This window comes from Vipera ursinii (genome assembly GCF_947247035.1).
Source record: "Vipera ursinii genome assembly, chromosome: 1".
NCBI lineage: Eukaryota > Metazoa > Chordata > Lepidosauria > Squamata > Viperidae > Vipera > Vipera ursinii.
Genome location: NC_139512.1, coordinates 132,457,551 through 132,529,639, shown reverse-complemented (window position 1 = coordinate 132,529,639; position 72,089 = coordinate 132,457,551). Strand labels below are relative to the sequence as shown.

Here is a 72,089-nt window from a genome sequence, read left to right as displayed (position 1 = left end):
ACAAGGACAATTAATCTGTTCAGAGTGGGGAAGCCATAACTTAGATTTCATATGTTCTACCAAGTGCAAAAGGCCATCTGGTAATGGGGTGAAGTGAGTTGAATAGGCTAAATATTTTTGGCACATTTTGGGGGAAGAAGAAATTTCAAGGGTGAGAATGAGAACGGGAAGTCTCTGGCAGGTGAACCACTCCCATTCCCACCTCAAAACAACAACAACATCACCTCAAAAGAGCCCAAGATCATGACACAGGAATCTAATCATGTTTTGGAAGCTCCCTGTATACTGCTTGCCCTTCCCCTATTTCACTTTAAAAGCTAAACAGAGAAATAATTCTCTATTTGCTGGATTTGGGTTTTTTTCCTTATATAATATATTCTATATCAGGCTTTAAGTAAGCATATTTCAGGATAATAGATATCACAACTGTGGTGAAATTTCTGATGAAACCTTTTCTGTTCCCTACTACTACTACTAGGCCAATTGAATTTGTGAATCTTCTTGCAACTAAACAGAGGGGAAAGTTAATATTCACCCTTTCTGTGAAATGAAGTAAGCGCTGGCTATATATGTGCCCAGTGCTGATAATGCTGAAATAATTCAATTAGTTTGGAGTGGTGGTGGTTTGAACAGTTTTTGATGGCCTCCAGTAAATGGTACCAGATTACTCAAGAATAGCAAAATCATCAGACACTGATGGTGTTACCTAGTTTGGTAATGAAGCGTCTGCAAGAAAACCACCAAGCTCAGAAAGCACCAAGGACATTATAGCAATCTTCCAACATCTCAGGGGCTGCCACAAAGAAGAGGGAGTCAAACTATTCTCCAAAGCACCTGAAGGCAGGACAAGAAATAATGGATGAAAACTAATCAAGGAGAGACGCAACCTAGAACTAAGGAGAAACTTCCTGACAGAACAATTAACCAGTGGAACTGCTTGCTTTCAGAGGTTTTGAGTGCTTTATTACTGGAGGTTTTTAAGAAGAGATTGGATAGCCATTTGTCTGACATGGTATGGCGTCTCCTGTTTGAGGGTTGCATTAGAAGAACTTCAAGGTCCCTTCCAATTCTGTTATTAATTCTGTATATACAATGAGTACATGTTTATACATAAGGGCAATCATTTTCATAAGAGTAACAATGGTGTTATTTTTCTAATCAGCTGGCAAATAGCAGCATCCATGGAACTAATATCTACCCTATCCAGCCAACTGTAGGATAACAACTTGTTATTGCCAATATCTAATTCTGCTTCATTCTGGGAAAAGGCTGCATGTCATCTTGCATTGTTTGCCAAAATTAAGTAGATATTACAAACAAACAACATTACTTTAGGATGCAAAAAAACCCAGAGATGTTCAAGGCATCTCTGGTATAAACAGGCATTTTTATGCAAACATCTTTAGAAGAGAAAACTTGCTTTGTGCTCTGCTAGATTTTAATGAGGATTTGAAGCCAGGGTCAGAGGTATATTTCTTCCTGTTTCTGTCTCTCCATCCCCACCCCGCCACCCTCACTCCCCTACTAGACTAACGAGAAAAGTGGCAGACACTGAAACACTTCACAGTTGAGTAATTTCCAAGGCATCAAGAACCGCACAATTCATAGATGCACACACTGATGAAACACACACACACAAACATCCTGCTGAAAACTATACAATAAACATAGACTGGGTGTGCTGCCCAGAATAAGTTATCACCACTAGGATAGAGATCTTGGGGTAAACTCCCATAGGAAATTTAAACCAAAAGAGTCAATTTAAGGCATACCTAGCAGTGCATTCAATTAAAATTAAATCTTAAAAAAAGGAGGGGGTGGAAGAGAGAGATCAGCTGCTTCTTCACTACACCAGCAGCCCAAAGGAAAAAGGAAGAACTAAATGGCTATGACCCTGAACCATTGATGTCTGTGAGTGGTTTGCAAATTGCTGAAATGGTACCTACTTTCAGTTACCAAAGAAAGAAAGGAAGGAGTCAATTTCCATTTATTCTACAGGAAGGAAAATTGATTTAATATTTAATCATCTGTAGCCCATTTTTCAGCCTGGTTCGAATATCATGCTAAATGAGAATTTTAGGGGGAGCAGCCTAAATAGATCTGGAGAATGCCAAGTTAAGGGAAGCTGCTTGGTATGATTGACATACAGCTTCTTCCAGATTTTGAAGTTAAAAAAATAATAATTCTAAAGCAATTTATAATTCAACTGTAATCCACTGAAGTCTTAACAAATTAGTTTCTGCATTGCTAAACTTGAGCTCTTCTGTTCGATGTTCCCTTTTCTCATTCTTAAAATACTGGAAATGTTAATAAGCGACGGTGAATCTGGAGAAGAAGGTGATTTATCTTGTGACTGCAGAGAGAAAATGGGAACTATATATCATATGTTAAAAATACTGAAATTCGGAGGAAGAAACAACGCTCATGTAGGATTATAATAATTAAAAACATTAAATTTAGATGATACCCAACTCCCAGCAAAGCTGAAATTCTGGTTTTGCTATGCCATGTTGAGATGCTTTGCTGCACTTATAGCAGTGGTGGTGAACCTTTGGCACGTGGCACTCAGAGCCCTCTTTCTGGGCACGTGCACTTTCACCCCATCCCCACCTCCCCTGGTGTCCCCTCCTTACCAGAAGCCCCCTGGAGGAGAGTTGCCCCTGGGTGTGGCCCGTGCGAAACAGCACAGCCAAGGACATGGCAGCCAGGCAGTGGGAACAAGACTCTGCCTTTGTGCCCTGTTGCACACAGATGATGCTGAGGGGTGCAGGCGGAGGGTATGGCCACCATGGTGCTGCAGGGCCACCTGGCAATCTGCTGTGGTGGGCCATGTAGGCAGTGGGTAGCCCTGCAGGCAAATGGGGGGTGGGTGGAGCAGGGGTGGGTGGGGGCAGAGCGGTTTTTGGGCACTTGGTCTCTAAAAGTTCACCGTCACTGACTTATAGTCTTGTTGCACTGACCACATGTCAATTCCTGTCTTCGTATATCCAACACTTCTTCCATGAGGTTTTTTGAAGCACATTAGTTCACTTGTAGTCTGAAAAGATACCTTCAGTGCAGTGTAATGAAAGACTGAATTCAGAAAGAGTTTCACTGGCCCAGTAAGAGGGAAAAGATTCCAGACTAACAATATAGTAATAGGCCTAATCAAAGGATCAGAGTGGAGCGAAGAAATCTCTACAAAGCAGGTAGCATGTGAGGTTGGTGTCACAAATTGCACATTTCAGATACACGTTGAGACATGACTTTCATTAAGTGTATTTGGACAGCCAACTTTCCTTGGGCGAAATGTACTTCATAGCTTTATTGTAAACATGAAATGGAAAGCCCTTTCATTTTATAATACTATAACCGCCTTAAAGAAATGGTTTGATATAAAAGTAATTAAGAATCACAGACTTGTGGAGTTGGGAGGGACCACTTGAAGTCCAACTTTAGGAAGACTGAAGAAGCTACTTGAGAAGTTGATGCTGATAGCAGGAAGCATTTCAAGAACTCTATTAGTCCCCGGGTCTGTCTTAAAAATTAGCTTACTTATACTCAGTCAAAAACAGATTTATATGAGCTGAAAAGAAACCAGAATATTGTGGTGAGGACAATGTTTCCACGCTCATTTTATGAGAAGTAAATATTGCTATAAATAACTGAATATTCCTGGTCTATTCTTATTGCTACACTATTGTGTGGAATACTTGTTCTTCTGGTTAATAAAAAATCATTGACTTAGTCAAGATAACATTAATACAACAACAGTGACTTTTTAATGGATTTACATAAAATGTTATTGTCCTTTCCAAAGAAATGGTATCTTTATAAGCCTTCTCTCCTTTATTTACATTGCTATTGATTTAATTTGTCTGATGACTATTTCTTAAAATATAACTGACCATTTTACTTTCTTTGACACCTAAATTTACTCAGTGCAGGTTTCCTTAATGTAAGCATTAAAATGTAGTAACCAGTAGACATTGGTATGCAAATTTCAGTACTTATTTTTCCCCCCAGATATTGTTTTGGGAGGAGTTTTGATCTGAAAAAGACAAATGGCCACAGATTTCAATTGATGCTGGTGTCTGTGCCCTTGAAAAGCGCGATGGGAGCAGAATAACCAAATTCATCTCCAACAAACCTCATGGCATTATTTTTAAGTCCTTAAAATGACATAATCTTTGCTTCAGACAGCAAAGTAGTTTGGGTCAGCTCCATGTGTTATTTAGCAAATGCATAGATATGCAGCCAGTACCAGAGTAGAATTATTTAAGCGGAATCTGATAAAATAAGCTCTAAAAATCTCAATATGATTGACCTTGTACTACCCTCATTTCTTCTCCTATTCAATATGGTTGCCCTCCTATTCTCTTCTATTGGTACCCTTATCTTTCTCACATATAGCTTAGACACTGCATAGTTCTTAAACCAGGAAAAAGATATGAAGTTTATTATTCAATGATACTGTATATATGGAGAACATGACATTTTATTCAATGATATAGATATAGACAGAATAATTTCATATTTTTTTAGTAAAGTCTGATAATATTATTCTTGGTGATATGATATTTGAGTGATATGTTTTTCCTGGTGATAATAACAACAACAACAACAACAACAACAACAACAACAACAATAATAATCAGGCCAGGCCGGCTTGTTCGAACAAGTAGGTCTTCAGATCGCGTCGGAAGGAGCGAAGGTCGGGCGCCATCCAGAGCTCGACCGGCAAACGATTCCATAAGTCCGGCGCACCCACAGAGAAGGATCTCCCCCTGGGGGCCACCAGATGACATTCTCTGATCGGTGGCACCCTAAGGAGGCCCTCTCTGTGGGAGCGCACAGGGCGGAGGGAAGTTGATGCCGGCAGCAGGTGATCCCTATAATTTTCCAGGAAAAATTCACCTGTATTGATACAGGACCATACCAATATCAACACTTAACTGTTTAATTACCTAAAAGTTAAAATGTTAACTTTTAATATGGTTAAAAATTAAGTATGTAGTGGCTCAGTGTTGCAGGCTAATTCTGCCGACTGCAAGCAGTTTGATCCTGTCTGGCTGAAGGTTGACTCAGCCCTTCATCCTTCTGAGGTCTGTAAAATGGGGAGCCAGATTGTTGGGGGCAAATATGCTGACTGTGTAAACCGCTTAGAGAAGGCTGTGTAAAGCACTGTGAAGCAGTATACAGGTCTTAGTGCTATTGCTATTAATCAGCTATCATAGCTTAAACTGCTGGGTGGAAGTCAGGAATCAGAAGCCAAACATCACAAACAAGAGTCTCAACTGAGGGTTTTTTTTAAAAAAAAAGTGTTTATTGCCTGAGATCTCAATTTTATTTAATGGACTTCATCTTTTCTGTCTGAGGGAAGCAGTGGTCAGTGAATATTTCATAACATGGGTAATTCCCAGATTAGTAGTTGGTTGGCAATGTTTTATTACTCTGGACAACAGGTTTTAGATTTTTGGATTTCCAATTTGGAGCCCAGCAATCTCTCAAATGATTCAGTCCTAGGTTTTCTGCACATAATGGCTGTGCTGTAGTTTGTTTACAGTGGTAAGGCTTTATGCAAGTCTTACCCTAATTTCAAAGTTCCCTATGGGTAATCAATACTGTTAGATAACTTACCCCATTTGAAATCATCTCCTTCACGAAGGACAGGGAAAAAGAAAGAGGTGGAAGGACCACAAAGATAATAAATGACCTCACATACTTTGAAACTTGGCTCCACCAACTATTTTGCTTACCTCCATAGATTACAGAATACAGTCCTTAATAGAAAAAAAGTTACTTATTTCTGCAGTAAATTAAATCCAAAATGAAATTCAAAGCACTAAACTGTCTAACAAATAGACTGAATATTTGAATGATATTCCTATCTGCCACAAATATTAAAAATGAAATCTATAGGTTGCTATCCTATTGTTCATATGAAACATTACATACACTCCTTTAAACAAGGTAAATCATTTTACATATATTAAAAACTTATTTTATATTTGCATTTAAACACATCTAACAGATCACATAAGGTACACAGAAGGGGAATTCTCTTTTCTGCACTTTCTTTGTATTTACTTTGTGGGATATCACTCCCTCCTTTATTACATCTCTGTAGTGAAATATGACTGGAAGTAATTTAAAAAAATCAGTGTAATAAGGAAAAATGTCTGTGACATTATAGTTTTTTCCCTTTCCCTTTTGCTGTTTTCACACAGAGTGTTCCCACTTGCTAAGTCATGGTTTATCTAATCTTGGCTTGTTATATAAACCAAATTGCTGGATTCAGATATCTCACTTTGTAAAAATTTAAATTATATTGTACTTGATACACTGGCCTTAATTTAACCTGCTTCAGTCTTCCTTAATTCCATGTCCTCCAGATAAAATAGATTACAGCTGCAGGAATTTCTAGTCAGAAGAGCCAATGATCATGATGGTTTGAAATTTTGAGACTTGTAGACCAGTTTAGGTTGGTGTAGGACTGTGATAAAGATTTGATTGGATGTAGTCCAATACCTTTGCAGGAAAAGACATTTCTCCATTTTAACTGTGACTGAATCCAACCCCAAGCATTTTTATTTATTTGCTTTGTTAAACATGAACAGTGTATTTATGTATCTGCCTTGAGCTGGCAAGCTAGAAATCCAATTCTCTAAATATAAATGAAGGAAGTAATATTTCTGTAACACAGAGCATTTGCAGCACTGATGATTCTTAGTAGTAAGTCTAATCCTAGAAAGGTGATAGGTCTTATTCACAAATGACACACCAGCACTTTGATAAATACATAACAACTTGAAAAGGAGTTTCTTGGGACACCATTGTGTTATTTATGCGGTCTTAGGTTTCCATTTTTCCCTAATCCCATGGCTGGTCTTTAAATATTTCATTAGTGTTTATAGGACATTCTAAATTGATCACTGATTTTTCCTTTTCTCTAACATCCCAAAGGATAAACAAAGCCCACATATTACCGAGCAATAAAAAATAAGTTTATATATTTTAACTATATTATCTCAGTACCACTATCTGACAAATGAGGGTAAGGGAATACGGTAAAGTCATATTCTATGGCAGGCACAATGCTTATCAGTTTATTTTTCTTTGACCTTTTTCTATAGAAAATTAATTCACTCAAGCTCTCTTCGCACTTCGAACATTAGGAATAGGGGAAAAAATAATGCTAGTGTTAGTGAATATAATCTCTGCAGGAAAGCTGTGCAATTATTCAGAGGTCTAATCTTATCTCTTGTTTCCTTTCTTTTTTTATGGCAAGTCTCCATTTCAGCACATTAGACATATTGGGCTATTGCCCTGCATCTTCCAACCACAGTAAATAAATGCAGCTAAGTGCCACAAAGAGTGAAAGAGCTTATAATGGGAAGTGTGAAGAGACACCCATGCCATTCATCATTCTGCTCTGTTCAATATTGGGTCTCTTTTTATCAGTGGTATCCGTAGTCATGTCATCACCTCTGGTATAAATCTTCTGTCACCGGCTGTCGTTTCTATACCCTATTAAACCCATGCTCTCCTATAATCACCAAATGACCTTTGGATGTCTTTCATTAACCCCTGACCTTAACCTTGCCAGTGGCTTGTTGGTGGGTAAATCTATGACATGACATTTGCCTATAACCCTACATTTATCTCCATTTATTAATTTGTGCCTTTTCAGTGATTGCTCCCAAGTTGAAACCTGGTAAGAATTTTAGATAAGAGTGTCTTTAATGTCCTTCAAGGTAATAAGCTTTGGGCATACAATATATGCACTTCATTCTTACAGAATATCCTAGGTGATGCTAGTAATATTTCTTACTAACACACACATATAACCCTGTAGACCCTGGAAGGCTACTTCGTGATGACAAGCGATGTCAATTATTTCTGACCATAAAAGTAGAACTCGGCTTTAGAAAACAAAAAGGCACCATCTATTAGGAAGCTGTGATGCAATGATCACTCAGTGAAAAGGACTTGTGCAAAAAGTTTTCTGTTGTGTTTCATTTTAGCTACTTCTCTTTTCCGTGGTTCAATTAATTGATGCTTTTGGCGTAAAATTTTAATTTCATGCCTCTGACACATTTAAATTTTGGAAGTGGAAATCTGATGGACATTTTTAAATCATTATTTGTAGAAGGAATGCTACTTCATCCCTAAAGGAGATAATTAGATAGGAGTCTCAGAGTCCAGCTCAGCTCCTGGTGACTGCATAAAGAAATGTCCACCATCACCATCTTTCTTTATTAAAAAGCTGTACTTACTTCAAGGACATTCCTGTAATCATCTTGATCTATGTGGTCTTCTTCTTTTTTCTCTTCCTCTTCTACTTCTCTTAGTTTCAACGTACATAATAGTTCATTGAAATTTAAGGTACTGGGTAGACAGATAGACAGACAGACAGACAGATAACTTTTATCGTCATTTGGTATACATTGGCACACATTAAAAATGAAATTTAGTTCCTTGCTCTCAAAGTATATACATACATAACACACATTTAAACATACTACACACAACATATATGTAAACCTACCCCATACATATAAATAACATAAATATTAATCACTGCCCATCTTGAATACATAGCAGAAAGAGAAAGCTTTAGAGTTCACAAGGTTAACACTGTATGGAACGAAACTAGGACTGAACCTGGATGTTCTGCTTCGGATACCATGAAGCCTCCTCACAGAAGGTAACAAGGAAAACAGGTTTTGAAGAGATGCGTAGTATCCCAGACAATCTCTCAGACCCTGCTCATGCTTATATGCTATGTCCTGGAAGGAAGGGAGGGAACTGCCAATGAACTTATCTGCCATCCTCACCACTCTCTGCACCGCCTTCCTGCCTGAAGCAGGGATGCTTCCAAAGCAGACTGTGATGCTGTATGACAGGATGCTCTCGATTGTCCCTCTGTAGAAAGTGGTAAGGATGGGGGAAGGAAGATGTGCTTTTCTCATGTGACACAGAAAATGTAGGCGCTGCTGTGCCCACTTCACCAGGGTCTCGCTGTCTAGCGACAATGCCAGCCTACTCATTAACTGCACACACAGGAATTTGATGCTGGTAACCATCTCCACAGTTTTAACAGTTGTAAACTCCTTTATGGAACAGGCCCTGTTTATTTGTGGGGCTGTGTCAATCCAATTGCTTTTGTCTGTCCAGTGAGTGGCTCTACTTTAGTTCCCATAGGATGAAGCAGTGTCATCTTGCGGGACCTAGGAAACATGCCTTCTCTGTGGTACAAGCCCTGTGAAACAATGCCCCTGTGCTGCCACCACGTGGCTGTTTTGGGAAATTATAATATGTTAATTGGGTCTACCAGCTCCTTTCCCTTTTGTGATGTATTTCCTATCCTGCTCATGATGCTGTACTAGGATCCACCCCTTCTGGGTTGGACTTCCCCCTTCTCCTTGTTCCCTTGTGTTCCATCCTCCATTGTAACATCTGAACACAAGCCATGCGGACAGTAATCCTGTTACTGTCTTTTGACCTTAAAGTACCGTCCTGACTTCACCTGACTACACCTTCTCTGCTGTAATCTTCTTCTACATGCAAAATAAAGGTAGTTCAGATGAACCAGGTGCTTTATGAGTTCACTGTCTAGAAAGGGCCGTTAATTGTGACTAAATTCGCTTAAACAGACCAGTGCAAGTGTCTTAACAAGGAATTAAATCACTAGCACAATGAGCTTCATTCCAGAACAGCCCCCTAGAAATCAGGAGAGCTCCCACCTGGATGATATGCAGAAAGATATAAATAGCCAGCTATTTCCCAGGCAGGGCAGGGTGATACATGAACCCCTTTAGTAAGGGCTTTTTGGGTTTAAAACTTTGTTCTTGATTTTTCATGATTTTGTTTACTGCTTTTTATACTTTTCCTACTTTTTTAGCTGTAAACCACCGTCACTGTAAACTATGAATTGGCAGGAGTCAAGAAGGTTCCAAATCTCGCCTCTCCTGTTCAACATCTACATGAAACCGCTGGGTGAGATCATTCGTGGTTTTGGAGTTGGGTATCATCAGTATGCTGATGATACCCAGCTTTTCATTTCGACCCCAAACCACCCCAGTGATGCCCTCGACATGATGTCCCATTGCCTGGAGGCAGTTCGGGTCTGGATGGGGAGGAACAGACTTCAACTCAACCCTGACAAGACTGAGTGGCTGTGCATACCAGCATCCCGGGATATTCAGAATATTCCACTTCTTTCTATGGGGGGTGAGTTTTTACCCCCCGTAGATAGGGCTCGCAACTTGGGAGTCCTCCTAGATTCGTGGCTTACTTTGGAAGATCATATAGTGGCTGTGACTAGGGGGGCTTTCGCCCAGGTTCGCCTGGTGCGCCAGTTGCGGCCCTATCTAGACCGGGATGCCCTGTGTACAGTCACTCATGCGCTCGTGACCTCTCGTCTGGACTACTGCAATGCTCTCTACATGGGGCTTCCCTTGAAGACCACTCGGAGGCTCCAGCTGGTACAGAATGCAGCCGCGAGAGTTGTCTTGGGAGTCTCCCGGTACTCCCATGTTACACCTTTGCTCCGTGAGCTGCATTGGCTGCCAGTTGTCTTCCGGGTGAGGTTCAAGGGTTTGGTAATGGTTTTTAAAGCCCTACATGGCATGGGTCCGGAGTACCTCGGGGACCACCTGCTGCCGGTGTCAACTTCCCTCCGCCCTGTGCGTTCCCACAGAGAGGGCCTCCTCAGGGTGCCACCGGTCAGAGAATGTCGGCTGGTGGCCCCCAGGGGGAGGGCCTTCTCTGTGGGCGCCCCGGCTTTATGGAATCAGCTGCTGGTTGAGCTCCAGATGGCACCGGACCTTCGCTCCTTCCGACGCGACTTGAAGACCTACCTATTTGAACAGGCCGGCCTGGCCTGATGGGGGATGCGTTGGGGTTTTTATTGGGGATTTTTTACATTTTTCTACTGTTTTTAGTTTGGACTCGTGTTTAATTCTTTTTAATTTTTGTAATTTGTATTTTTATATATGCCCTGTTCACCGCCCTGAGTCCTTCGGGAGAAGGGCGGTATACAAATATAATAAACTTAAACTTAAACTTAAATTCCTTGAAATTTATGTAGGTAATGAATAATGAATGAAGATATAACAGGTGTTCACAAAGTGTTTTTTCCCCAAAATATTCCATAGTTGATACAGCAAAATATTTAGTTTTTTTAAAAGTCTACCTATTTGTTATTCTGCCTACTACACTAATAACTACAGTCGGTCTGAGCAATTATGCAATTCATCTTTGTTTTTTCTTTACACAATCTGCACTTACAGTTGTTTCATAACATATTCAATCTTGATTTCATCACATTTGTTTCTAATGCAGAAAATTAATCTTCCCGTTTCCTTCTTGATGGTGCCAGCTGGCAATGATTCCAAATTCCTGGTCTTGCCCACTTTATGTTCAGTTTCTTTTTAAACCATGCAGTGGTTTACTTCTAGTTTAGTTTACATCTAGTTTATTTTCTAGTTTTCCAATAGTTGACTTTTATCATCTTTTAAAATTCTGCTGCTACTTTCAGGAAGGGTGGTTTTTTGTTGTTGTTTTTTTGCAAAATTTGATGAGCATTTTCTCTTCCCTTGCCTTGATGTAATAATTTGATCTGCATTTTTTTTCTTCAACTGTCTACTTTACCTTCAATAAACCAATAAAAAATAAATATATAGTCAATCAATTTCATGGATGCACTGTTATTTGCTTCCAGATCCTCTAATCCAGGGGTGTCAAACTCACAACGTCACGTGACGTGTCGCGATGTATCGTGACTTTTTTTGCCATTCCTGGCAAAGGGGTGGGTGCGGTTTCACCATGAGGCATCCAGCCTGCAGCCCGGCAGTTTGACACCCCTGCTCTAATCTAAATTGTTCACTTTAAGCTATGTCCAGTTTACCATACCAGTGACATGTTGCCTATGTATATAATAATTTATTTTATTTATTTTATTTTATTGCATTTATATACCGCCCTTTCCCTGAGGACTCAGGGCGGTTTACAGGGAGTTAAAAATCAATTCCATACAAAAGTTAAAACCCAGTTTAAAAAATATTAAATCAACCCTGTACTATTAAAAACCCCAATTAAAATGAATGTCTCCTCAGCCTGGGCCCGAGAGCTCAAAGAGCCAGGTCTTCAGGCCCCGGCGGAATGATCGGAGGTCGGGAGCAGTCCTCAGCTCCACCGGCAGCTGGTTCCAGAGGGCAGGCGCCCCCACTGAGAAGGCCCTATCCCTGGGTGTCACCCGCCGGCAATAATAATAATAATAATAATAATAATAATAATAATAATAATAATAATAATAATAATAATAATAATAATTAGTAGTAGTAGTAGTAGTAGTAGTTGGAAGGGACCTTGGAGGTCATCTAGTCCAACCCCCTGCTCAGGCAGGAAACCCTATACCATTTCAGGCAAATGGCTGTCCAGTCTCTTCTTAAAAACCTCCAGTGTTGGAGCATTCACCACCTCTGGAGGCAAGTTGTTCCACTGGTTAATTATTCTAACTGTCAGGAAGTTTCTCCTTAGTTCTAGGTTGCTTCTCTCCTTGACTAGTTTCCATCCATTGCTTCTTGTCCTGCTTTCAGGTGCTTTGGAGAATAGCTTGACTCCTTCTTCTTTGTGGCAGCCCCTAAGATATTAGAACACTGCTATCATGTCACCCCTCACCCTTCTCTTCATTAAACTACACATACCCAATTTCAGCAACCATTCCCGATATGTTTTAGCCTCCAGTCCCCCAATCATCTTTGTTGCTCTTCTCTGTACCCTTTCTAGAGTCTCGACATCTTTTTTACATTGTGGTGACCAAAACTGGATGCAGTATTCCAGGTGTGGCCTTACCAAAGCATTGTAAAGTGGTATTAGTACTTCACTTGATCTTGATTCTATCCCTCTGTTAATGTTTCATTGTATTCTTACCATTTATTTTTGAATTTAGAAGTTTTTGCATTTGTTTGGAATATTCTGAACTTTTCCTAGCTTCTCTAGTATAATTGAACTTACCAGTAAATAAGCTACTTATTTACTGGCAAATAAGTAAATAAGCATAACCCCTAGTATCATAAAAGAAACAAGCTCCCTCACAACAACAAGCTAATGGTACATGAGGAAGGGAACCATTCTGATCATCATAAATACAGCTATTTATGTGTCTTTTCTCCTTGAAATGCAGCATCTTCTACTGTCCTCCAGCTGTGCTGGACTTCCAGAATTTACTGCAAGTGTAAATTCTAGTATTCTTCTGGCCAGACTGGTTAAGATTTCTGGAAGTTGAAACTTAAAAAATTTAGAGGAAACCAAGATGGGTAATATTACTCTAATATTTACTAAATGGAATATTGTGCAATATAATATTTAATCACTCTACTTTTCTTTACTGGTTACTGTGGATACATAAAAAGTATGGTATTTTATAATTTTACTTTCCTAAACCACAGAGGAAAGAATCATTTAAAGATATATTTTTCTTTATCAGATTGGGTTACTGCTGTCATTTGCAAGGATTCTTGGCAGTTAGCCAGGATAACAAGGATACATAATTCAAACATCCACAGTACACAAATTAAAACATCCATGGTATGTAATGATAATTGAAATTAATATTAAAATCAGTTAAATAAAATCAGTTAAATAAACTGTTATCCTTCAAACACCAATCATAAGATAAATAGTGTCAGCTCAACGAACCATCTATAGCAGAGTTCCCCAACCTTTTGGCACTAGGGACCAGTTCTGTGGAGAGAGGTTTTTCCGCGGAGTGGAGGGGGCGTGGTTTTGTGTGCTGCCTGCATATCGCGGATGGGGCTTTGCTTGTTTGTGTGGACTGGTTGCTGGCATGCCGCAGCCTGGTACTGATCCACGGCCTGGGGGTTGGGGACTCCTGATCTATAGTTCTCCAGAACAGCTCCATCATCACCAGCTCCTGGAAAGCAATCAACACTGAGTTAACTTTAGCTTCTCAATAAAGGCTGTTCCATAACTTCAGACTCATTATGGAGAAACAATGCCTCCTGGCCTTAGTCCCCTTCACTTCACAAAAGTGGGGAACCACCAATACTTTTTCTGGATATGAGCATTGACTTTAGACAAGTCTGCTAGAAAAAATCAAACAGGTTTAGGTGTTTATAGATTAAATATGTTCCAGTGTTACAGACTGCCAACTAATAATCAGGTCACTGCATTATACATTAATTACACTTTTCAAGTGGTTCTCAAAGGCAGCCCCTGGTAGAGCACATTACAGTACTCCAAGCAGGGCTTTTTTTGTCATAGAATGCCCAGAACGGAGTTCTGGCACCTTTTTTGGATGGAACCTTGCAGGGTAGGCAAGGCGGGTTGTATGACATGTGTGAGTTCTGGCACCTTTTTCTTTTACAAAAAAAGCACTGACTCCAAGTAAGTAGTGAAAAGCATGCAAGTTACTATTGCAAAGTAATTTAGTCCATTCAAATTGCTGACACTGGCTTTAAATAGTCTAGAATCACATTTGCTTCAAGCAATCTATTAAACCTTTGTGTTATATTATCTCTGTTATCCACATCCAACGAAGTGCAGAAGTTTTGTTCTTCTGTTGGCACCAAAGCAATGAAATGATCAAATGGAATAATTTTATCATTTAAATAATACAGAACTGCTGCTAATTTTCATTTTTGTCTGCATAAAATTTGTTAAACAAGCAGAAAGCTTAATAATCAGGTCACAATGACAACAGACAAGGAGAATCTGAACACATGAGAATTAGTTTAGTGGGCCTTAGGGCATTACAACTGGGTTCACAGTAATCACTGCTGTTTTTTCATAAGCAAAAATTTGTTTTAAATTAATATGTTAATTTCAGAAATTCCAGAAGATACAGGTCTATATCAGGCATGTCAAACTCGCAACATCACATGACGTTGCACGACGTATCAGGACTTTTTCCCCATTACCAGCAATGGGGTGGGCATGGTTTCAGCATGACGCATCTGGCCCATGGGCCAGCAGTTTGACATGCCTGGTCTATATTAACATATTTGTCACTGATCCAAATAAATTCAAAAACCCAGAAAAGTTATTTTAAGATTTGTATATACTTGAATCATGTTCACTAACAAGTTCATTCTGATATCTTCTCTCCTAGTGAGACTGACTTCTTCACTTCTTCACATTCTCCAATTCCAGTTTTGTTATATTTTAATTGTTTCTTGCTTTGTTTAGTTGAGGTCTTTTTTTTGGCTTTAACTGCAAAATGAATATAATTTTGTAAAGTGTTTTGGAGTCTCCTTTTCTGGCTTAAGAGTTTGTACAATTTTGTAGATCTATAACTAAACAAGTAAGACACTGGGCTAATCTCTTCTTGGTTAGAAGTGTTTTTCTGCTTTGCATTTTGCAATCATGAAATAAATTATCCTAATGTTTAGGATAAACATTGAGCAATACTAAAGTTTCAGTATCAGTATCGGCAAATGCACAAAATAAATATCCAAAGTATTTAGATACTAAAAACAATTAATTAGATTAAGCAGTTTGGTTTCTATAGCACTTAAGATCCAAAATATGAAACTGTTTAACGAAAAAAACCCGATATTGCCTTATGCATTTTATTTATCAGCTGTAGCAATTGTAATAGCAATTTTTGTTTTAGTATCTGCAACATGTGGCACACTAGAAAAGCCACTGATAGTGTCAAGCAGATTGATATGAGAAAAGGCATTCTTTTAGTAACTTGATTCCTAGTTTGCTAATACCAAAGCACTAATTTGGCTAAAGAATATCTGTCCGGTATTTCTAAGAAGTTTCTGTCCTATACTTATGCTGGCTTAAATCGTCTGCCTTCTTGGCTGTTATGCATTGACTTTGTTAATTGAATCAAGTGTTTTGGGAAGATCATCCCATTTAGGTACTTCCATAATATTTATATAATCAAAGGCTTTGTTCAGTATTTAAATTTATGTTTATGTTCATACATATATATTTAATTAAACTGAAGCTAAAGCACCAAAATGTGCATAGATATAGGTGCAACAAGCAGCTTTACAATAAAAATGTCTTCCCTGCTGCCCTGTTGGTCTCTAATTTGGGGTACCTTTACCTTTATTGACTGTATTTTTCTGGGTGTTGCCTCACATGTCTGAAATATTTTAACTTTCATTTTTTAATTGTTTCAATAGTTTCCCTTGGCTTTCCCAGGTGGCTTATCACCTCCACTCAACTACAGAGGCAGTCTGTCTTCTGCAAAAGGGCCAATAAACAATTAGGTTCCTCTGTAAAAAAGTAATGTGCATCAGTCGAAACAAATAGCAGTGCTCCAGGTGACTTAAGGAGGCTTTACCCCTTAGGTCTGCAAAATATACCTGATGACAAGGAAGATGATTTTAAAAAATGGAATATAGAGCTGTCAGGGGAAATGTCACAACTTGGGAGACAAAAAATGAAAAGAGAAATTGAGAGAGAAGGAAAGTGGGAGTTGCTTAAGGCAGGGCTTTTCACCCATTGTACCACTTTTAGCATATGGCAGCATCCGAATACCACCAGTCGCCTAGCAAGGTGTCAAAAACTTGATGATCCCCCCAAAAAAGTGATGAAGTACAGGTAGTTCTTCACTTACAACAGTTCATTTAATGACTGTTCAAAGTTACAATGGCACTGAAAAAAGTACCCCCCAAGCCACAGCCAAGCAAGACACCTGCCTGCCCACCTGGTGGCACTCTTCCTTCTGTCAGAGGTTTTCATTGTTGTGAGCATTTCTGTTGAGGACTGGCAGCGGGGATGGGGTGGGGGGGTTGGTTTTTATTTCCACCATCTGCTGGGTAGTTGCAGCAGGTTTTGGTCACTTCACATGACACTGGGACACTGTGACCATCATAAATATGAATCAGTTGCCAACCATCTGAATGTAAATCACAAGACCCTGGAGATGCTGCAACATTCCAGCTGATCGGCACTTCTTCTGGGCTCAGCAGAAGCACCAGGATCAGCGCCGAGCTCCAGCTGGAGCCTGGCGCTGATCCTGGTGCTTCTGCTAAGCCCTGACAGCCCTGCAGCTCCAGCCATCACTCACTCAGGCTTGTGCAGTGCTGCCACCGGTTCAGCTCATTCCCCTCCCCTGCTACCACTTTTCTAGGATGGTTGCATACCACCTGCCAGGTGCTAATGTACCACAGGTGGTACCCGTACCACTGGTTGAAAAGCCCTGGCTTAAGGAATATAAATGGGCAGAATTCACCCCCCGCAAAAAAAATACCCTACCTCAGGGGTGTCAAACTCAATTTCATTGAGGGCCACATCAGCATTGCGGTTGCCCTCAAGGGGCCGGGTGGGTATGGCCAGGGTGGGCATGGCCTACTGGGTGGGCGTGGCTAGAGTGCATATGGCCTACTGGGTGGGCATGGCCAGCTCTACATTGTTTGCATCAAGGGTGCCTATGGGGGCCTGGGCAGGAGTGGGACAGATCTGAGGGTCTCTGGCAGAAGGAGGGTCTCTGGGCCAGGGCCAAGGCAGTGAGGGCTGTTCCCTCACTGTTTCCAGGATGGCTTTGCGGGCCACATGAAACCACTTCGTGGGCCGGATCCAGCCCCCGGGCCTTGTGTTTGACATGTCTGCCCTACCTAAATTGTCTTCCTCATGCCAAGCAACTTTAACAAAAATAGAAAGAAAATTCCTGGGCAACTTAATTGCCCTGGCTTGGAAAGCTATGTGGCAAAGAAAGAAAGAAAGCAAGAGTTAAATTTAAAAAACTGAAGATTTGACTGATTTGACGGGGCATTATATGTTTAAATTTTTGTTTGAATTTAATTAAAAGAATGGATGACCCTTAGATATAATTAGACTTTTATAATGAAAGATATGATTTAGAATTAAAATAGCATTCTTTTTTTAATAAGGGGAATATGAAAATAAGATGGCTGGCATGAATAAAACTGTTAGCTATATAAATGTAATTAATATTGAGAAAATCATAACTGACAAAGATATTTCAAATATTGATGGGAAATCAAACCTTAAAGAGGACGAAAAACATATTGATTTATGAATTGATATTATTTGTATAATATTAGTAAAATATGTTTATATCTAACTTTGCATACATCAATAGTAGCAAAAATTGTAACTGTGTAATGAGAGGAAAATGGAAAAAATATGAGGAAGAAACGAGTATCAGGGAAAAAAATACTGGGTTGTGCAGTACTGAACAGATTTATATTGAAGAAGTTAATATGTGAACCCAGACAACACGTTGTTTACTAGGCACTAAAGATTGTAGTTCTTAAAAATCAATAGAACATTAAACAAAAAAAGAAGATACTGGACTGTGTGGAAATGGATAGACTCACATTGAGAATCAAAGAAAAAGAAGAGACAGAATACTTTCAAACATGGAACTTATTTTATCAATGGCTGGAAAAACGAGATAAAGGGTAAAAACTTAACTTTTATGACTAAGCAAAAATCAACCCATATAACACGTTGTTCATTAAACACTAATGAATTGTAATGATAGAAAATTAATAAAATACTTTAAAAAATAAATAAATAAGACTGGCCTCCACTTTGTGTCTTTCGTTAAGGCCCTGAAGACTTGATTTTGCCAGTGGGCCTGGGAAACCAGAATGGGATGAAGTACATCAAATGGCTTATTTGATTTGTGTGTTGTCATAAGGGGTGGTGTGTGTGTCGCGGGGGGGGGATTATTGTTTTTTATTTTTATTTCTATACTGTGTTTTTATTGTTTGTAAGCTGCCTAGAGTCGCTGTGAGTAGGTGGCTATATACTTTTTTTAAACAAACAAATAAATATTCATGACGGCAAGCAAATCCAATACTTTTTCCCAAAGGGCCAATATGAGAAAACTTTATATATTGCCAAACTATCTGGTTGTAAATCCTGAGTGCTGCAGGATCATTAAACTGAAAAGCGCCACTGGTGTATTTGCCCGCTTCTCTGACTACATTACTATACAAGGACAAGAATTGAGTAAACATTTCAGAATGATCTCCCCAGTTCATTTGAACTTATTTTCCGCTCTATTCAAACATTAATTCTAAAACTATTATACAGCCTTTTAAAAAGTGCAATGTTATGATTTTTAACTTACAAAAAATGTCCCAACAATCTGTTACTTGGGAAATGAGCATGGACATGTTCCCTGCCCTATGAATTGTCACAAAGAGCATTTTATAAGGATATTTTTGAAAGCCATGAATTGCATTTGACAGTGGGTTATTCAAAAATAAATGAAGTCAGAATGATGACCTTTTTATACTACCCATCCTCCAAGAGTTGAAAGCAGAATCCATAGGACTCTCCCTTCATTTTATTATCAAATCCTGAAAAAAGTTAAAAAAACAGGAGGCTAAGTCAAATGACTGAAACAATTCTATTTTATTACATTACAGTAATGTTTCTTAAAGTGTGGTCTTAGTGGTTCCAGAAAAACATCTACTTCTGCTTCATTGACTATGCTAAAGCCTTTGATTGTGTGGATCATAACAAACTGTGGCAAGTCCTTAAAGAGATGGGAGTACCAGACCATCTTATTTGTCTCTTGAGAAACCTATATGTGGGCCAAGAAGCAACAGTGAGAACTGGACACGGAACCACTGATTGGTTCAGAATTGGGAAAGGAGTCCGGCAAGGGTGTAATAATAAATAATAAATAATAATAAACCTTTATTGTCAAAGTACAACATGTGTACATTGAGATTAGCTGAGCCTCCCCCCGTGCTCTCTCCCCCCAACACACAGTGACAACAAACCCTCCATCCTAGCACACCATGTGAACCAACTACACCACACACCGGCCTCCCAAGTCAATTCTGCATAAGATTATGTCCCATTTAAAAGCCTAACAGCCCACGGATAAAAGCTATTTTTCAGCCTGTTGGTACAGCTGGCTATGTTCCTATATCTCCTACTGGATGGTAGGAGAGTAAAGAGATACCGTCTAGGGTGTGAGTCATCCCTGAGAATCTTCCTCACTCTTCCAAGGCAATGAGCCCTGGCGATGTCATCCAGTGGTGTCAGGGAACAGCCCACAATGTCTTGTGCTGTGCTCACTACCCTCTGTAATACTTTCCTGTCCGCGGCTGTCAGACCAGCATACCAAACCACAATACCATATGAGAAGACGCTCTCTATAGTAGACCAGTAAAAGAGGGTCATTAGCTGTTGTTCTACCCTGTTCTTCCGCAAAACCCTAAGAAAGTGAAGCCTCTTTTGGGCCTTTCTGGCCACCTGGGTTGTGTTAACTTTCCAGGTCAGATCTTCACAGAGGTAGACTCCCAGAAATTTAAAGGAGGAAACTCTCTCTACACAGTCCTCCCCGATGTAAAGTGGGGCAGGTTCCTCCTTTTTTCTCCGGAAGTCTAACACCATCTCTTTCGTCTTGCCGATGTTTAGGTGCAAGTTGTTGTTACTACACCATATGGATAGTTTTTGTACCTCCGCCCTATATGCTGTCTCATCCCCACCTGTAATAAGACCCACCATAGTTGTATCATCTGCGAACTTGATTATCGCAGTGGATGGGTCAGATGATACACAATCATAAGTGTATAAAGAGTACAGGTAGGGGCTAAGCACACAGCCCTGTGGCGTGCCGGTGCAAAGCTTCAGGGGGGTGGACAAAGCAGACCCGACCCTCACTGTTTGTAACTGATCCCTAAGAAAGTCTTGAATCCAATCGCAGATGGCAGGGGAGAATTTCAAGTCAGTCAGCTTCTCGATGAGAATGCTCGGCAAAATGGTGTTGAAAGCCGAGCTGTAGTCAATAAAAAGCATCCTGACGTAACTTCCAGGTTTCTTGAGATGACTTGCTACAGAGTGTAAAGCAGTAGCTATGGCATCATCTGTCGACCTATTTCCCCTGTAGGCAAATTGATGTTTATCAAAGTCCAGTGGGAGGCATGTCCTAAGATGTTGGAGAACCAATCTTTCGAAGCATTTCATGACTACAGACGTTAATGCAATAGGTCTGTAGTCATTCAGGCACTCAACTGCAGTTTTCTTGGGGACTGGGACAATGGTAGCTGCTTTCAAGCACGATGGTACACATGCTGTTTGCAAGGAGATGTTAAAAATCCTTGTCAGGACCCCTGCTAATTGATCGGCACAATTCCTGACCACTATCCCCAGCACCCCATCTGGGCCTGCGGCTTTGCTGGGATTCACAGCCTTCAATACAGCTCTCACTTGGTGTTCACACAGGATGAGTGGCTGAGAGTCAGAAGGCCGGCCAGCAAAGGCTACGGGGTCTGGCCCTGCCTATTTAACTTATATGCAGAGCACATCACGAGAAAGGCAGGGCTAGATGAATCAAAAGTTGGAATTATCAACAACCTATGCAGATGATATGCAGATGATACCACTCTAATGGCAGAAAGTGAAGAAGAACTAAAGAGCCTCTTGTTGCGGGTGAAGAAGGAGAGTACAAAACTTGGGTTGAAACTTAACATTAAAAAAACCAAGATCATGGCGTCCGGCCCTCTCAAATCCTCGCAAATAGATGGGGAAGAAATGGAGGTAGTGACAGATTTTATTTTCCTGGGCTCCAAGATCACTGGAGATGGGGACTGTAGCCAAGAAATAAAAAGATGCTTGCTCCTTGGGAGGAAAGCCATGGCAAATCTAGACAGCACATTAAAAAGCAGAGACATCACCCTGTCAACAAAAGTGCATATAGTCAAGGCTATGGTCTTCCCAGTTGCAATGTATGGCTGTTAAATTTGGACCATAAGAAAGGCTGAGCGCCAAAGAATTGAGGCCTTTGAACTATGGTGCTGGAGAAGACTCCTGTGAGTTCCTTGGACTGCAAGGCGATCAAACCAGTCAGTCCTAGAGGAGATCAACCCTGACGGCTCTTTAGAAGGCCAGATCCTGAAGCTAAAACTCAAATACTTTGGCCACCTAATGAGAAGGAAGGACTCACTGGAGAAAAGCCTAATGCTGGGAAAGATTGAGGGCAAGAGAAGAACGGGACGACAGAGAATGAGGTGGCTAGAGTCACTGAAGCAGTAGGTGTGAGCTTAAATGGACTCCAGAAGATGGTAGAGGACAGGAAGGCCTGGAGGAATGTTGGGTTAGACACGATTTCGCAGCTAACAACAACAAAGTGGTAGCAGCAGCAAATGCATCAATTATTTTCTAAAAAATAATAATGATAAACATCAACAAAAGTGCCAGTTGATATAGTGGTGAAGGCACCAGGCTAGAAACCTGGCAATCACATGAATGTGTTGTAGTCCCATCTCAAGCATAAAGCCAGCTAAATAAGCTTGAGCCAGACATCTTATTTCAGTCTGGGAAGAATCTTTTTTTTTTATTGAAAAGTTTTATCATACATTTTATCTTTAACAAACCCCCCTACCCCTCCCCTATCCCTCCCTCCTTACCCCTCCCCCCTCCCCCCCGACTTCCCAGAGCTAAGTACAAGGTATAAAAAACAAAAAAAATCATAAACAACCATATGCTAACAACCGTAAACTCTAAAATCTATCACTCTCTAGCTCATATAGGATAACTACAAACACTATTAATATAAAATATATAAAAAAAGAGAAAAAAAGATAAAAGAAAGGAAGACTTATTCAAATGCTACATGAAACTTTTTAGTCCCATATTTGTTCTGGATATACTCAATCCATTTTCTCCACTCCATAATATAGCGTTCTTGCGAATGATCTTTCAAATAGGCCGATATCTTTGCCATCTCTGCCAGGTCAGAAATCTTTAAAGTCCATTCTTCTATAGTCGGCAGTTCCTCCTTCTTCCAATACTGACCTATTAAGAGTCTTGCTGCCGTAATTAAATTCAACATCAACTTAGTATCCACAACTGTAGCATACTGTAATTATTCCCAACAAAAAAAGTTGCGGACAAAACTTTATCCTCTGTTTAAAAATCTTCTGCATGTTCCACCAGACTTTTATCCAAAAAGCCTTAACCTTTTTACAAGTCCACCATATGTGAAAATATGTTGCGTCTTCGTCACCGCACCTCCAACATTTAGGCTGATAATTCGGATACATACTTGCAAGCTTTTTAGGATCTAAATGCCATCTATAAAACATTTTGTAAAAATTCTCTCTTAGATTTTGAGCTTGTGTAAATTTTACGTTCCTCACCCAAATCCTTTCCCACGTATCCATTGTAATAACTTCTTGAATATTTTGGGCCCATTTAATCATACAATCTTTAACAAGCTCTGTTTCTGAGTCAATTTCTATCAATGCAAGATATATCCGTTTGATATGTGCTGGACCCTGATTTCTAATTTGCTTTATCAAATTTTCATCAGTCATTGTAAAACCAATTTTCTGGTCTTCTTTCCACCTGGCCCGTAGCTGAATATATTGAAACCAAGTTTGAACAACCTTCTCTTCTCGCAAGAGGCTATATGATTTCAAACACCAGACATTTCTTTCCAAGCTCAGAATCTCCTTGTACGTAGTCACATCATGTTTGAAACCAGCATGTATATTTTCTATTGCGTGCTTTGGAATTGCCCATAGTGGTATCTTGCAATCTAGCTTATGTCTATACTTCTTCCAAACTCTCAACAATGCCTGTCTTAGAATATGCACTCTAAACACATTGTCTACCTTCTTGTCATACAACAAATATGCATGCCAGCCAAACAACAAATCGTGGCCCTCAAGATTTAATAATCTCTCTTGTGTCAAATTAATCCAATCACTTATTCCTACTAATGCAGCAGCTTCATAATATAGTTTAAGATTGGGCATTTTAAGACCACCTCTCTCACGAGTATCCTGCATAATCTTAAGTTTAACTCGTGGCCTTTTCCCTGCCCAAACAAATTTATTGATACCTCGCTGCCATTCCTCCAAATTAGAATCTTTCTTAAGAATCGGTATCATTTGAAATAAAAATAAAAATTTAGGCAGGACGTTCATTTTCACTGCTGCAATCCGTCCCAACAAAGACAATTGCAATTTTTCCCAACTCTCCAATTCTTTTTGAATTTTCCCCCATAATTTTTCATAATTATTTTTATATAACTTTGTATTAGAGGGCGACAAAAGCACCCCCAAATATTTAACCCTTTTAACAATCTCAAATCCAGTTAATCCTTCTAAGAGAGCCTTTTGCGAAACTGTCATATTTTTGGCCAGAATTTTGGTTTTCTGTATATTAACTTTAAATCCAGAAACCTTCCCGTATTGTGTTATTATCTCCATCAGGTCCACAACAGAGTTCTCTGGCTGGGTCACTGTAACAACCAGGTCATCTGCGAATGCTCTCAATCTATAATCCTGATCTCCAATTTGTATACCCTTAATTTTTTCCGAATTCCGTATTTTAACCAATAATATCTCTAATGTTAACACAAATAACAAGGGCGATAACGGACACCCTTGCCTTGTGCCCTTCTCAATATTACATGCTTCTGTCAAACTATTATTAACTATAATTCGGGCAGTTTGTTTTTGATATAATGCCCTAATCGGTTGTAAAAAATTTTCCCCAAAATCCATTTTGTCTAAAACTTTCATCAAAAATTGCCAATTCAATTGATCAAAAGCTTTTTCAGCATCTAAAAAAATTAGCGCCGCAGAGATCTGGTTGTTCCTTTCCAAAAACTCTAACACATCAACTATATGCCTCACATTATTTTTCATTTGCCTACCACTAATAAACCCCGTTTGGTCCCCATGAATCACCTGTTGCAGAACCCTCATCAGTCTATTAGCCAACACCTTAGCGAATATCTTGTAATCTGTATTTAAAAGCGATATCGGTCTATAGTTTTTAACTTGAGTAGCATCTTGGTCTTCCTTCGGAATCAGGGAAATAAAAGCTGTTCTCCAAGACGGTGGCACCTTTCCCCCCCTCTGGATTGTCTGGAACAGTTCCTTTAACGGTTTCATCATCTCTAATTGTAAATTTTTATAATAAGCCGCAGACAAACCATCCGTACCTGGTGCTTTATCCATCTTCAATTCCTTAATTGCTGTAAAAATTTCTTCTTCTGTAATTAATTGATTAATCCCCTCCTTTTGTACTTGCGTAAGAACCGGGATGCTAGCATTCTCCAAATATATATCAATGTCATTTTCATTAATCTTCTCCTTAGCATATAATTTAGAATAAAAATCCACAAAAGCATCCTTGATAAGGTCCTGTTGAAACACAACCCTTCCTTTATGCTCAATTTTGTCTATATTAGAAGCCCTTTGCTTTTTCCTCAATCTATAAGCTAACCATCTACCTGGTTTGTTGGCGTTGCAAAAGGTATTATGCCTGGCAAACCGCAAATTGGTTGCCACTTGGTCAGCCATTAATTTATCAAATTGTCCTCTTAACAGTCTAATAGCCTCCTTAATCTTCACATCCTCTGGATTCAAAATCAAAGCCTTCTCTTTTTCCTTTATTTCATTCTCCAGTTCTTTCCTCCTAGCTTCCACAGCACGTCTATGTTTATTATTCATATATATCAACACCCCTCTCATATAGGCCTTACTAGCATCCCAAACCATGTCCAAAGAGGTGCCCTTATTCATATTAATTTCAAAAAAATCCTTCATCCGCTGTTTGCATTCTTCCACATTTCTCTGATTTCTAAACAAATTCTCATTTACGCGCCACGAGCGCCTATCTCTATTCTCCTTATCAATCTCTAGCCAAACTGGGCTGTGATCAGAAATAGTTCTTGCACAAATCTTCACCTTCTTAGTCCTTAAAAAAAATCATTAGTCAACAAAATAAAATTGATCCTGGAAAAAGATTGATGTCTGTCAGAAAAAAAAGTATAATCCTTTTCCTGCAAATGTCTCTCACGCCAAATATCTCGCAGTTCCAAGTCATCCTTCATTTCAAAAAAGGATTTAGGCAGTCTAGCATGACTTGGGACGCGCTTAAAAGCTCCAGCCTTGTCCATCTGTACATCCAAAACACCATTCCAATCCCCCATAAAAATAAAAGATTTATAATCCAGCTGGGTAAGCTTTGTATGAAGTAAACTAAAAAAGTCAGCTTGTTGTTGATTAGGAGCGTATAATCCAACTAAAAGCGTCTTTTTACCTTCTAGCAGCAGCTCTATCATAACGTATCTTCCATGCTTATCTACTTCAATTAAGTCTGCTGTTAAAGCACTTTTAACATAAACAACCACTCCATTTTTCTTATTCATTGCAGAAGCAACAAATTGTGTACCCAACCTTGAGTTCGATAAATACTTTTGATCCACAACCCTAATATGCGTTTCTTGCAAACATATAACATCTATTTTAAATTGTTTTAAATATTGAAAAACTTTCTTCCTCTTCTGTGGTGAATTTAGTCCATTAACGTTCCAAGTTAAAAATTTAGTTGCCATGCATATCATCCCAAAGCTCTTGGAGCACTGCTTTGATAGGACTATCTTTTTTAGGCCGTGCTCCTCCCACTGCTTGGCTGTAAGTACGTTGTGGAAGTTCCATAGACTTCTGCTGATCTTGTTCTTTTATTTTTTTTGATCGTTTTAAAGCAGCACGCGTCACCCTCTGCTCTCTAGGATCATCCAAAGAAGTTGTAGCTTGATCTCCTCCAGCACCGTTCTCCTCTGTCTGTCCATCTTCAGCCTCTTGATGTTCTCCTTCTCCAGATCCCTTTGCAGCTTCCAGAAGTGTTAATGGGGTTGCTTTTAAAACGTTATTGTAAAAATCACGCGCCTGCATCACAGTAACCAGACGGTACCTTTTACCTTCATGCATCACCATCAACCCAACTGGAATCTCCCATCTGAACCTTATATCTCGTTGCTTGAGCTCTTGCACAAGAAATGTAAAATCCTTCCTTCTCCTTAAAATCTTTGGAGGAATTTCTTTTAGAACCAAAACTTCTTGATCAGCAATCACAACTTTAGCATCATAGGCAGCTTGTATAACTTCATCTCTAATTTCCCTCTTTGCAAAATAAACCACCACATCTCTAGGCAGCTTTCTCTGTCTAGCAATCCATGAATTCACACGAAACACTTTATCCATGCCTTCTTTTATTTCAGATGCTGGCTGATTCAATACCACTTCCAGAGCCTCAGAAATCAGCTGCTTTAGATCTTCCTTAATATTCTCTTTTAAGCCTCTGATTCTAACAGCAAACTGCATCTGGTAATATTGAGCAAGACTCAGTTCTCTGTCCATTTTGTCTCTTAAATCTTCATTCTCCAATACTTTTGCTTCTAATATGGCATTCTTTTGAGTCAAATCTTCCACTTTTTCATCCAGATCTTCCACACATTCAGCCACTTTATGCACTGAAGACAAAATGTCTACCTTCATCACACTGAACTTCTGTTCCATCCTCTCTTCCATTCTCTCCTCCAATTTCTCCAATTTCTCCTCCATCTTTGCAAATTTATCACCCATTGATTCCAAAATTACCTGGGCATGTTTTTCAAGAGCATCTTGTAAATCCTTCGGTGTCAATACATCAGGAGGATGCAACGCCTGCAATGATGATTGTTGCACCGGAGAAGTTCCAGCACTCCGAAGAGTTTTTGGGGGAGGTTTAGCCGCCATCTTTTACTTTCACTTGTGACGCACTTTCACTTTAAGTGTAAAAAGTCCATCAAGCTCGAGAGTAAAATATAATAATCCTCTTCACCTTTTCCTCTTGTACCGCTCTGCCTGCTCCTTTTAATCCGTAGTCATTCCTTCAGGCAGGGGTGGTCGCAAACGCCTGGCTCTGCTCCAAGAAATCCGGAGCAGAGACGCTGGCCAGCTGGGAGCGACCCAGGCTACGGGGGAGTTCAATCCTTCAGCCGCCCAAGCTACAAGCTCAGGCGGCCCCGGAGAACTCGACCCCTACCTGGGGCCTCACCCCCTCCTCTTCTCCCGAGGAGGGGGCTTCAAATTCACCCGAACAGCTGATCGGCGCTGTTTTGGGTGAAAATTACTCAGCTGAGCCGCGGGCAGCCCGGGAAGGCTGTCTCCGGCGCCGCGCAGCCACCGGAAGTCCCAGTAAGGGAAGAATCTTACATATGCCTAAAGACTGGCATCCAAATGTTTGGAACATGGCTCAAGATCCAAAACAAAACAAACTCACTTGGAATTCCATCAACAAAGTTTTTATTTCAAAAGAAGCGTTTGCAAAGGCTTGGTGGACTGAAACACACACAGGACTTCAGCCACACCTTACATAGCTGTTTGACAGATTTTTATATCCTATCCCCGATGCAGATTCCCACTCCCCTATCACACTCAACGCCCCTTCCCTAATCATCCGATAAACTTTCCGGACCGCCTAAAACCACTGTCCTTCCCATGTTCCAGGAAGCCCCTTTGTCCATATCCTATCTCTCACCATCTAATTTTCTGTTACCACAGTCTGTCCCCTATAGTTGTTTCGATATCTCCTCTTACAATTTGTAACTTCTGCTTTTCACATTTGTACCTGTCAATACTTAGATAAAATATTATTTCTGATCTTCAGTTGGCTTCTGCTTCAACCTTTAGACTCAATAGAAATTTCTGAATAATACTTTTATTCCTTTCAATCCACCCTTTCTTTTATCCTTTCAGAAATTTATAAACAAACAAAAAATACACTTTGCATATATGAGCTACGTTATATACTTATATGTTGGTAAGCAAACTTAAGCTATAATGATCCCAGTTATAAAATGGTCTGGGATGTTGTTCTTCTACCTTGTTATCCCTCAAACACATTTATCAGGACCCAATCATCAGGCTGAAACTTGTGGACAGCAAACTCCGATGGAGGTGTCTGGGCTAACAATCCTTGCTTGCTGAGAAAAGACAAAGCAGAAAACAGCCCCAGTATCTATTTTTTTTATAAACATGTCATTAGTTTCATATGGTGGAAGAGCCAACATAGGAATGCTCATCAAACTCTGCTTGAGTTTGTTTGCACACAAATCTTTACTCAAAACAACATAGCTCATATATAATCCCCAATTTTTTTTCTCAACTCCTTTGTTTTAAACAAGGGTTGAATTACAATTTCTTCAATTCTCTTAGATATTATTTTCTATCAGTGTGTCCTTCACACAGACATAAAAACATTTTTAAAAAAATAAAAATAAAACAAGCAACTACACAAAAAATAAAGCTTAATAAATAAATAAATAAATCTTAATAAGATATTCTGAGTTACTGAAATAGTTTTGTATCAAACTCTAGTGTCAACTCTTTGCTTTTAATATAAATTTAGTCAAATTCCAATTTAATCAGATTCCATTCAGATGGAAACAAATTTCCATTAAGTAGGTTAAAACATTAAATTTCACATCCACCCCAGCTTCCTCAAACCAGAATTCTAAGCGGGGAAAAAAATACCGGTAGTTAAAAAGATCAGACCACCCCCACTTTTCCTTTCTGTCTCTCTGGCTCTTAAAGCAACACAACCAGCAAGTGGGGGAGGAGACAGAAAAAGAAGAATTACACAAAAATCTCACCACTAACAAAAGAGTTTTCTCTTCTTCACATGCATTTCCACGAATTCTCTCACACCTCTTCCATGAGACTCTTCTCATGCAAACGCTTATATTGCTTTTTCATTTCCCTTTTACAGCAACAATAAACAAACAAACAAACAAATCTGCAGTTTACTGTTTCTTTCAGTCTGTGGTGGGGGAGAAACTCTCTCACACACAGACAGAGGATCAGCATATCCACACATTCACTTCCATTCAAACTGCTTGCATAAACAATTTCACATACAGATATTTTATTTCATAGTTCCTTCTGACAAATCAATAACTATTATTATAATTATAAGGAGCTGTTCACAAGCCAATGAGCTCCTTTGGTTTTTTTTATTCTCTTTGTTTGTAAATAAGGCCTTTTGTCAATAAGGATTATTATTATTAGACACAACACAGGCAGAAACACATACACTACCTCCACACTCCTCTAAAAAAATGGACTATATATTGCCTCGGATCCAACAGGCATATAAACTTCTTTTATTAACCTATATGTTTAGTGCTTGACATAGCCAATTTTTAAAACTTCCATATTTTGAGCAAAATGCACTAGTGCTTTTAATAGGATTTCTTGGCCACTCAAAATAACAATATTGAGTCATGGTACCTTTACTCTTATCCCAGGTGTATTTTCCAGATGAATCCATCCCATCCTGCTAACATTTAAAACAGCAATACTTTATCATAATATTTTTACTTTTACCTCAAGTATATAGTTTATTCTGCCAACCTAGCCCTCAAATGCAGTAATTAAAACTACCTAACTGTGGCCACTGAGTTCCCTCATCTATTTGTTTTTGTCCCCAAATAAAATAACAATATTGAATCATCAGGTCTTTATCTAAATCTTTTACCATTCTACTATAAGGAGGATGATTCCATCCAGCCAGGATCTTTCCCAGGAGACTGTGAGGAGGGATGAAAACATTGTCTCCCTTTCCCACATCTTTATCTCCTTTTCTCTGACCTTGGGAGTCCCCTCTTTGATCCTTCTGTGGCCTTTTGGAAGGTCTCTTATCCATCAGTGGTTACCATTTGGTTCTCTAATCCTTACCAACCTAGTGAGACCACCTCACTTCCTCCTTTTCACTCAGGAGTCCGCTTTTACTTCGCCTTGCCAGCCCTTATGGCTCTCGGGGCATCTCAGTCACCCTCTCACAGGTTTCAGATTCACACCAGCCTACCCACTCAGCCGCCCAGGTAATGCCCTGATTTTCTTACCTGGGTCTGTGCACAGTTCCCCAGCAGTTGGTACTTGACCCACCTTGCCTTGCCAGTCCTTCAGACCATTGGAGCATCCAAATTTTTTTTTTACCTGACTTCCTTTGTTCCTGGAATCCACTAGTGTCTGGTTCTTCACCCGTACTGAGCCGGGGGTGGTCACCTTTCAGGAAACTGTCAAAATAGACGTGGCGCCTGTCCCCTTAAGGGTGACCACTCCTGGTGATCCAGGGACCCTTTGGATATCCCAGGACGAGCCCCCAAGTTGTTTGGAATGTGGCTCAAGATCCAAAACAAAACAAACTCACTTGGAATTTCAGCAACAAAGTTTTTATTTCAAAAGAAGCGTTTGCAAAGGCTTGGTGGATTGAAACACACACAGGAGTTCAGCCACACCTTACAGAGTTGTTTGACACATTTTTATATCCTATCCCCGATGCAGTTTCCCACTCCCCTATCGCACTCAAACGCCCCTTCCCTAATCATCCAATAAACTTTCCAGTCTGCCTAAAACCACTGTCCTTCCCATGTTCCAGGAAGCCCTTGTCCATATCCTATCTTTCACCATTTAATTTTATGTTACCACAGTCCGTCTCCTATAGTTGTTTCGATATTTCCTCTTACAATTTGTAACTTCTGCGTTTCACATTTGTACCTGTCAATACTTAGATAAAATATTATTTCTGATCTTCAGTTGGCTTCTGCTTCAACCTTTAGACTCATTAGAAATTTCTGAATAATACTTTTATTCCTTTCACAAAGATACTTCCTAGAAGAAAAGAGAATATAAGGCCAGCTTTGTAAAGCTTGGCACCAAACACTTAAGGAAGATCTTAAGATTATTGATGTCTTTTAGGATGATGCCGAAAATGCTTGATACCCAATGTGCTAGGAGGAGGAGGAGGAGGAGGAGGAGGAGGAGGAGGAGAAGAAGAAGAAGAAGAAGAAGAAGAAGAAGAAGAAGAAGAAGAAGAAGAAGAAGAAGAAGAAGAAGAAGAAGAAGAAGAAGAAGAAGAAGAAGAACTGTAAAACTGCTACTGCTAAGCTTGTAAGCCGCCCTGAGTCTTCAGAGAAGGGCGGGATATAAATGGAATTAAAATAAAATAAAATAAATAAATAAAACTGCAGGGACTTGTGCCACCAGTCTACACTGACGCAAAGGCACAAAAAAATTAAAAGCAATAAATATAACCTATACAAACAAAAGCTCCATAATTTTTAAGTTTAATAAACAGTGTTGTACAGGAATATTATATTTAGAATACTATAGTACTAGATAATGCGTGTTATACAATCCACATTTTCTTGCTTCCTCATCTTGTCTTCCTCCCCGTTAACGCCTCATTTTTAAAGAGAGTTCATTTCTTTGGCCGGGAAAAAACAACAACAAAGCTGCTTTTTTTTTTTTTGCTAAATGAAACTGCAAAACAAGCCTACGCGCTCACCCACCCGCCCGTACAAAACGCTCGGCCACGCCCGGCCTCCTGCACCCTCCAAGCCCCTGCCACTCTCCGCCCTCGGCTCCTTTTCCTTCCCTGCAGCCTCCGCGGCCCGGCGGAAGTGTCTTCCTCCTGGAGTCCGGGATCTAAGCGAGCCGCTGCCGGGTTAGAGGAGGCGCAGAAGGCGGAGACTAGCCCGGCCGGCCGGAAAGGGCGAAGATGGCGGAGAAAGAGTGAGTCGAGCTGGGCGCTTCGCAGATGGGATGCCGGCGCGGATGGGCTGCGGATGGGAAAAGGGGAGGGGAGGCAGCGAAAGGTGCGCAGGGGAAAGAAAGGGCGCGGCAGAAGTCGGGGAAGCGCCCGGCAGCCTCGGTGTCACTCGGGGAGGTAGCAGTTGGGATGGGTAGAGAAGGGTCGGCTTGCCCTGGTTCTCGGGAGGGGACGCCGGAGGAGGAGACCCGGGAGAGGTAAGGCCGCTCGGGCAGACAGGCCGGTGTCATCCCGGAGAGTGAAATTACTGCTTGGCCTCACCAAAATTGTCGGTAGCGCCGTTCGGAACTGGTTTTCCAAGGAGACTCAGGCGAGGTTTTTGCCCTCGGATCCCTTCTCGGTGCCTGATCGCTGGAAGTTACGGACGGGAGGGCTCAAACGCCGTTTTGTCTTCGGGATTTTTATTTTCTTTTTATTCTTCGGCGCCTTTCCAGAAGGAAGCCCCTTACTTGAAAGAGGGCAAGGGCCATGATCTTAATTGCCTTTTCCCACTTGGACCTTACCAAGGCACGCATCTGCCCAATTTCTTTGGGTTAGGGTCCCCCAAATGGAGGGGGGGACTTTATTTCAGGAATGCAGTACAGGTAGTTCTCGAGTTACGACCACAATTGAGCACAACATTGATGTTGCCAAGGAAAACCTTTGTTAAGTGAGTCTTGCCCCCATTTCACGACTTTTCTTGCCACAATGGTTAAGTGGATCATTAATTAGTAACGTGGTTAAGTGAATCTGCTTTCCTTATTGACTTTGCTTGTCAGAAGGTTGCCAAAGCTTATCAGTGACCCCAGGACACTGCAACCGTCATAAATCACTGGCCGAGCATCTGGATTTTGATCATGTGACCATGGGGATGCATGGTCATAAGTCACTTTTTTCAGTGTGTTGTAACTTTGAACGGTCACTAAAGGAACAGTTGTAAGTCAAGGACTACCTGTAGTCTTAAGTTGCTCTTCGTTGTACTGGTCCTCGTCTTTTTCTCCTTACACCAAAATAATCAGTAGACACCTTTGGGGTGTATGAAATCTGTTAGGCTTTGTCACCTATTCCCTTGGAGACAAATCAATTGACTGCACTGATTTGAAATGGTGCATGAAGGGAGGAAAGAGGTTAGGAATAGGAATATCTGTTTCTATACCTGTATAATTTTCTACCTGCTCATGGATAGGTGGAGAAAAAACTGGTAAATGTTAGGATCAGTCTTCGTTAAACTTTAGGGTTGGCTTATGTCCCCTGTAACAAGATAGAATGATTTCTTGTGTTTGTATTTCACTTTTAATCTGACAAGTTCTAATTACTTTGCAAAACCTTATACATTGCTTCAGGGTCCTGGAAAGTTGGGGTAGGACTGTAAGGGAAAGGAAAGAGGCAGCTAACAGGACAGGACCTTGGAGGCTTTCTAGTCCAGCCCCCTGCTCAAGCAGGAGAACCTATACCAGTGATGGCGAACCTTTTAGAGACCGAGTGCCCAAACTGCAACCCAAAACCCACTTATGTATCGTCGGGTGCCGGGTGCGCGTGGCCCATTGGGTGGGTGTGACCCATTGGGAGGGCATGTCTGCGGTGGTAACGGCAGACTGGGTGGGATTAAAAAGTTCAATTAATCAATTCCAACTTTGCGAGATCTTTTTTTCCCCGCGAGAAGTTGAAATTGATTGATTGAACCTTGTTTTTTTTTTGCACAAGGCGGCGGAGGCCTAAAGCGAAAAGGTTTTATAAAACCCAGCTGAAGGCCTAGGACTGAGGTGACGGCACGTGTGCCCACAGAGAGGGCTCTGTGTGACACCTGTGGCACACGTGCCATAGGTTCACCACCACGGACCTATACCATCCCAGACAAGTGATTGTCTAGTCCAGGGGTAGGCAACCTTGGCTCTTTTATGACTCATGGACTTCAACTCCCAAAATTCCTCAGTCAGCATAGCTGACTGAGGAATTCTGGGAGTTGAAGTCCATGAGTCATAAAAGAGCCGAGGTTGCCTATCCCTGGTCTAGTCTCTTTTTTAAAATCTCCAGTGATGGAGCACCCACAATTTCTGGAGGCAAGCTGTTTCACTGGTTAATTGACTCACTGTTAGGAAGTTTCTCCTTAATTCCAGGTTGCTTCTCTCTTTGGTCAGTTTCCAACCATTGTTTTTTGTCTTGCCCTCTGGTGCTTTGGAGAATAGTTTGATGCCCTCTTCTTTGTGGCGGCCCCTCAAATACCGGAATACTGCTATCATGTCACCCCTGTTTCTTCTTTTCTTTAGACTAGCCAAACCCAAGTCATGCAAGTGTTCTTCATATGTTTTAGTCTCTAGATCTTTGATCATTTTAGTTGCTTTTCTCTGAACTTTTTCCAAGGTCTGAACATCTTTTTTGTAGTATGGTGATCAAAATTGTCTGCAGTATTCCAGCTGTGGTCTTACTAGAGTTTTATAAAATGGTACTAATACTTCATGTGATCTTGATTTTATGCCTCTGTTTATACATACTTTCCAAAATGAGATTTTTCCTACCCTACATTTTTTAAAGCAGGGGTGTCAAACTCAATTTCATTGAGGACCGCATCAGCATTGCGGTTGCCCTCAAGGGGCCGGGTGGGTGTGGCCTGGGTGGGCATGGCCTACTGGGTGGGCATGGCTAGAGTGCATATGGCCTACTGGGTGGGCATGGCCAGCTCTACATTGTTCGCATCAAGGGTGCCTATGGGGGCCTGGGCAGGAGTGGGAAAGATCTGAGGGTCTCTGGCAGAAGGAGGGTCTCTGGGCCAGGGCCAAGGCAGTGGGGGCCGTTCCCTCACTGTTTCCAGGATGGCTTTGTGGGCCACATGAAACCACTTCGTGGGCCGGATCCGGCCCCTGGGCCTTGTGTTTGACATGTCTGTTTTAAAGGGACTTTTTTCATGCAAATTAGGCTTCTGCCAGAAATCTCAGATGGACTGTGTTTCTTTGCCCAGGTACTTTACTTCAATGGAAATGTCTTCTGGGCATGTGCAAACATGAATAAAAGACTGTCAAAGCCTTTAAAATAGCTTTACTGCAGGGCTTAAGCATGGTGGTGCTTCATTTTATAGAAATGTCTGATGCCTTGTCAAAGACATAAAACAAAATGACCCTTTAAGCTTTGTTTATTGTGCTTCAGATATCATCTTTTAACTGTGACCATCTAATGTTTTATTACCAATTATTTGGCCTTTTTATTTAATGGATAAAATGATTGAGAAGCAAAAAACTAACTTTTTGTCTAGTAGCACTTAAAGCTCCCTTGAAAAACATCATTTGGCTCTCTACATTTAAAAGCATGCACTATTAAATACCTGTAGTGTTAGAACTACAGCCAGTGGTTGAAACTGCCTTAGGGATAAATTATCTGTATTTCCTAGACCTGAGTTGGATTTTGCATTGGCATTCTATTTCGTCACATTACGAACATGATAATTTAATGACTTGGCTGTGGACGGTTATATAATAGGTCTGCTCTGCCTTCTCCTTTTACAGATAATTCTTACTTGTAAATACTCCTCAATTATCGACCAGTCATTCAGTAATCATTCAAAATTACAACAGTTCTTAAAAAAATAACTTTAGGCCATTTTTCAACTATTTATGACCTTCAAAGCACACCCTCAGTCACGTGATTGCCTGATCTGTGATTTTGTTTGCCCGCTTGTTAGAAAAGAGAGATTGGAGGGGAAAGGGTTGCAAGAAAGTGAGCTGTTTGCTCTTCTACACATTGAAAGCAGCAGCCTGAGTTATATTTTTATTTTTTTATTTTTTATTTTTATTACATTTATATCCCGCCCTTCTCCGAAGACTCAGGGCGGCTTTACAAGCTTAGCAGTATCCTTTATTCTATGTATATGCCTGCTTATTAGGGCTTTCACACACACCCCAAGCGGCATTATTACAAAGTCAGCTTAATTGCCCCCAACAATCTGGGTCCTCATTTTACCTACCTCGGAAGGATGGAAGGCTGAGTCAACCTTGAGCCTGGTGGGATGCGAACCTGCACTAATTGCAGGCAGCTGGTGTTACTTAAGGAGGCATTAGCCCACTGCTCCACCAAGGCTTTATAATATAGAATGCAAAACTGAATCAGTAACTTCATGCCTAATAACAGTGAAATAAAACACTATGGTTTAGTGTCATGTATGAATTTAGCCAAGGATATCTGTCATATGTTTCGGTAGAATAAGTGTCTCTTCTATTCACCTGGGGTTTTGTTTTTGTACTAAGAAATTAGGTTTTTTTTTACCATTTGTGATATGATTGCAACTCACGCTACATTTGAGCATGTAATGTTCAGCATTGCAAAGTAAACCTTTATTCTAAACCATTTAAACTTTTTTAGACCGTTCATTACATAAATATTTTCACAAGAGAGCTTTAAGTAATTACATCAGCACAGTAGAATTGTTCTTTATCTTTGTGCAGCCAACCAAACTTTGTGCAACATTAGTGCATTGCATAAGAATAGCAAATTAATGCTTATATGTATTAGCTAATAAACTTTTGGCAGTGTCAGGAATATCAAAATGGCATATTTTGGTACTTACATTATCAAATCTAATACATTTGAATAACTCCGTTGTGTCCTAATAATCAGCTAGGATAATTCTTTATATGGAGGTGAGTCACAGTTGAATTTATCACATGGTGAATACCTGGAATTTGAAGTCTGGTACTTTGTTTTGTTTTTGTATGAATTATTTTATAAGCCCATAACTACTGGTATTGCAAGCTGATTACAAAAGGAGTACCTATTATAATGCAAACAAAAAATAATATTACACCTAAATTTGAAGGTTGCTTGTTTCCACATTGGATCTTCAAGTTCAGTTAATTTTACAACCCATGTTTTTTTTAACTGAAGATGTAATCAGATGTACAAATGCAACAGTTCTGAATAAGTATATTAATATAATAATTACAATACAGAAATTATATAAAAACCAGTTCATATAAAGCAGGGGTGTCAAACTGCCGGCCTGCGGGTCAGACGCATCATACGGAAGCCACGCCTGCCCCTTTGCTGGCAATGGCAAAACCGTCCCGATACATTGCGCAATGTCACGTGACGTCGCGAGTTTGACATGTCTGATATAAAGGGTACCTGCTTCTGCATGTGAAAATTGAAAGTGACAATATCTATTTTTAGCAAGCAGAACATTTCCAAATATGCAACTAGATTGAACTCATGGTAAGTAATTAGGGGAATTTTGCAGATCAAGATGCTTTCTGTTTGAAATGCTAAAAGTGGTAGGAATGGAGTCGGCACAAGTGACTGGGATGGTCTCTTGATGACAGCTCATTTAGGTTTGTGAAGTTCAGATTCCAGCCTTAGTAAATACATAAAGCATTGTCTGTTTTCTAAACAATCTATTTTTAGTTGCCTCAGTAATTCTTTAGGAGTATTAACTTCTGTGTCAATTGTTAGATAATCCGTACAGATCGTATTTCACATTTTCTTTTGTATGCCACTGTCTGGAAGGAACACATTAGTAATTTAAATGTTAACTGAGAAAGAAGATGCTGAGTTTAAATGGGGTTAAATATTTTAAACATTACTGTTTAAAGCCTGGTAAATTAATTTGAAGGTTTGAAGCTGAGAAGCACAGATACTGTCTGAAGCCATATGCAGAGGCCTGTTCCTGTCTGGGACACTGGTTTCAAGGATGCTCAGAAAAATATAAGACTTGTATTTTAGAGCATACACAGTGGAGTAAGCGTATGGGTACACATGAATGTTTAAAAAACACGAATCTCAGAACTCAACAAGTATGCCCAGCAGAGTGACATGAAGTCATTAAAATGGTCTTAACTTGTTAGTGCTGTACATATCTTGGTACCAAGGAAACAAATACTGGCTGGTAAGAGTTCAACATGGAATAATGCTTTGATTGATTAGTAGGTAAAGGTAAAAGGTAAAAGTTCCCCCGCACATGCGTGCTAGTCGTTTCCGACTCTAGGGGCCGGTGCTCATCTCCGTTTCATAGCCGAAGAGCCAGCGCTTGTCCGAGGACGTCTCCGTGGTCATGTGGCCGGCATGACTAGACGCCAAAGGCGCACGGAACGCTGTTACCTTCCCACCGTAGTGGTCCCTATTTTTCTACTTGCGTTTTTACGTGCTTTCGAACTGCTAGGTTGGCAGAAGCTGGGACGAGTAACAGGCGCTCACTCTGCTACGCGGCACTCGGGATTCGACCGGCCAAACTGCCGACCTTCCAATCGACAAGTTCAGCGTCCTAACCCACTGAGCCACCGCGTCCCTTGATTAGTAGGTACAGATGCTCAATTCTTGGCATCATACTACCATATAACTTTGACATATATATTTATTGTTCTTCCTTCCAGTTACTCTAACTCACGGGTCGGCAACCCGCGGCTCCGGAGCTGCATGCGGCTCTTTGAGCTGTCTCCTGCGGCTCCCAGCCGCCCGGTGCACGCGCACCTCTTCGAACGGGCAGTGGTGCACGCGCACCTCTCCAAATAGAGAGTGGCACCGCCCGTTTGGAGAGGTGCACGCGCACCTCTCCAAACCTTTGAAGAGGTGCGCGTGCACCTCCGCGCGAACGGGCAGCGGCGCCGCTCTTTGAGAAAGCTGCCGCGGCACGTTTGCAGGCTGCCAGAAGCGGCAGCTGTGCAAACGGGCCACGGCAGCTTTCCCAACAAGCGGCGCCGCTACCCATTCCAAGAGGTGCGCGCGCACCTCTCCGAACGAGCGGAGGTGCACGCGCACCTCCCCAAACCTTTGGAGAGGTGCGCGTGAACCTCCGCGCGAACGGGCAGCGGCACCGCTCTTTGGGAAAGCTGTCGCGGCACGTTTGCAGGCTGCTGAAGGTGGTAGCTCTGCAAACGGGCCGTCGCCGTCGCTCAACCGGGAACCAGTTCTATCACACATTAAAAAAATGGCAACTGCGTGCGTCCGCGCATGCGCAAGAAAAACCAGGATGCCGACCCCTGCTCTAACTCTATTAATCAAATAAAAAAGGTACAAGTGATGCAATTGGCTGATACTATGGAAATAATTTGGCTTTCCTTATTGTCACTGTCGGAACAGTACCTGGTCAACATTGGTTGATTAAAACAAACAAACCCTAAGCATAATTGAATCTTATTGGTATTTTAACAGGAAGTCTGGGTGAGCTTTAAGTATTGGGGAATTAAAAAAAAAAACTAGAAATTCTAGAAGCAGATACTTTTGTAATGCAAAAAAGAGAGAGAGAGAGAGACATGGATATGTCTATGTAATCATCGGGAATTCAGCTTGCTTCAAAAGATACTTTTATTTGCTTATCTATTCCTATAGACAAGCAATAAATAACCTCAGAATTTGCTTTCATAATGAAGAAAAGATTGAATAAATTGTGTAGTAGCATTTAACTGTTGGATTATGAAATGTAAAAGTTTAAAGTACCATTGTTGATCTTTAAGCTGCTTCTATTTGTTTTATTTATTAATCATATTCATACCCCTTCATGGATTACTGCCTTGTCGTGGCGAAGGGGCTTGCGTAATTCAATGAAGCTATGGGCTATGCCGTGCAGGGCCACCCAAGACGGACAGGTCATAGCAGAGAGTTCTGACAAAACGTGATCCACTGGAGAAGGAAATGGCAACCCACTCCAGTATCTTTGCCATGAAAACCCTATGGACAGTACCAAAAGGCAAAACGATATGACGCTGGAAGATGAGCCCCTCAGGTCGGAAGGCGTCCAATATGCTACTGGGGAAGAGCAGAGGGCTAGTACTAGTAGCGCCAGAAAGAATGAAGCGACTGGGCCAAAGCCGAAAGGACGCTCAGCTGTGGATATGTCTGGTGGTGAAAGGAAAGTCCGATGCTGTAAAGATTTTTTCTCCATAGGAACCTGGAATGTAAGATCCATGAATCAAGGAAAACTAGACGTGGTCAAACAAGAGATGACAAGACTGAACATTGACATCTTAGGTATCAGCGAACTAAAATGGACAGGAATGGGTGAATTTAATTCAGATGACCATCAGGTATACTACTGTGGGCAAGAATCCCTCAGAAGAAATGGAGTAGCCTTCATAGTCAATAAAAAAATAGGAAAAGCAATACTGGGATACAATCCTCAAAATGACAGAATGATCTCAGTTCGAATCCAAGGCAAACCATTCAATATCACAGTAGTCCAAGTCTATGCCCCAACCACCAGTGCTGAAGAGGATGAAATTGACCGGTTCTATGAAGCCCTACAGCACCTTATAGAACTAACACCCAGAAATGATGTCCTTATCATCATGGGGGATTGGAATGCTAAAGTAGGAAGCCAAAAGATAACTGGAATAACAGGCAAGTTTGGCCTTGGAGTACAAAATGAAGCAGGGCACAGGCTGATAGAATTTTGTCAACAGAATACGATGGTCATAGCAAACACTCTTTTCCAACAACCCAAGAGACGGCTTTACACATGGACATCACCAGACGGTCAACACAGAAATCAGATTGACTATATGCTCTGCAGCCAAAGATGGAGAAGCTCTATACAGTCAGTAAAAACAAGACCAGGAGCTGACTGTGGCTCAGACCATGAGCTTCTTGTTGCAAAGTTTAGGCTTAAATTAAAGAAAGTAGGGAAAAGCGCTAGGCCAGTCAGGTATGAATTAAATCATATTCCTGTTGAATATACAGTAGAGGTGACAAATAGATTTAAGGAATTAGATCTGATAGACAGAGTGCCTGAAGAACTATGGACAGAGGTTCGCAACATTGTACAACAGGTAGCAACCAAAACCATCCCAAAGAAAAAGAAATGCAAGAAAGCAAAATGGCTGTCTGAGGAAGCTTTGCAAATAGCTGAGGAAAGGAGGGAAGCGAAAGGTAAGGGAGAAAAAGAAAGATATGCCCAATTGAATGCAGAATTCCAAAGAATAGCTAGAAGAGATAAGAATGCCTTCTTAAATGAACAATGCAAAGAAATAGAAGAAAACAATAGAATAGGGAGGACCAGAGATCTTTTCAAGAAAATTGGAGAGATGAAAGGAACGTTTCATGCAAAAATGGGCATGATAAAGGACCAAAATGGCAGGGACCTAACAGAGGCAGAAGAGATTAAGAAGAGGTGGCAAAATTACACAGAAGAATTATACAAGAATGAGCTTAACGTCCCTGATAATCACAATGAGGTGGTCACTGACCTCGAGCCAGACATCCTAGAATGTGAAGTGAAGTGGGCCTTAGAAAAGCTGAGCAACAACAAAGCTAGTGGAGGTGACAGTATTCCAGCTGAGCTATTCAAAATATTAAAAGACGATGCAGTAAAAGTGCTACACTCAATTTGCCAGCACATTTGGAAAACTCAACAGTGGCCACAGGATTGGAAAAGATCAGTTTACATTCCAATTCCAAAGAAAGGCAGTGCCAAAGAATGTTCAAACTATCGCACCATTGCACTCATTTCTCATGCTAGTAAAGTTATGCTTAAAATTCTACAAGCTAGACTCCAGCAGTATGTGGATCGAGAACTACCAGAAGTACAGGCAGGATTTCGAAGAGGCAGAGGAACTAGAGATCAAATTGCTAACATACGCTGGATCATGGAGAAAGCTAGGGAGTTCCAGAAAAACATCTACTTCTGCTTCATTGACTATGCTAAAGCCTTTGATTGTGTGGATCATAACAAACTGTGGCAAGTCCTTAAAGAGATGGGCATACCAGACCATCTTATTTGTCTCTTGAGAAATCTATATGCGGGCCAAGAAGCAACAGTGAGAACTGGACACGGAACCACTGATTGGTTCAAAATTGGGAAAGGAGTCCGGCAAGGCTGTATACTGTCGCCTTGCCTATTTAACTTATATGCAGAGCACATCATGAGAAAGGCAGGGCTAGATGAATCAAAAGTTGGAATTAAGATTGCCGGAAGAAACATCAACAACCTAAGATATGCAGATGATACCACTCTAATGGCAGAAAGTGAAGAAGAACTAAAGAGCCTGGTGTTGCGGGTGAAGAAGGAGAGTGCAAAACTTGGGTTGAAACTAAACATTAAGAAAACCAAGATCATGGCATCTGGCCCTCTCAATTCCTGGCAAATAGATGGGGAAGAAATGGAGGTAGTGACAGATTTTATTTTCCTTGGCTCCAAGATCACTGCAGATGGGGACTGTAGCCAAGAAATTAAAAGACGCTTGCTCCTTGGGAGGAAAGCCATGGCAAATCTAGACAGCACACTAAAAAGCAGAGACATCACCCTGTCAACAAAAGTGCGTATAGTCAAGGCTATGGTCTTCCCAGTTGCAATGTATGGCAGTGAAAGCTGGACCATAAGAAAGGCTGAGCGCCAAAGAATTGAAGCCTTTGAACTATGGTGCTGGAGAAGACTCCTGCGAGTTCCTTGGACTGCAAGGCGATCAAACCGGTCAGTCCTAGAGGAGATCAACCCTGACTGCTCTTTAGAAGGCCAGATCCTGAAGCTAAAACTCAAATACTTTGGCCACCTAATGAGAAGGAAGGACTCACTGGAGAAGAGCCTAATGCTGGGAAAGATTGAGGGCAATAGAAGAAGGGGACGACAGAGAATGAGGTGGCTGGATGGAGTCACTGAAGCAGTAGGCGTGAGCTTAGATGGACTCCAGAAGATGGTAGAGGACAGGAAGGCCTGGAGGAACATTGTCCATAGGGTCGCGATGGGTCGGACACGACTTCGCAACTAACAACAACAACAACAACAACAACATATTCATATCCCCTCTCCCTTCTCCCTCAAAGGGCACACACTCTTTTATAAAGCAGCAAGCAAAATATAAAATTTGGTTACAGTAATCTTAAATTTCTATTAGCAAATGTAATCCCAAGAGCCAGTTTGTTGTAGTGGTTAAGGCACCAGGCTAGCATCTGGATGTGAAGAGTATACAGGATGATGATGAGAGAAGGAAAAATCAGGGCAACAGATAAATGTGGCTTAAGCCCATAAGAGTGAAATATATGAAAACATCTCAGGTAGGCACCTGCCCTCCTCCCTCCCAATTCCCAGGAAGATAAAAGAGGGAGCTGGGGAAGCATGCTGTATTGAGATTTTGTTAATATACTTATTCTAATAAAATAATTTTTAGATTGGCATGGGGCCTGTTTCTTGGTGTGGTCTAACCTATAGGACTGACACTGGGCGGCGACTGAGTTCTTGTTCTGCCAGTCATTTTCTGACAGCCTTCGGAAGAAGGGAAAGGCAAACCAGTTTTGAAAAACTTCCTAAGGAAGGAGTCCATATTGAATCAAAGACACACATACAAACCCACAAAATAAATACCTTCCTCAGTCTGGTGTTTTCTTTGTGTTGGATTTTTTTTTTACAAAAACCCAAGCCACAGCTAGGAGTTTGGAGACTAGTAATTTTAATAATAAATTTTAAAACTAATAAATCTTAAGTCTGATAAATCTAGAGCAGGGGTGTCAAACTCCATTTCATTGAGGGCCGCATCGGCATTGCAGTTGCCCTCAGGGGGCCAGGTGGGTATGACCTGGGTGGGCGTGGCCTACTGGGTGGGCGTGGCTAGAGTGCGTATGGCCTACTGGGTGGGCGTGGCCAGCTCTACATCATTCGCATCAAGGGTGCCTATGGGGGCCTGGGCAGGAGTGGGACAGATCTTAGGGTCTCTGGCAGAAGGAGGGTCTCTGGGCCAAGGCAGTGGGAGCCATTCCCTCACTGTTTCCAGGATGGCTTTGCGGGCCGCATGAAACCACTTCGTGGGCCGGATCTGGCCCCCGGGCCTTGTGTTTGACATGTCTGATCTAGAGGACACCAAATGTATTTTATTGGGCCAAAAACACAGTGAAAATCATAAAAAATTATCAATTGCTATTGTAAAAGTCTCTGAACTCCTCCCCCCCTTTTTTAGCCCAAAGCAGCTTTAACAATAGGTTCAAAAATTCCAGTATGTTTTTAAGTTAATAGCAAATGTCTTTCTTTACATGGATTTGTGCTATGTAAACCAAAGAAAGTAACTCTAGCAATTACAGGAAGGTGTTGATTAAGCTCCTTTACTCTTTCAGTACACTTTAATTCTTGCAGCATAGAGTGTAACCTTGACAAATTAAAGCAAAACTAAGCATTGTCTTTCCTTCATTGGACTGAAAAGAAATGCTTTGTTTAATTTTGGGAAATGCCTAGGAATATGTTTTTGATTAAAATGGCATTTTTTCAGGGTTCATTATGGATTAAAAACATCACAACATAAGGATTTCTGCACCCTGTATCTTGTGATACATTATACAGATCTAGTGTAATTCAGACTTCATGGTATTTTATTTTTTCTCATTGTAAAATGCTGCTAGGCTAAAATTACAGTTGTGTTTCTTCCAGAGCTTTCCTCTTTTCTTTCTAACTGAAGAATAGAAACTGAAATAATATACAGCTGCAGCAGATTCTTATCTCAGAGCTCACCTATAAGACTGTTCTCAAAAGAAAGCTACAGCAGTCTATTGCCATTCAGGATTTCAGGTTCCTTCTCTTCAATTCTATCTCTGCCTTACAGATGCACACATTTATTTCACGATAAGTCCTTCAAATAAATAATATTCCCTCCAATCAGACTGAAAAACTAATTAAAATTATACAGGTTATGTGTGTGTATGTGTGTGTGTGTGTGTGTGTGTGTGTGTGTGTGTATATATATATATATATATATATATATATATATATATATATATATATATATATATATATATATATATATATATATATATTCCACTCCCTCCCACCACCAAGCATTCTTAAATCGGACCAGTAGATTAGATCTTAAACAGCCAAAACTTTCTTGAAATTTTTAAAACAGGTTTTAAACTACAGTTGTATATCTCTTTCACTTCTGCTTTGTAATATTCAGCCTTGAACATATAATATGTACTTTTATTTTGAACTCTCAAGACTTCAAAACTGACTATCTGCATTTTGCACTTTTTAAAACATTTTCCCGTATTTCTGCAGCCTTTTTTCCCTACCCGCATCTCCTGTAGCCTTCCTAACTGTCCAAAAACTCCAAAATTTTTGCAGCAATATTTTCCATGTAGCTGGATAAGGAGGAAGAATTATTAGATATGTAAAAAGTAAAAAAAAATGCAGCTTGCAGACGCTTACTTCAGTTCTCTGGTAAATAAGATACAGAACCTTGAGTTAGTAGTAATGTTCAATATCTGCATATACTTCAACGTATTGTGAACATCTGTGGAATGGAAAATAATACCGTATAAGGGAAATTTACAGGCTGTTGCTGCAACGTCTATTCTACGTGCTCAAGAATAAGAATATTACAATCCAAACAGTAGGCAGATTCTGAATGTATGAAACAGTATAGTTTTTTTCTTTTAACATTCCTGATGACTGAACTGCCAGACAAAGTATATGCTGTGTACATCACTGTGATACTGAATCTATGTACAACAAGCATACTGAATGACATATTGGAAAAAGAAGTGTCTGGGAAGAGAATTTTGCCATTCAGTTCCAGGAAGTTATTTTTTGTTTGGATACCATTTCATTTTTATACTTGAATACAGGTAATCTTCATTTAGTGACCATTCAAAATGACAATGGCCAAGGTTATGGCGTTGCAGTGTCCCCATGGCCATGTGATTACAATCTGGATGTTGCCAAGTGCCCTGTGATCGTATGATCTCCATCTGCAGTATTTCCTGCCAGCTTCCCCCACTTGTTCCTAGGGGTTGGCTGAAAAACCAGGATTTTGGCACAGAGCATTTGCAACTGGCTCCCAGAAACGAGAGAATTCCCTCTTGATTCTGGGAGGGTGGCATGGATTTTGGGATGGGCTTTTCTGTGCATGGAGGGGAGAAGAACTCCAGTGCTGGGATGGAGAAAAGAAGTTTGAATCTTTATAGTTCAGCCTTTTTTTCTTCAGTGCAGCATTGATGTCCCCTCTCCCCCCACGCGGAGAAGGGAACTGGTGCTGGTCTGGTTTTAAAATTAATTGCCCACCCTTGCTATGTAGTAAATGCTCCCTGTGTAATATATGATAAACAGTACATCTAAAATCAGTACATAATGTAGAAAAACTGTAAACTAAAAATATCAGCTAAAAGTGGTAGAGAGCCAGGCTGCTTTCACACATCTCATTGGAAATGCTTTCTTAAACTATTGTTTGTTGGTTGGACTCGTGCAGTCATAAAAATAAGAGCAGTTGTTGGGTTCGGAGAAATTATAGTTTGGCTTAACAACGTATGTATGGATCCGGCCTAAAATCCAGGAGTTCCTTCCCTGTCCAAAAAACTAGTTCAGGGGTGTCAAACTCAATTTCATTGAGGGCCGCATCAGCATTGCGGTTGCCCTCAGGGGGCCGGGTGGGTATGGCCAGGGTGGGCGTGGCCTGCTGGGTGGGCGTGGCTAGAATGCATATGGCCTACTGGGTGGGCGTGGCCAGCTCTACATCATTCGCATCAAGGGTGCCTATGGGGGCCTGGGCAGGAGTGGGGCAGATCTGAGGGTCTCTGGCAGAAGGAGGGTCTCTGGGCCAGGGCTAAGGCAGTGGGGGCCGTTCCCTCACTGTTTCCAGGATGGCTTCGCGGGCCGCATGAAACCACTTGGCGGGCCGGATCTGGCCCCCGGGCCTTGTGTTTGACATGTCTGAGTTAGATGATCCCAGAATGGAAAACAAAGAAGACCTAAGGCAGGGGTAGGCAACCTTGGCTCTTTTATGACTCATGGACTTCAACTCCCAGAATTCCTGAGCCAGCTGGCTCAGGAATTCTGGGAGTTGAAGTCCATGAGTCATAAAAGAGCCGAGGTTGCCTACCCCTCACCTAAGGGAACAAACAGACTCTTTACCATTGTTGACCAGGTGGCATATGGGGCAGGACATATTTGTGGAGGAATTTCATTCAGGTGTGCTACAGTGGAGAAGCCTTGCTCCCAAGTAGCCATCTGCCAGTCATTAGGTTTTGAGCGTATTTGGAGCAGGCCTATGATGATGTCCTCAAAATTTACTTCTGTGCCAGAGTTAATACAACGTTTCTGATTTGGAGGATGACTCACTGACTATTTCTTTTCCTGTCTGCTGCTTTTCTTTTTTTTTACAATAATTTTCCTAAAGGTTTTCAAATATAGTGATAAAAATTGAATACAAACTAAAGAAAAACAGAAAAAAGGTGAAAGAGAAAAAAAGAAACGGAAATATATAAAAGATGACTCACGCCATGCCAACAGACAAATATAAATAATTTGGATAATTACCTCCTCTAAAAAATTTCTTTTTTCCATATCCTACCCCTTATCCATGATCAAATTGCAAAAGCACATCATTCAGTCCTAATCAGCAAAAATCTATTAATAGCTATCAAAAATATTAACATATCTATTTTAATCTTAATAAAAAAAATCAACGGTATAATCCAATATCACATTCTGTAAAAAGTAAAGCAAAGGAAATCTCTCTCCACTTGTAAATAAATCTTTAAAGCCTCATCATTCAGTCCTGCTCAAAAAGAAATCCCATTAATAGCTACCAGAAACCACAGCACATATATTTTAACTCTGATCAAACAGATTCACTTTATAAGCCTTTTTTTTTTGAAGAAGCTTGATCTTTAGTCTGATCGAATAGTGTTCCATAAGTTGATTCCTTATCATTTTCTCTTTGTCTCTTTTCCAAAACAGCTTTAGAAGTTTCTTTTTATCTCATGCTGGAAAGAGTTTCCTCGATTTCACACATTCCTTTTGTAAATCCAATATAAGGCTTTCCAAGTCACTCTTCTGATTCATTATTTATATGTCTTTCTTAATTACCAAGATATAAACAGGTTCCATTTGTAAATCCATTTTGGCATTGTTTTCCATATCACTCTTCCACTCTGGCTTTTTAAAATCCATTTTCAGTTCCACAGCGTTCTTTTTCATATCACTTTTGCAATCAGCATTTTTAGAACTCACATCTATGTTCAAACCAGTATGTTTAATTCAGTAAAATCTGTTGTTCTTCTGTATCCTCTGCTATAATATCAAACAATCTTGTAAGTAATTTCTAAGTTCCCCAAAGAGCCTTAATTTCTTCTATAATCAATTGTATTAATCTGCCTATTCGCCTTTAGGCTCCCTCCTTTAGGCCCCCTCTTATCATTTGTTTATTTTCCAATCAACAAAACTCTCATGGGAGAAGTTCTTACAGTTAATTCTTTTAAACTTAATTTATTCTTTTATAAATGTTTAAACATCTCACAGGAAATATTCTAAAAGTCTATCTAGCTTCTTAATTTTCCAAGATCCACATTCTATTCCCCCCTTTTTTGATTTCCAAAAAAGCCAAGCTTTTCTTTTTAATCCTTAGGTTTATATTGGAGCTTCTTTCATCCAGGGTAGGACATTTTTTTCAGTAACATAATACAGCTTGCCCTTTGGAAGATTCTTAACTCCAAACAAATCAGTAATAAGCAGCTTTCTAAAGTAGTTAAGAGAGGACGTAGGCAAACCCAGCCATCACTTTATAAGGTGCCTAACCGCATGTTAGTCAAGGTAAATAGTTCTTTGGCTCCCAGGCCTCTCAGTCTGGCTGGAGACAACTGTTTTACAATCTCTTTGCAGGGAGATTTCTGTATGGAGCCAAACATGGGCGATCCTTGTCTCCTCCTTAATCCAGAAAGAGGAGCCAATTCATTCACCAGCTCCTATTTCAATCACGTTCGTTGGCTTTGCAGAAAGAACCATGTTCAAATCTTTACTACCTCCTTGGAAGTTCCCTATAATATCCTTCTTTTCCATTCTGTTTCCAACTCATTGATAACATTTGGTGACCATGGTGACAGTTCTCTCAATCAGCAAATCTCTGGGGTCAGTTAATCAGTAAATAAGTCTCATCATAATCCTTTTCTGCCAGCGGATCTTCTAAATTTGGATCTATTTTATTTATCTATGAAACAGATTTATATAGCCACCAAATTCTCACACAGTGACGAGACTGAATTATTAATAATCTTAAGGATTATCATCATATTGGATATTGAGTTATATTTTACAATACTACAGAAAATACTGACTTTTTGAAATCATTATTTGAGAAGCATGGATGAGTAATCTTGCTGTTCAGCTTGAATAAATAAATAAAGCTTAATTTAAACACATTTTTATATGTTTAAATGCTCTGGAAAACATTGGATTTTTTATGTTAGAAAAATCAGGAAGAATAGAACCTCAATATATTTTTATTTTCCATTTTAATGTTTGGCCTACGTTGCATTATTATTATGGTTCATCACACAGTCAACTAGATATATATATGTGTTTGTGTGTGTGTGTGTGTGTGCGTATTCTGCTTCCCATATAATCACATATCATTGTGGCACACAATAAAATGTAATGGAAACAATATTAAAATAACTAAATTCATTAAAAAGATGAAGGGGAGGAAAATAACCATTCATTTATGGGAGGTGTGGGGAACAGAAAAGTTGGCTGTAATAGGCCTAAGAATTAGTCATAGAAGGCCTAATAATATGAGCCTTTTGAATATCATGAGAATTTTCCAGTGCTGGCTCCACCAAAATGGCATTTATATTAGTTTGTTGGCTAGTTATCTGGTCACTGGCTTTATTAGAAGATCAAGAGTTATCTTTACTCCATTACCAGATATGTTGTAAGACCTTTTGTTAGGATTGTTAGCAGTCCATTTGGTCTCTAAATCATTTTAAAAGTGATTGCAAATATTATTTGTCCCTGTCAATACATCTGAAAGCTCTCGTATTATTCATTCGCTTACTTTAATTCAGTTCCTAATCAGTTCAGCAACATATAGTCTTTAATAAATTATTGCCAAGTCAGATTGTACAAGCTTGGAAGGCTATCTTCAAATCTAGTCTAAAAAGGGCTGAATTTAAATTTCATCCATTCTGTTTTTTTCTGTTCTTAATATTTAGAAATTTGCCTGTATGTGATCAGTTGCATCTTTCACCAAAGGAGAGTAACACAGTACAAATCTGACCAAATGTAAATTAAAGCTGCTGTCGGGGCCTATCTTGTGACAGTAAGGATGGCAAACCATCAATATTTCTCTACCCTTGAAGCATTCACAGATAGCTGCCTGGCAGCCTTATTTCAGACGGCTTGAGCCCTCCTGGGAAGGGGTGGCTCAGAGGTTTAATTGCAAAGTCAGGCTGAGGAAGATTCTGTCTTGGTGTCTAGAGACAGTGGGAGTCTTGATGGGGATTAAAAGGTTTTGGCTCAAGACCAGTAAGATCTAGTCGTTTGGGATTTTAGGGTCCCCCCAAGGTCTGGGGACCATCCATTTCTGCACTGCCCCAAACAGAACTATCTGGGGGTTCTTCTGGACTTGCAGTTGGTAGCAGCCATGACCAGGAGGGCCTTTGCACAAGTTTTGTGTTGTTAGCCAGTTGTGCCTGTCCTTGGACTGGGAAGCCCTGCTCAAAGTCACTTAAAACTTAGTCACCCCCAGATTATATTATTACAACACACTTGAGATCAGGTTTTCCCTGAAGAGTATTCGAAGGTTTTAGCTGGTGCAAAATGCAGTGGCACAAGCATTCAGGACAAGTGGCATCTCTGTTCCATGAGCGGCATCGGCTTACCATTATCCTTCTGGAAGGAACTCAATGTGCTGATGATTATCTGGGTTATCTGGTTACCTTAAGGCCAGGTTACTGATATTGTCTACCTGACCTTTTAGAACTGGGAGGATAAACATCCAGATCCCATCTGTGAGACCGTCATCTGTTGGGACCTAGGAGAGGAAAGTGGTGTCCACCCTAAAAGTATACTTCATTCCCCCTAGAAAATATATTTGCCGTAACCATCCTGGCTTTTTGCAAGGTACCAAAAACTTGGCTGTGCCATCAAGACTGGGGCCCTGACTGTTGCTGTTATTATTATATACAGGTAGTCCTTGACTTATAGCCACAATTGACCTCAAAATTTCTGCTGCTGAGCAAGACAGTTGTTAAGTGAGTTTTGCTCCATTTTACAACTTTTCTTGCCACAGTTTTTAAGTGAATCACTGCCATTATTCAATTAGTAACACAGTTGTTAAGTGAATCTGACTTCCCCATTGACTTCGCTTGTCAGAAGGTTGCAAAAGTTGATCACGTGACCCTTGGAATGCTGCAGCCGTCATAAATACGAACCGATTTCCAAGCGTCCGAATTTTGATCATGTGACTGGGGATGCTGCATCCATCGGTTGTAAATGTGGAAAACACTCATAAGTCACTTTTTCCCAGTGCTTTTGTAACTTTGAACAGTCACTGAATGTAGGACTACTTGCACATAAAAATATGAAATCACAGCTGCCAGTTCTTTAGCTGGTGTTGGCCTTCGTATACAGCAGGTTCTTCCCAAGAACCTATGATATCATAATGTATTGGCATTGTATGTGTATGTATATGAGGAAATCCAAGCTGTGTGGCCTTTCATAATTGACAGTTGGAAGTTCCGTCAGTGCACAGATTTTCTAAGTACCGATTCAAAATTTTAAGGTATGGCACCCAGTGTACCTATAACCACTGCGACTAGCAGTTCTGAAGTTTTATGTCCACACTGCCATTAAGATGTATGCTTCCTTCCATTGCCATAATAATTTAAAGAATATTAATGGCTGGAGCGTATCATATACAACAAATATATATTTATCCTTAACGTACTAAAATCATTCTAAATTTTAAATTTATTTATTTACCAAATTTATAGAGCTGCCTATCTAATGAGAAGAAGGGACACAGTGGCTCAGTGGGTTAGGACGCTGAGCTTGTCGATCAGAAGGTCGGCAGTTTGGTGGGTCGAATCCCGAGTGCCGCGTAACAGAGTGAGCGCCTGTTACTCATCCCAGCTTCTGCCAACCTAGCAGTTTGAAAGCACGTAAAAATGCAAGTAGAAAAATAGGGACCACTACGGTGGGAAGGTAACAGCGTTCCGTGCGCGTTTGGCCTCTAGTCATGCCGGCCACATGACCACGGAGATGTCCTCGGACAAGCTTTGGTTTTGAAACAGAGAAGAGCATGGCCCCTAGAGTTGGAAACGACTAGCACACATGTGCAGGGGAACCTTTACCTTTACTTATCTAATGAGAAGTTACCCTAGGTAGCATACAATAGTCAGGATTCTAGGAATCTTAAGAAGTCTGATCAAAGTACAAATAGAGCAATGGTTACAAAGTAGCTAGCAGTATTGACCTGTCTGAGTAGGTTTGTTCTGTAAAGTAAGTAGTGTTTAAAGGCATATAAATATAGCAACCAATGGATTATGACCTCTGAGAACTTCCAAGCTGTTATTTTTTATATGTAGTCCATATGAAAACATGTGAATAAAATATTCTCCTGTAATTGTTCTGTTTTTTTTCTGTTTTTTTAACAGGCCTTGGGATATATCCTGAATGAAAAGAAACAGGATTATTTCAGTTTTCTTTGTCCTTCTCTAGTTTCAAGTCTCTGTTCTAAATATTGTTGAAAGCACATGAGGCCATGGCAGATGTTGATGTTCAAACATCCATACCAAAAAGGTGTGGTCCATACATTTCTTCCATCACCAGCCACAGCCTGAACCTGGTCCTTCGTGGGATAGTCCTGTTCTTAATTGGAGTCTTTCTTGCATTAATATTAAACTTGCTTCAGATACAAAGAAATGTCACCTTATTTCCACCGGATGTGATTACAAGCATCTTTTCTTCAGCTTGGTGGGTACCCCTTGGATGCGGCACAGCATCAGGTATGTCAGAGTAATGATGCTAAAAGACATTAAGAAAAATGTCAGCTTAATCCAGGCCATCAAAAACTTCAGGCCTGTGGTCAGAATCCACATTCTCTGCCTCCTGCTCCTCTTTTCAGCATTAAATTTATGTATGCTTTGTGCCAGATTAAGGGAAATGTTAGGTTTCTATACTTTCCACTAATTCCATCTTTTTTTTCTTAGCAGTCAAAATCAGCTAAAGAGGAAAAGATGGAATTGTACAATGCCTTTTATTGATAGCATTATATGTTTTTGTCATTCAGGAAAAAGCCTGGATAAAGAAAAGCATTCTCCTCCTTACTCCCTCTCAAAAAAAGAAAAGAAAGCCATATTTGATACTTTCATGAATTTGTTATGTAAGATTGTTTTAATCAGCAGAAACAAATAATAGAAGATTCTACTGATAGCAAACCACTCAAAAAATAGAATATTTGCCCGAAATGAATTTACCAATTGTTTGTTTATCAAACTGGGTTTTTTTTCTTTACTAAAAGTATTTTTCAAAGGAAGTATTTGGTGTCAAACGCTTTCTTTGCTTCCTTTTCGTGAAGTTAATGCACCATAGAGTTTAAAGACTAACTTGAAAGGAATTGTCTGTGAAATCTGGCTGAATCATTTTTTACATTTATAGACTTGGAAAAAAATTATAGTTAGGGATTTGGATCTCTAAAATACCTCAGTTCCTTTTTTAAAGTTCCTTTTTCCTGGAGTGAATCCAAGATTTTTGAATATGCTATACTGATAGGATTAATTTTTAATATTTCTCCTAAATTTTATAACTCTGAAAACAAAGACTCCGAACTGTGTGTATATTATCATTGTCATCAGTAGTTCTTCATTAGGTTTTTCAAAATACACTGTTCCAGAAAAAAAACAGTAGAAGTTTCTCCTATTATTGCCGTTCCAAGCATAGCATTCTAGAAATTAGTCTCAGGTGGAAATAAGTTTGTCATATTCTAAATTGCTACTTCTCATTCAAGCCAGTAACTTCTGGAAAGTCATCACATCATTTAGAAGTGGCAATAATCTGAGTGGTTTGAAGGAGAAATGGAATGGTAGGTTCTCCATATTCCTACCCTTCAGCCCTTAAAAAGCTTTAAAAGGTTCCTGAATCAGGCTGTTGTGCCAAGTGACTTGCCTGGGTCATTTATTCTCACTGAACTCGGTGAAATTTACCCCACAGGTTCACTTGAAAAGGACTTAAACCCATCAGGTGTCAGAAAGCGATTATACTGTAGATACACCTTGTTAGCTATGTTTGTATTTTACAGCTGCAATTGGATTATTGTACCCTTGCATGGATAGACATCTGGGAGAACCTCATAAATTGAAGAGAGAGTGGTCCAGCGTGATGAGATGCGTAGCGGTCTTTGTTGGCATAAATCATGCCAGTGCTGTATCCTTTTGTACCGTAATGAAAGTTGGCAATAGCACACAAACTTCAGGAGGATCAGAAAATAAAACCAAGCAACCCTCTTAATTTCATTAAGGTTGAATGCAAGGACATTTCCCCCTATGGCAATAAATTTATCACTCTATTTTACATTAAAGGAAGACCATTTATCCCCAGCTTGCAAATTTGGGAAGATACGGTTGGCCACAAATGAGTGGGATGGAGGTACATACATTGTTGCTGTTTGCCTTTCAAGGTTTATCATAGCTAAAATATGCATCTTATGTATGCACAGAAAGTGAACACGCAAATACATACACAGACGTACTGTGCATACATTTGTAGGGAAGGAATCTCAAGAATTACTTTTAACTAGAATTGGCAAAACGAGGTTTTAAAACTGAGGAAAGTTTGTTTAAAAGTTTGGGTAAGTACAGCCACTGCCTTTCAATAATAATAACAACAACAATAATAATGTTGGAAGGGACCTTGGAGGTCATCTAGTCCAACCCCCTGCTCAGGCAGGAAACCCTATACCATTACAGACAAATGGCTGTCCAGTCTCTTCTTAAAAACTTCCAGCGTTGGAGCATTCACCACTTCTGGAGGCAGGTTGTTCCACTGGTTAATTGTTCTAACTGTCAGGAAGTTTCTCCTTAGTTCTAGGTTGCTTCTCTCCTTGATTAGTTTCCATCCGTTGCTTCTTGTCCTGCCTTCAGGCACTTTGCAGAATAGCTTGTCTCCCTCTTATTATTATTAAGTGGTGTAAATTGCTACTGTCTCTGATAATAAAAATAATGGTTCACCTTGCCTAAAAGCCATTGATACACTTTTCCTTTTAAGTCCTTCCCAAGCTGGTTAGCTATCATTATGGATTATGTTAGGAAATCTCTTTTCTGAAATCCCTGTGCCACTTTCAGAGAATTTTCCTTAAACATTCTGAATAAACAGTAAAAATACAATACAGGCTGAGATACATTGATCATAACATAACCAGGAACACTAAAATGTAAGATTTAGAATCGTGAAGAAGCATGAATTTTCCCCCCCCCAAAATGTATAAGGTTGATATCCAGAGGAACTCAGTTTTACAAAAAGAGCAATAAACTTGCGTCCTCACTTAAACAAATAAATAAATAAATAAATTTTTGACATCATTGGACCAGTCTTGAAAATGCTGTGAAGGCTGGTCTGGATGGGGGTAATATTTAGCCTTGATTTGGATCTCTTTCAGCCTAAGAGCTGCCTGTCTCTTTAAGGTTAAAAAAAAACCAGAATTGATTCGCTGCCAGTCTTCTCAAAACACTCCTTAAACAGACCAAACAGAAAGTGGATTTTGCCAACAACTTTCAGTTGTCTCTCACACTTGCTGCACTTTCAGTGGGGCTCTGGTGGACTTTTGATAGATCTCGAAGTGGTTTTGGACTTGGAATAGGAATTGCATTTTTAGCCACTTTGGTGACTCAGCTTTTGGTCTACAATGGAGTTTATCAGTAAGTATTTTATGCATATTAAATTCTTATTAATTTAATTTGGAATTTAAAGGCAGTATCTGACAAGGTTATAAATTTTAAAATGCCATGCCTTATTACAGGAATAACATAACAAAATTCATTGGAACAAATGTGACCTAAGTGGCATGTTATATTTATGGTAGGGAGAAATTGATTGTATTGTTTATTGCCTTTGCAACTGCATGCCTTGATGTTTGGGGATGAAATTACTTGGGCAATTAAATGCTAATAATTATGCTTCCCAGAACCAAGATTGAAAATAAAGCTCAGATTTGCCTTGAAAAACTATAGGCAGGCCCATTCACACTGCCTCTGCTTCTCCTTCCTAATCAGCAATGTGAAGATTATTTGCAATATACTTTCAATCTTCCAGTTTCATGGTGCTGAGAATAAGGAACAAAAATAATTGTGGATCACTCCCCACCTCCCCTTGGCAAGGATGCTATTGGCACTGTGCTAAAAAAATGCAAAAGGTTAATTAAATGAATGGTTTACATCAGGGGTGTCAAACTTGCAACGTCACGTGATGTGTTGTGATGTATTGCGACTTTTTTTCCATTGCCGGCAGTGGGGTGGGTGCAGTTTTGGCATGATGCATCCGGCCCATGGGCTGGCAGTTTGACACCCTTGGTTTACATCCATTTAGCCTCATCCATATTCCTGCTTCATATTTATCTGGTGATGCATTACATAAATAAAATCCAAGCCAATTGGAAAGGGGGGACGCTGAAAAGCAGTCAAGCTCCCTCTTCGTATTAAAAGGTGTGATGCTAAAGAGCTCAGGTCAAGCCCATGGGGAAGAAAATTGTCCATATACTACAAAGAGCCACAGTTTTAAAGCAATTTTACTGTAGCTTAAAATACATCACAGCTGAAACAGAAATAAATCCATTTTAACACTCTGCTTTTATATGGACTGTCCCCATTTTCCCAATGGCCTTGGCCATTGGCCTTTTGAATTTCTATTTTTGAATTTCTGACCAAGGTGTAGTTAGGAAAGCACATGCATGAAAGAGTTCTGATTTTTAAAATTCTTTTTAATTTAATCAGTATCAAAGACAGCTAGCTAGCTATCATCCATAACACTCTTGGCCCCAGCAGTCTTCAGGCTTTTTACTGTCTTCAAAACCATACTTCAGGCAAGGTGCCATTGTGATGCTAACTAATTAAAGAAAGAAAAAAAACTTCTTTTTCTCCAGATACACATCTCCTGACTTCCTTTATGTCCGTTCCTGGTTGCCCTGTATATTCTTTGCTGGTGGAATAACTATGGGAAACATTGGCAGGCAGCTAGCAATGGTAAGCTAGCAATTCAATGTTCTGTGTTTTTGCAGTATCCTTGTAAGTAGTTTAGCCTCTTTGATCTTGATTTTCCTTCCCTTAGGATATCCAAGTAACTTTGACAACATTAAGGAAACTCATCACTCACTAGCCAGTTCTCTTGAATTAGGCATGGGAATGGCATTAAACACTCCAAAGAATTCTTTGGAATATCACATCGTTAATTTTTCAATTTTAGAAGTCAGAATTTCCATGGATGAAAATAAAACAAATAGAGCTTGAATAACCTTTTATCTGTTTCCACCCAAGCATTATTTCAAGGCACAGTCTTGATTCTCAGAAACATTCCCCCAAAGTTAAACTTTTGAACACTTCACGAATAAACCTAGAAGCATTCGTAGCCTTTTAAAAAAATTATTCAATCTTTTATTGCTTTTAAAGTAGTGACAAAACAGGAAAAAAAACATACAAAACTAAAAGAAAAACCACACATGGGCAAAGACAAAGAAAACCCCATACAATCCATTATAAGCCTTCAATATGTCAACACAGTTTTTTTAAAATAAGTGAAAAAATGTATAATACATCATTTCAACAGTGCATAATTACAATTCTATACATAGTTATGCAATTATAGGGAAGTGTTCAGAGCCTTTAACATGTGAACATAGTCAATTTTAAAGAGAAAGGTGAAACTCAACTAATGAGGCTAATTCTTGTGGCTCATCACCTGGTCACCCTCTCTGAAGAAAAGATGCTGACTGATGCCACGGGAAGCGTATTTTAGAGCCTGATTTCTGAGTAGAAAAAGGGAAGTATGTGGGAAGACTGGGCTGGCTTCCACCTGAAGAGAGAAGTATGATTTCTCTTCAATTGCCATGACCTTGTCCTAAACATTTCAATCCCTTAGCTTTGTAATTAATATTACAAGTGAATTAGAGATTCCTGGTTAGGTTGCATCAGTTGATGTGAAGGGAGGAAAGAATCTAAATCTTCGGGGAGTTTAAGTTTTAAGTTTTATTTAATTTATATACCGCCCTTCTCCTTGGTGGGGACTCAGGGCGGTGTGTGTGTGTTTGTGTGTGTGTGTGTGTGTGTGTGTGTGTGTGTGTGTAACATAATCTGTCTCTGATTCCAGAGTTGCATGTTCATTGCACATTAAACTACCAAAAAGAGACTGGCCATTTTTTTGTGCTTCCTTCCTAGTTGCATTTTGGATGGGGTATAAAAAGCTGCAGTGACCTATCCAAATATTGAAGGCTTATTATGATGAATTTCACTATGATTTTGTTTTAAATAATTCTTCGTTTTTGGTTCTTGCTTCTTTTATGATTTTAATGTATTAACTATTAAAAATGAGAATTCTTGTGGGTCAGAAATATTATAAATACTTTCTAATAAATTGAAAAAGTAGTTGCAAGAGAATCCAGCCTTACATGTTTAGTTTATTAAGTATAAATAACCTTTCTAGAAATACCTAGTCTTATTTTTTCTTTGTTCATACAAACGTAAACTTTTTTATTTTAAATTTTTCTAATTTATTTTTTGTAAATAGATTTTCCATCATTATAAAAGCGGTATCAAAATGGATGGGTTAATTCTTTTTTTAAAAAATCTTACAGCAGGAATTGATGTTAAATTTTGAAATGCATGTTGTCTCCGCATTTTTTTTAAAAAAAAACCTGGTGTTTTTTTTAAATCAATTTTACTTTCTAGGGAGGCTGTTTCATTTTGATTTTAGATTTCCCGGGGCTGATCCCCATCCATTTATCTTTCCTTTCATCTCCTTTTTTTAATTTATGGTTTTCTTTGCAAAGTTTTATTTCTATGACTCACTATTTTCTCTATTTTTAGATATGATAAGGTCTGAAATCCTTTCTGATCATTTTCATAGTCTAATGGTTGATCTCTGTCTACCCCTGCCCATTCCTGTAATCCATACTGTATGTCCAGGCCGCAGTGTGGGGGATTAGTGGGGTAAAATGGGTCCCTGGGGAAAAAGAAAACTCCTTTGTTGAACCTACCCGTTTGCTTTGCTCTGCTCTTTCTCAGCCGTACATTTTTATTTGTTTTCGCAGATCAGCTACTTATGCCTAACTCTTGTTTGTCTTTCAGTATGAATGTAAAGTTATTACGGAAAAGTCTCATCAAGACTGACAAGAGCAAAAATACTTTTCTCACAGGAGGAGGAAGAGCAGACTGAGAAGAAACACACAGTAGAGAGAACTCGATTATAGAATTGCCAAAAAAAAAAAAAAAAGCAATCTCCCTCTCTTGTTTCTTCTCCTCTTGTCCCTGGTTGTGTCTCTGGCCTGGTCTACTCGCAAAGGCACTATTTACTGCAATCTGTGATTGCTGAACCTCTGGGTCACTTTAAGAATCCTGGCATCTCAGGAACGTCATCTGTGCGAAACAGTGCTTCAGCGCAATATGCTGGAGAAAGTATTGGCTTCTGAGTAGGATCCTGAACTAGGCTAGGCTTGACATGTAGTGTCCCTACACACACACACACACACACACACACACACACACACACAAAGAGTGTAAGATTCTTGTGCCAAACCAAGCTTATAACAAAACAAAATATCACCCTCCTCTCCTGGCTGCATTACTTTTTACTTCCTTTGGCCAGGTTTGAGAGAGGTGGTATTCTTAGAGTGTTGCTGTTTTATTATACCTCGGGTCAGAGGAATAAAGGGCCCCCAAAGACAGTGATGGAATCAACATCAAAGGTATAACCAGTGCTGTGACGTCTCTTGGCAAAAGGTAAATAAATCTGCAGAATAGCTGCACATAACGTGAACGTGAATTTTCTGTTCTGTATCAAAGAGCTGATGGCATAGTTGGATGCAGATGCACTATTTGCGATACAAATGAGTAGTACTGTTACTGCGCTCTCCGTGTCTATGCCTGTAGTGTGTTAGAGTGTGGGACCACTCTGTAAATAGATATACCCTATTGTAGGACCCTTCATCCCATAGCAGCAGCAATATAGCTGTTCATTGAGATGTGATTCACGCTAAATGGTAATATTAAGGCTGTCCATAAATAAGACATTTACAGCTGGTAGTTTAGTTCTGAAAATATGAAAATCTAACTTTCTTTTTAAGTTTGGTAAGATGAACTTCAGTGTAGTAATTGCAAGTACCTCTCTCGCTTTGTATAGTAAAACATGGGTAGCTGCTTGCATTCTGATCCTAGGAACTATAAATGTTCCTTTACTGAGATTCCAGCGAAATGTTGTTGCTGTTAGAGAAATGTCATATGGCAAGATAAATTCTAACAAAAGAGAGGCACAGCTGAAGACAATATTATGGTACTGCATCAGTAGAGCTGATCCTTGAGTCTGGGAAAAGGGAGAAAAGAAAAAGAAATGTTCTTATAATACCATTTTAAATCATTCAATTTAATTTCTACTATAATCTGTGTATAAAGTGAAAAACTGCTGGTGTTTTTAAAAAAAATTATATTCAGTGCAAGTTTTAAAAAATACAGCCACTCAAAGAGGCTGTTATTGGTCCAAAGAAAAATATGTGTATAATTTGTGTGTGTGTGTATGTATGTATGTGTGTGATATATATATATATATATATATATATATATATATATATATATATATATATATATATATATATATATATATATATATATATATATATAATTTTATTTTTCTTTAATATAGTCATAAAAATGTAAAATTGGAAGACTAAGATTTTTAAAGACTTGCACTCTAATACATGAAGCATATGCAATGAGAGCCTGGGGGAAAATAAACCAAGCTTTGGAAAGGAAAATGTGCAATCAATAAGTCTTAGAAAAATAGCAAACGTATGCAAAATAGCAGTAGCTTTAATTTTTAACTAGCTGTTCCAAATTCACACTATTGCACTACAGGGTCTTTAACATAGTTATAATGTTATCAGACTGAATATTAGACAACACTTAAGTGTTAGTGCACCTCCTCATATGCCTTTCTCCCTATGAAATCTACTGTAAAACAGTTCATAAGGTTTAATTTTAAGACATCTCTAACAGTGTCATGTCTCTGAGTGGCTTAAAATTAAGAGATCTGGTCCTTATCGAGTTTGTCTGTGGTTCTGCTGAATCCAGTTCTTCAAAGTTGTCACCGGAGCTTATTAAAATGATGATAGGAGTCCTTTGAAGGTTTAAATAGGATAAGCTGGCTCTTGCCAGATAGTCTAATTACTGAATTGGTGTGTTGCTGTAACAAAATACAACTTGTGTGGCTTTGAATGGAGCTGCATCATAATTTTTTAGTTATCTGGCCTCCTAACACATGGGTAGTACACGTGTTTTTAAAATAAGATCTGTTACTTTGTAGTTTTGTGGGCAGATTTTGTGGGATTAAGCTACCTTAAAAGTGAAACAGGATAATGGCTTTCACAAGCTTTACTAAGTCTAATTGCAGGTAATAGTGTTATTTGGTTCAATTTATGGATGTAATGACTGATTGCCAATGATGACTTTTCTGCAGAAGCTATTGGACTTTATTGTAATAGTTCTTCATTATCTTGCTAAGAAGTCCAGAATAGTTCACAGGTTTTTGTAAACCTTAAAACGTGAAGTCATATCTCATTGCATATTGTCCTGAAGACAGATATAATCATTTGCATATTAGCTTATTCAGTAAGCATCATAGTTGCTCTTCAGTGAATATGCACAGAGTTTGGAATTACCACTTGAAATTTTTTTGACTAGCACTTCTGATATGGAGCAAATTACTCATCTTTTCAAAGTCACTTTGGTGGGCCACTATTATCTTAAATATTTCTATTGAACAAAATTCACATTGTTTCTTTGTATTACCACCAGCCGGTACTGAATTATGAGAGGAGAGGTTTGTGATGAGAATGCCTTAATTACAGTGGTGGGAGAAAAGCAACTGCTGTATGATGTATCACTATAATAATACATTGTCTTCAAAATGCTCTATAGAGGATGAATAAGGTATATTTTAGATACAACTTTGTAAGCACTATAAACTCTTCACTAGTTGTGAACAAGTTGTTAATGTTTACTTCAGGTTGCTGTTAAAAGCAAAATATGTATTAAATAAAATTACAGTCTTGAAAACTTAATTTCTTTTTCACTTACTAAGCAGCAATAATTCATAATTGTATGGTGGTGATTCTCTTTCAGATATTAGAATGTTGGCTCTTGAGCCAGGATAATAATTACAGAACAACTAGAAAATTAGCATATACTTCCCAGCCATTAGAAAACACAAATCAGCAATTGCATGAAGTCAGTATAATTGCAGATTGATTTAGGATTTTAGATCCAAATTTTCCAGTTCTGGTTAGAACACTGGAATGGAGAATATCATGTAAAAAAAAATTAAAAAGGGATTCCCCCCCCCCCACACACAACACTTTCTTTCTAAAAGGCAGCAGGAGAATTGTCTCTGATAGTGGGTTTTTTTTAAAGTGCAATTAGCTGTTCTGGCTTTGAGAGAGAGGGGGTACCTTGCTCAATAGTAGTAACTGTGAGAGGGATCTCGGAGTCCTAGTGGACAGTCACTTAAATATGAGCCATCAGCGTGCTGCAGCTACCAAAAAAGCCAAAAGAGTGCTAGGCTGCATTAACGGATAGAATCAAGATCACGTGAAGTATTAATACCACTTTACAATGCCTTGGTAAGGCCACACTTGGAATACTGCATCCAGTTTTGGTCACAATGTAAAAAAGATGTTGAGACTCTAGAAAGAGTACAAAGAAGAGTAACAAAGATGATTAGGGGACTGGAGGCTAAAACATAAAAGGAACGGCTGCTGTTTAATGAAGAGAAGGACGAGGGGGGACATGATAGCGGTGTTCCAATATCTCAGGGGCTGCCACAAAGAAGAGAGTCAAGCTATTCTCCAAAGTGCCCGAAGGCAGGACAACGGATGGAAACTAATCAAGGAGAGAAGCAACCTAGAACTAAGGAGAAACTTCCTGACTGTTAGAACAATTAACCAGTGGAACAACCTGCCTCCAGAAGCTGTGAATGCTCCAACACTGGAAGTTTTTAAGAAGAGATTGGACAGCCATTTGTCTGAAATGATATAGGGTTTCCTGCTAGAGCAAGGGGTTGGACTAGATGACCTCCAAGGTCCTTTCCAACTTTACTATTGTTATTAAGAATTGCTGAAATTTTATATGTGAAATAAAGACACTGAAGCCTTGTTCCATAAACCTACTTCGCCACACTGTTACAATATCTTGGGATATGATTTACCCACAATTAACATTCTCAATTAAGCTAAAGCATTAGTGGAAATTGTACAAATACCATAAAGTCAATATATGTCATAATATATTTACAGACACATAAAAGTAACACTAACACAAATATAACATCCAACATCTATAATACAACATACTGCCATCTGATTTTATTAATACGTTTTATAAGATAGCTATATCATCTAATTTTACTAGTTCCTATTCTCAACACTTATTCACAGTTGCTTCCACCAATCAGTTTATTAAATAATTGATCACAGGAGAAGAAAAAAAGCCGTATAATCATGATTACAGATTCTGAAATACAGGTCCTGATTATCTTGAAGTATCATACTATAAGGGGGTCATGGAAAGGGGTCATGGGAATAGACTCAAGGATCCAGAAGGATTCCATAGGTCATGAATGGCATACGGCCACATTTAAATTGTGTTCCTGTGCAGCAGTATATTCTGGTGACAAGGATACCTAATACTACTGTAAAGTCATGAATTCTCGGGGGTAGAAGCTGTTAATAGTAAAAAGTTTTCCTCATGAAACTTCTGCTGAGTTTGAGACAGTGTGTAATAAATTATGGTCAAGGAAGAGGAATCATCTCTTGGGATCCAAGAATCTGGCCTGTATCGGCAAAGAAATATTTCTTAGCATTACTGTGCCTTGAGGCACATTCTCTTTCTGTGGTATTTTTTATGATGCTATTGGGGGAAAATGTTAAGGACAGCTGTCTAAAAATAAAGAGTAATAATTAAAATGTTTCACACCTTTGTTGTTCATACCATAGAAGGAATTATAAAATTTATGCAAATACTTTGTCTGTTGAACTGACTTAAAATTTGTTGTACACAGTTGGGAATTTAAAGCAAGTGTAAAGATGCCCAAAGTATGTACCCAAAGAACTGTAAAGTGGCCTAGTCCTTGGTCCACAAACTGGGGAGTGGATAAAAAGTTGATGAGGGGATGGAATGAAAAACACATGTTATGTTTTATTAACTTGACTGTATTTTGTTTGATTGTTGACAGATGCCAAAGTCACTGGGAGTCAGGCAGCTTACCAGATTGAATACTGTAATAATAAAATAATAAATACTCATCAGTCAGTTGCCAAAGGCAGCTTTCCTTGGAACAGCTTATATCCTGTAACAGTACCTTTAACACCATCAAATAAATAGCAGTATCTGCCTAACCCAGGTCCTTGAGAAGGATTTGATAGGTGGATAAAAATGCCAAATTTGGTCTGGACATCTGGCTGACTGTGTGACCAGCCAAACAATTATTTAATAAATACACTCTGCACCTGACTTTAATAATTTCCTTCTGATCTTATATTGAACGTTAGAATTTTAAAATTTATACATACAATTTGGTTGGCTGGCAAACATTGGAACCAGGTTTAGGGCCCAAGACTCGGGGGTGACTCCATGTTCCCTGGAATGGCAGAATAATTCAATTATTTTGTAGTCTGGCAATGCAATGTTTCTGACAGGTTTATGCACGGACAAGCTAGGATTACAACAATTAAAAAAATACTTGTAACTCTGGCTTTTAGCAATACGTATTTACCTCCCTTCTGGAACTATACTGGCCACTGGACAAAATTATGAGTCAGTTTCTTACCTATTTTTCCCAAGTTTTCTTAAAATCAAATTAGACAAGTCATCAAATCTTGATGTATTTTTATTTTGAAATAAGGTGCAGAAAAAAAAGCTCTGTTTATTCCATTAACAGAAAATACACCTGGGAGGGGAAGGAATTTTGAGGAACGAATGTGAGAATAAAAAAGGCATCTTGTCATTATTGAAGATCTGCTTCTAATATTTTTTCAATGAAAAGGTATAATATCTATAACAATCATGCAAGTGAACCTCCACTCCATAATTTTAGACTCCTCCCCCCTAAATCTGGAATTATTTCCTTTCCAGCTTGAATTCCTCTAACAGGATTTTTTTTTTTAACCCCATATGAGTCCAGGCTTCCGGGCAGGGTGGGGTTGGGGGAGGGAGACAGTTTTCCTGGATCTTTGAAAAATTCAAAGCAGTATAAAGCAAGTTAAATTCAATTATAGGGCTACCCAAAGTTTTGAAGTAGGGCTTTGATTTGACAAACCTTGGAATGAATCACCATTCTGAAGGAGCTTCTTGCTGGGTGAAGCCAGCAAGAACCTTTGAAGTGCTGAATAGAATTAAGTGGCTTGGAAGTCTTTCATACTGCCTTACAGTTTCAGTGATTTTTTTTTTGTTTTTTGATACTGTGGTTGCTATACACAATATATACACAACCTCACTTCTCAGTATAGTGAACAGTGGTAAGAGTGGTGGTGGTGGGGTGACGGGTTCTTTGATACTGATAAGAATAGACAATGAGCTTTAGCATCACATTAAACTTTCTGCCTATCAGAATCCTTGGGGGGAAGGCTAGATGAATGCTACTTTGTTCATTATTTGCTTTTTCACCTCTGCTTTTTTAATGTGGTTAGCCCAAAGTTTTATGCTCTCACTCTCTTCAACTAATAGAACATTATACTCTGTAGTTTTCCTGTCCACCAAGCTCAGTTCAGCTCTCAATACTCAGAAGATGCACTCAAGATTGACAAGTCCAGGTTGCACCCTTCAATCCAACCTCAACTTTGCATTCTGAAATCCAAGGGACAGGTTACATTTCTTGACCATTAGGCTAACACAACCGCAGGACTACATGCTGTTTTTAAGAATAGGAGGTGGTAAGTCTACAAGTTGTCATGGTCCAGGATTCAGAATTTGACAGTTGCATGGAGTAACCTTGGCTACCTGTTCCAATACTCAAGGAGAAATCTGGCTTGCCATTCATCACTTTGAAAAGGCTGTGACTCTTGACCCAAACTTCTTGGATGCTTCCATCAATCTGGGGAATGTCTTGAAGGAAGCCCAGCTATTTGACAGAGCTGTTACAGCCTACCTGAGAGCCTCGAGCACAACTGTGCAGTTGGTTGCACGGCAACTTGGCCTGCGTCTATTATGAACGTGGGCTGAATGACAACCTATACAACACTTGCGTGGCAAAGGGGCCCCTTGCAACCCTGCACAATTGGTGCGTGCTAGCTGAGGAAGTTAGAATCTGTGGAATGTCAGCTTTAGGAGATGTCAAGCCAGGAATCACCTGAGGCTGATCAAAAAGAGGCACCATCAGAACAGCTGGAACAGCCAGATGCCCTCAGTCTTGGAAAGCAGAGCGAGCTAAGACAGGCTTCTTGCCAAGCAAGGGAGTAACTTTTAATTAAAGAAAGCTGGCTGCAGCCTGATTGAGGAGGCAGTCTTGATCCATGCTTCTCAACATCAACTATATGATTGATCTCCTGCTGTGTCATTTTTGTGTGAATTCTGTGTAAAACCCCTGAAACTCTGGCCTTTAGACTGGCATTTTAGACTGGATTTTGACTTCTGTGTGTTCCTGTTGAAAGTGAAACTTAATCAGGCAAGCTTGCTTTCCCAGAAACGTTGGATTTACATTCCTTTCCTTGCCCAGCTTTTTCTATTTGGCCTTGAGTAAATTGCTACTCTCGTCTACTAACTTGTGTGAGAGAGGACTTGAAACTTGACACAAGACATAAATCCCTCTTGTTCTGCCCCAGACATTTTCTTTCTACTGTGATCTATCTCCCTGTTTATTCTGCTTCAACTGCTAATTAACTAACATAGAATATTAACAAGTCACATCTCTGACACACCTGAGTTCAACTAATACAAGAGGGTTCCCTGAGGGACCAAGATTACTAATCAACTGAGTCAACCATCTTGGCATCACAGAAACCCCAAAGATCAAAAGTAGCAAAGCTACAGTATCCCTCAAATACTAAAAAAAGAGAGAGACATTTTTCACTTTCACGCCATCCCTGAAAAGCACTGGGAAAGCTACAGCTGACCTTTAAAAAGTTCTAACTATTCTTAAGTTAGAGTAATGTCCTTTTTGCATTGGTTCTGCACAGCTTTGGTTCTTTGATGGACAGTTTAGAAGCTGCTGGGTTGAACTTTGATCATCTCTGCTGATGTGCCTTAAAAGAAATGCAGGGTGAATGTTTTGGAAATGTGTTATAATGAAACCTAATGTTTTCCAGCTGAAATTAAATGGGATAGAGCAGGGGTAGGCAACCTTGGCTCTTTTATGACTCGTGGATGCTGGCTCAGAAATTCTGGGAGTTGAAGTCCACGAGCCATAAAAGAGCCAAGGTTGCCTACCTCTGGGATAGAGTAATCTCTTCTAAAGGCTTTGACATCCCTGTTATTTTCATCCGGTTCTGCCAAAAATAAAAATAAAAAAAATCGAAAGAGCTGCATATTTTAGTATTTTCTCATTATAGTCTGTGGATAAATCTGTCTCGAAATCAAATTTTGATGCCATTTAAATTAAATCAGTTTGTCCTCGAATCTTGCACAGTGGTTTCAGATTAAATCATAACTCCTTGGAATCAGCAAATTGAACTGAATCAGGACCCGTTTTCACAGATCTACTAATTCAGAAGGGTTTATTTAAACTGGACAATTATAGGAACTCTTGAGGCCATAATGAGATGCTCATTAGGAGGCAAGACCTGCAGGACCAATAAGCTTAGAGAAGGCTTCCCACATGAGAGTTGCCAGAACTCATACCTGACTTTCTCGGCTTAATTCTCATGTTAGTGGGATAGCCTCATCAAACCTTTTGGGCAAGGACTATCCCACTGCCACCTAACCCTTCTGAGCATGTTGTTCACCATGTTCCACTGAAAACCTAGTGAAGAAATGTCCTAGTGGCCCATCTGGAATGGTTGGTTACCATTTGTAGTTTAGGAAATATTGAATTGCTGCCCTCTAAATGGCATGTCACTGTTTTCCAACAACTTCTAAATGGTTGCCATGCCAATGTTAGTTCAACTGCAACAATTGTCTTGTGGGATCTAAAACCAGCTGTATTAACTGCCTGTACTAAGCTCTAGTAGAAAAGTACCCTTATGCCCCAAAATGTTTTCAATAGAGATATTCTTGACCATTAGGCTAACATAACCACTGGACTACATGCTGTTCTTAAGAATAGGATGTGGTAAGTCTACAAGTTGTCATGGTCCAGGATTCAGAATTTGACAATTGCATGGAATAACCTTGGCTGCCTGTTCAATACTCAAGGATATTTAACATTCTTTTATTTGCTCTGATTAATTTCACCTTATACTGCCTATATGCATCCAATATAAATATATGAAATAGCCTGACCAGACTTGAGTATCACATACTTACAACACTGGAAACAATTAAAAAACATTTAAGAGATTTTAAGTGACAGTTACTGGAGAAAGCAAGAGTTAGTGGTAAAAGGAAACCAAGCCATCGAAGAACACAGTGGCTAGACACCATCAAAGCTGACACCACCAGAGTACAGTAGTGAAAGACTGGAAGATGTGGAGAGACCTGGCCCATAGGATCACCAAGAATCAGTCACAACTGAGTGGATAACATCATCATCAAGGGACATATTTTCAGGACTTAGTAATTATTTACAGTGAGACAAAAGATGCTACAGTGTTGGATTAAGAACATTTAGGCCAGTCTCTAGTCCTTCTCCTCAGTGGAAGGACAGGGATATACCATAGAGCCTAAGCCAAGGGTAGGCAACCTTGGCTCTTTTATGACTCGTGGACTTCAACTCCCAGAATTCCTGAGCCAGCCATGCTGAGGGGAAGGGAAAGGTTTCCATGTTGAGCCATGCTGGCTCAGGAATTCTGGGAGTTGAAGTCCACGAGTCATAAAAGTACCAAAGTTGCCTACCCCTGGCCTAAGCCGTACATTATTAACCAGCTGTCCATAGAGGTGGTGGAATAGACAGTCTAATTCTCTAGGCAGTTGTCATTGCTTGATTAAAAGGTTGCAGGAGGCATTGGTATCCTAACCCTGGAGAATTACATAATGGGAATGCATCAGTTTCTGTTTTTATACATATCATGTTGCTATTGATGCAGAGTCTTTAAAGTAACAGCATTGTTAAGAGGTTTTGTTTTTTTAAAAAAAAGAATCTAACCATGTTAAAAGTTAGACACGTCAATTAGTAGACTCTCATTTGTAAGTAAATGAAATTTTAAAGTGGGTCCAACCCAAATTGCAGAAGGTAATTGGCAGCTGCCATTTTAAAGATATTGAGCGGTTTTTAGCCTTCATAAGCCTCGATTCATTTTGTAAATAAGAATCTTAATAAATCTGTTTATGATAAAGAAAGTTTTATTGCCACAGTATCAAAGATAATTGCACTTTTGTGTACCGTATTAATAGTCCAGCACCATCTGTCATGGAAAATATCTTCCCTTTATGAGCAAGACTTTCTCATGGACATTAACCAAACAGTAGAAACCACACAGATTGCATTCATTTGCAAAAGTTTCTGTATTTGGCTCCAAAGCATCACTCCTTGTAAATTCTGATTTACACACATGTTTAGAGGAATGTTGCTACTTTGTAAGCATTTTGCCTCAGAAGAGAAACTTAGGAGCAAGTAAAGCACAATTTACCCAGATGTGGAATTGTGACAAGCTTTGTTTGCTTTCTGGAGAACTGGAAGCAAATGAGCCAGTTCCATCTATTCCTGTTCAATGTTGAGAAGTAGGGTAGGGCGGAGGGAAGTGAAAGAGGAGGAAATGAGACAACATCTGCCAATCTTGGCAAACAGATGCAACCTAATGTTAGTGAAAGAATGTGATTTGAATTATTGTCTTGTTTTCTGTGGATTATCCTGGATTGTGCTGTCAAAAGGAACATCAAGTCACGCCTGAAGAGTTCAAAACCATTACGAATGATCTCAAGAATGATTGAGGATATGGCAGGACCACAAATAATTTTATTTTTCCAGAAAAGCACCCTCCTCTGAAGCAGCAGGATTTTCCTTACTACCTTCCAAATATCTTCAAATGGTGTACTGATCTATCCTAGCCACTGCAACTGGGTATATAGGCTACTAGCTTGAATGACAAGCAAAACATAGTGATTGTTCTGTACCAGCCTACTACCGGCCCTGCAGAAAAGGCAGGAACAACCCCTTTTACAAAAGGACAAGAGGCTGGAACTAAGCCTGCCAAATTTATTAACATAAAACAGAGCAAACAGAGCAAACACGAACCATGAAACAGGAGCTATTCAAACGGTTGCCTTCAGCAAACCAGCCCTCCCACACATTCCCCTTTTAAACAGTTCAGGGCGTGGCTTCTCTCTGCCTCCTTCCGAGGTGCCCCATTGCCTTCCTCTGTTTACTCCTGATTGACTGCCTCCTGCGTCCTTGAACAGGGCCAGCTGTGGGTCATCTTCATCCACGTTGTCAGGCTCACACAGCTGGGTCTGTGTCGTGACCAGATGGGAGGGGCCTGGCTGAGGGCTCTGCAGAGCCTCAATACTATCTTCAGCAAGGTGTCCAACACCCCCCCCTCCTCCTCTGAATCATCCAACCCAACTGCCGAACCCACAGGCTGACCCTGAATCACAGCAGTGATATCAAGATTGTGTTTAAAGTCTCCTGGGTATATGTCAGTAATGAAATTAAAAAACTATCCAAACAAGCAGTAGCAGCCATTTTCCATATGCTTCACATATTTGAATATTCCCTCAAACTACTGCAATACCTCAGATCATCTCTATAAAATTTGGTTTGCATGATTCAGTGTCAGAGGCTCAGAGGAAAAGTATGTGTTATTCTAATATATCCCTGGAAAAATGTATTCTCAGCTATATTTTCTACTGAAATATTATTTTCCCTGAGGACCTCTACATATGAAAAATTAATAATGTTTTCATGTTATTATTTAGCACCTGAACTTTCATTATTGTATCTGACAGAGCAGCAGGTGTTAACAGCTGGAAACAATGAATATGGGAGCTGAAAGGAACCAGATGTAGCCCTCATTTGGGGTTTGATAGTTATTTCAATAATGTGCTCAATATTAATGGATCTTGTATTAACTTTTCTTCCCTCCCTAATGCAGGGCATCAAATTATATGCTTCTCAGTTAAGTTGCTTTCATTTTATCTCCTCTCATAAAAGGAAGTACTTATTAATCTACTGGAAAACACTTATTTGCTAATCTGTAAAGAAATAGCATTTCTTAGATTGCAAATGGATGGGGCCTGACTCATGTGTTGTGTCCGATTCTTTACATTTCTTGATTAAGCCACTACCAAAAAAGGCCTCCAAAAATACCACATATTTGCTGCTTAAAGATTCTCCTCTGCTGACTTGGGTCCTATGGAGTGAAGCCCCAGAACTATTAACTATTAACACCTGAATATTACATCCTGTTTAACTTGAAGGAAGAATTCTGCTGGAATCTCTGTCAAAAGTCTTCATATTCCCTGGTGACCTGATTTCTGTAACTGAAGACTGAACCTGGATTATTCTGTGCAGAAAGCAATACATTCTAGCTCTGAGCTAAGATCCTCTCCTAACCACCTTCTCCTAATTAGGAAAAAAACTTCCCATAATGAATAATCTAAAATTATACAACGAACCATAATACGATGGAGGACTTGGCACACTTTGGAAACATACAGTAGAGGAGAAAACAATGAAACAGTTCAGGAAAGAAACAAGAGTTTCCTAAATCTGGGCAGAGGTGGGAAATGTGAAAAAAGAGACATTTCTGGTA

At 39.7% G+C, this 72,089-nt stretch overlaps 1 protein-coding gene across 3 annotated transcripts; it reads left to right on the top strand.

Moving 5' to 3' along the window:
• Positions 1-32,218: 32,218 nt before the first annotated feature.
• On the top strand, positions 32,219-62,452 carry INSIG2 (insulin induced gene 2). 3 transcript variants are annotated; one of them, XM_083348667.1, is made up of 6 exons: positions 32,219-32,318; positions 52,721-53,007; positions 54,300-54,424; positions 55,748-55,914; positions 57,135-57,234; positions 59,332-62,451. In XM_083348667.1, exons 2-6 carry the CDS (start codon positions 52,764-52,766, stop codon positions 59,371-59,373), a joined length of 678 nt encoding a protein of 225 aa, XP_083204793.1. In that variant the 5' UTR covers positions 32,219-32,318; positions 52,721-52,763; the 3' UTR covers positions 59,374-62,451. The 3 variants fall into 3 exon arrangements, with proteins under 3 accessions (XP_083204793.1, XP_083204792.1, XP_083204794.1); XM_083348666.1 differs by having other exon boundaries at positions 32,266-32,318; positions 52,657-53,007; XM_083348668.1 differs by lacking the exon at positions 32,219-32,318 and adding an exon at positions 32,476-32,552 and having other exon boundaries at positions 59,332-62,452.
• Positions 62,453-72,089: the final 9,637 nt, after the last annotated feature.

Coding starts and splice junctions, on each gene's coding strand:
- INSIG2 (XM_083348668.1), top strand. CDS start 52,764: ATGGCAGATGTTGATGTTCAAACATCCATACCAAAAAGGTGTGGTCCA. Junction 53,008..54,299: donor TGGATGCGGCACAGCATCAG/GTATGTCAGAGT, acceptor TGTATTTTACAG/CTGCAATTGGATTATTGTAC. Junction 55,915..57,134: donor GTCTACAATGGAGTTTATCA/GTAAGTATTTTA, acceptor CTTTTTCTCCAG/ATACACATCTCCTGACTTCC.